General features: G+C 40.8%; 1 protein-coding gene across 1 annotated transcript; it reads right to left on the bottom strand.

Moving 5' to 3' along the window:
- Positions 1-6,932: 6,932 nt before the first annotated feature.
- LOC150107876 (uncharacterized) lies at positions 6,933-49,927 on the bottom strand. The gene is made up of 10 exons (XM_090415368.1): positions 49,777-49,927; positions 30,784-30,996; positions 30,562-30,652; positions 28,107-28,275; positions 25,885-26,009; positions 25,645-25,774; positions 10,949-11,134; positions 10,221-10,346; positions 8,754-9,557; positions 6,933-8,702 (listed from the first exon to the last, which is right to left on the bottom strand). The coding sequence occupies exons 1-10, from the start codon at positions 49,925-49,927 to the stop codon at positions 6,933-6,935; spliced, it is 3,765 nt and encodes a 1,254-aa protein (XP_090271494.1).
- Positions 49,928-67,671: the final 17,744 nt, after the last annotated feature.

The raw sequence follows: 67,671 nt of genomic DNA, 5'->3' as shown, positions 1-67,671 counted from the left end.
ATTAACCCATTCTGTTAAGGAGAGTTGGACGTCGTTGAAATACGGTAAGTGATCAGCTTCGTCGGATGTTACACGTGAACAAGGTGGTCGGTTGCAGCCTTTCGTTTACAGAAGAGTGGGAGTGAGGGAAACGACAACGCGGTCGATGTTTTAACTGTTTGTGTGCCTGTCGATGCCTCCAAAATTCCATTTTCTCTTCTTAGTTGAGTAGGGCACCAAGTGGACTGGAGGCACCATTTTCAAGAACCTGCAGACCGCAAGACGATTTACAAACGACAACGATTTTTCATCCTCTGGCAGGGTTAGTTGCAGTCTCGCAGAAAATGGAAAGATGTGGGGCTTGCTTTTGAGATGAAGTCTTAAAGGGTCTTTCGCCATATTGGAAATCGATCAGTGACGAGACAAGTGTGATGTAATTCCTCTCTCTCTCTCTCTCTCTCTCTCTCTCTCTCTCTCTGCACATTTCAACCTCTCAGAGGTCTCAGAGCGGAAACGAAAAACCACCTCCTACCTAAACACATTCACCAACAGCCCTGTCCATGGTGGAATTTTAATCCACACAATGCAAAGTGGGAACTCTACCGACTTGGCCAACAGTGCTGAGATTGCCTTGGAGACAATGCGTGGCGAACACGCATGAAACAGTGCGTGCGCCATCACGGCCTGATTACAAATCAAGATGACAATAATTCAAATAAAAATTCTTAGTTTCTTTCATGATACAAGACTTGGTACAAGGTTTGGCTTGCAACGAGAATTTCGGGAGAATCTATTCCATGACGTCTGCAATGATAAACGCGTCGAGAACTGGTGCAGTCAATTTAAAAAATCTCGAATATTCAGGGAGGTATTCGTGCAAGAGGAAAGAACTTTTTTCCACAAGAAAAAAGGGCCAATTTCTTGACCATCTCAAATGTCCAGACTTGCCTTATAAGCTTTGATCCTTTTCTTGTGAGGATATATTTCTTAGATTTTGTCTAAGAAATATCCAAATGAGTGTGCGTTTAAAATTCATTTAATAATTGACTCAATCAGGATAAGAAAATCCGACGCTTCGCTAGATCTTTTCAACGGCATTATCGAGAATACAAATTTCCTTCCGTTGTAACACCAAAGCTGAGATCGAGCGAAGCGCAGTCAGACGTGTGCTTCATAAGAACGGGAAAAAGTAGTTGTCAAGTGGTTGCCATCTTTGAAGAGATCCTGAAGCTAAGACTTTGAATCTTTCTGCTTGCTAGTGGCTGCGATGTGCTAATTCTCAAAGAGTGTTAGATTTGATTATTGGGTCAGTTAAACATGTAACTATTTTGCCTCCGGTTGGTGACAGTGATCATGCGGTACTCCGAATTACCACATCGTAGCAAACAAATTCTGCGCACTACAAATGAAACTCGCTTCTTTGTGAGCTGCTCGTCAATTTGATATCCACTTGCTCAAACACTTGCTCTCCGAGTAAGTGCATAATTTCGACCACCTTTGATTAAGGACCAGCAACGATTTGTTCGCAATTTCTGGCATTTAAAATCAGTTTTAAAATATTTAAAATATTTTTAATCTTGTGTGAAAATCATTCCATTAAAATTACATTAAATTTTTTTTTAAAAAATTACTTTTATAGATATATGTGATGGCAGGAATCGTGAGAATCTGTGTAAGAGCGACAAAGTTAAGTAACTATGTTGATGGTGCGAATGGTTTTTTGCGAAAACCATTCTGTTTTCGTCCATTTCGGACCTACCAAGCATGTGTAACGGTGGAACTAGATGAAAACAAAGATCAGAAGTCGTCGAGTTGCGTCATGCAGACCACAGACAGAACGTGCAGGTAGATTATTAGGTCTGAACACGAATGCAAGGAGTATCAGAAACACAGGGGTAGAGTTACCAACTCTTAGTCAGCCTTAGTCAATATGTTGGGACCTCAGATTGAAGGTATTAGTGAGACCTGGCTATCAGAGTCAGACATAATAACTGGTGTCGAGTGTCATGGGTACGGTATTTTTAGAAAGGATAGAGTGGATACGAGAGGAGCGAGCGTGCTGCTAATGATGTTGGATGACTTAAATCCAGTTCGAGTTGAGACCTACGATTTTAATAATACTACTAACAATATTTCAAGGGGCAGTGATTTTGAAGCCATCTGGTGTGAGGTGGAATCTAGCAAGACAAATTACAGAGTTGGGTGTTGTTACAGACCTGGTGGATCGGTTGCTAGTGATGAAGAAATGCATCCCCAAATAGAAAAGGTGAGCGCGAAAAGAGTAATCATAATGGGAGACTTTAATTATCCAAATATTGATTGGGAAGCAGAAGAACCTCATGTGAAGATTGAAAATGCATTTATTGAGCTGCTGCAGGACAACTTCCTCAAGCAGCATGTGACCGAAGGAACTCGAGGTCAAAGAGTGCTAGATTTGATTACAGTGTCAGAGGGCGTTTCAGTTAAAGACGTAACCATTCTGCCTCCAGTTGGCGACAGTGATCATGCGGTACTCACTTCGGAAGTTACTGAGTTTATGAATGTTCCCTTCAGAAAAGGTTACATGCTGAACTACAAAGCAGGAAATTATGACCAATTCAGTGGAATGGGATCGGTTACTGGATTTGAAGAATAACGACAGAGCATGGGAAGCATTTAAGCAATACTTAAATGATGCGATATCAGAATGTGTCCCGAGAGTTCGAAGAATAAATAGAGTAGGAGTCAAATGGATGTGCAATCTTATTACGCAAGAAATTTGTAAGAAAATGATGATATAGAAGGAATAACGTACCCTTATGCTGCAAATAAAAGAATGAATGAATTTGAAAGAATAACTCTTCTGAATGCAGGTGACTGATGCAGAAGTGATTGTTTAACTAATGAGCAGCCATTTTGTTAAAAGCTATTGACCAGATATATGCAACATTGAACTCATCGCTGCTCCTTCACTGAATAAGGAAACTCATGTGAATGAGGAGGAAGCAGTAGAGCTGGTGCACCAACTGAATAAGAATTCTGAAATGGGAACTCAGGAATTTTAGCACGGATGCTTAAAGTGTTCAACTGAATTGACTATTCCTTTCACCAAGCTATATAATATTTAAGTCTCAAACCAGGAAAGATTCCGCAGGAATAGAAGGAATGTACGGTAATTCCATTACACAAGGGTGTTACAAAGACCGATGTATCCAACTATTGACCCACTAATATCTGAGAAGTGGTGGTGATCATTTTGGAAAAGTTGATAGAGCTCGCATTCAGAAATGGGTTCACAGCGAATCTCTACTTTGCAACGAAGAAATCAAAGGTTTACTAAGAAGAATGCCATGTTCAGCAACTTGCTCACATTTTATGACAATGTCACCATTGAACTAGACAAGGGGAAAGGAGGATACACCATGATACTTTTGGATTTTGCTAAAGCTTTTGACAGAATACAGCATGGAAGACTGCTGCATAAATTGGACAAAATGGGTTTGGATTACACAATATTAGCATGGATAAGAAGATTAGTAAGTGACAGATATCAAAAAGTCATAATGAATCTACAAGATTCAATGTAACCACTGGTATGCCTCACGGATTAGTGCTTGGTCCACTGTTATTCAATCTGTACGTTAATGATATTGGGAAAGATTTAACATGTGACATACAGCTATTTGGTGATGCTGCAGAGATAGGTACGGTAATCAAAAATGCTGCTGATATGCAGGACTTGCATTATTTGAATAGGCTGGGATTGTGGGCATGCGGAAATGGTGTTCGGTTCAATGTTCATAAATTGCAAGTCATGCACTTTGGTGTGATTAGATATCCAATGTCTTATTAGATTCAATGGTTTATGCTAAATGAAACTGTACGGGCTTGGAATCTTTGAGTTTTATTACACTCAAAGTTTAAGTTCAGGGGTCATATAACAAAAAATATAAATAAAAGTCATAAACGAACTGTGACATGTAAAGATAAGGACGTCATTTTTCCTCTTTACAGTTCTTTCATAAGACCTCACCTGGACTACTGCAGGCATTTATGGTCTCCTGGTTTCCGTGGTGATTCTGGCACATTGGATACATCCAATGTACCAGAATGCAAAGAAGAGTGTTAAAATGATATCAGGATTAGAATTACAATTATTGAGACAGGTTGAAACATTGGTAAAAAGAAGAAAGTGGGGCGATACGATTGAGACTTATAAACTTCTGAAAGGGTCGTACAGGATTTCAGTTGATGAAAATTTTCAGTTTATGGAAGGTGGGGGCATCCTTGGAAACTGAGAATGATGGCAGCCAGGAAGGGTGTGAGGGCTAGATTTTTCTCTCAGAGGGTGGTGCGGATTGGTATGGATTGCCATTGGATGTTGTGAATGTGAATGAATTCAAGAATAAATACGACAGCGTGTGTGTGTGTGTGTGTGTGTGTGTGTGTGTGTGTGTGTGTGTGTGTGTCGCCTCCCTGGATGAGTCTCTGACTCTCTGGAGGTCTCTATTAATAATAATAATAATAATAATTATTATTATTATTATTATTATTATTATTATTATTATTATTATTATTATTATTATTATTATTATTATTATTATTATTATTATGTACATGTTTATGAAAATCCCATGCACAAAAGATCCACTCTGTTTTAAAATAATAAAATAATAAAAAAAACTCGTGATTCGTTCTAGGGATGTCTGCAGTTTTACGCAAGCTTTGTGAGTCATGACTGCTTTGATTACACTACTCTGAAAATAAGTCAACGTTCGATATTTAGAATACTTTTTGCTGAATCCTTGAATTCTGGAGGTTTGCTGATTGATAAGAAATAAAATGTGCCAACAGAGCTAAGGAAACACAATTTGAGGTTGGTCGACGAAAATGATTGAGGTGTGGGATAAAGAGAGTGCTGGTGCACTTCTGTGTTGGGAGGTAAACTGACTCGACTGCAAAGAGGTGTTCACCATCTGGCCTCGTAAGGGATTTCAAATTTTACTGAATTAAAAACAAAATGGTGTAGCAAAAAATCCGAAAAACAAATCATTAAAAGTACAATAATTGAATAATTAATTTCCAGCCCAACTAGGGAAGAAGGAAATCAAAACTTAATGGATTCATCTGTCTTCGTTGTTAATCTGTCTACGTCCACACCTGCATAAACTAAGCAACCGAGAGCAGTTTTCGGATCAAATAATTAAGCGAGGAAGTGTTAAATTTGAAGAAGGAAGACTTCGTGAATTTCTAAACAATGCAATTCTTTGGACTTCGAAATAAAATGATAAGATTGACCCAAATCTTCTTGGATAACTCAAGTGTGTGGAAAACATTCTCATCAACAGATAGCACAAGATAAGGAATGCAACCAATACCAGACCAGATTTATTTAAGGTGATTTTCGAGACTGCAGTTGTTGACTCTGAGCGAAATGAAGTACTTCAAAAAACAGCAACCCTCGGATTTGTGAATTTTGTTCTTTTTGCAATCTCACAAGTTTAAAGGATTAACCGAAGATAGCATTTCGTAAGTTTGGAATGAACCTTATCTTCAAGAGCACGGAATCGATGCGCAGTAGTAGATGGCTGTGATAGAAAGACAGAATGAAAGTGAAATCCTGTGATGGGTGTAACTATTTCTGCGGAACCATGGGATGGAATGGAGATGTTAAAAGGATAGTAAAATTAATAAATAAATTAATAAAAAGTAGATTAGGATAACCACCTAGCGCTTTGACACAAAGTCTGGAAAAAAAAAAGCTAAGGCGCTCGAGGTAATGAACCATATTAAAGGTTTCTTAATGGTTCATTTAAGGAACAAAATTTTATGGGGATGTGAAAAAAAATCTAAGTCTGTTAGCGGCATCTTTATATTTGGAAGTAGAATATGAAGATGGAGATTTTAGGCGTTGCCAGGAACGATTACGGGAACGATGCCAGGAACGAAATAGAAAACGTCGCAGTTATGAAAAGCATCCTAGAAAGAAGAGCCACGAGAATTGGGCCTGTGTGACTCAACCCAAAGAAAATTTCTATTTATCGCTCCAGTTTAAATTTAGAATTCAGAGGGAAAAGATCAAGGAGGGGTGGTTGCTAATTAAGATTTCTCGTGGCCAAAGCGAAGAACTTTTGCAATAAGCCGGAGGAAACAATCCGAACTTCTTTAAACCTTTCTCGTGGTTGAGTCAAATCTGCAAGCAAACAGAGCGAAGGACTCAGCGTCAAAAAAATGATCCCCCCCTTCCCTTCACGCTGCTCTGTTTCTTGATGGCAACCCGAAAAGATATCTGCTGAGAAGGCGTGCTGAATCCAGAAAAAAGGAAAATGGCAAACGTTTCGTTAAAACTGCGGACGTCCATACGGTTTGTTTGAGACAACGAACGCTAGAAAAATCGCCTGCAAGAAATCCACGCTCAGCTCATCCACCCCGAAACGTTTCATGTGACTGACCAATCAGACAGCGTTGAAAACAATACACAAAACTGAGGAAGGGCTGCTCCCGTTTGGTCGGGGTGAAGGAAGGAAGACAACGCGTCGGTTGCTTTTGTAAGAGGAGGAAAGTGGGAAACGCTTGCTGGCAGTTAAAGGAGATTTTTTAACCCGAAACTGCATGAATGGGGACCGGTTTGTTGTGTCGAGTGTGCCTGGTTGGATCTCCATTCTTCTTTTGTTTCGCGGGTGTCTTCTGAGCGGCAAACAAAAACAGCACAAACGAAACATTTTGGATTTTTTTATTTCGATTAAGTGATGTTGTTGGCGTTATCACAATCCGCGCACGACAGATGGCTCTTGGGTGCGCTCATTTTGTGTCTTTACAATCCCACGCGATCCTCCCTTACAAGAGGGCAGGTTTCTCTGAACTAATTAAAAATTCGGCAGATGTCATTTCTTCAACGAATCCTCGGAAATGTGGTGGCGTGAAACGTCGTCGTTACTGAGGAAAGTCTCTTCGTGTGTGTGTGTCTCAATTCGTTACGATTTGCAAGTGCTTTTCCCGTCGGAGGGCATGCAGCGACCCCTTTCCTGTTTGTATTGCTGATTCGGAGGACATCGGTGCACGATACCACGTAATCCTGTCGGCGACCTCGAAGACGGAGCGCATGTGATGAAGGTCGAGCATTCGGTCGGGTGGAGATAAACTCCCCTCTTCTGACACTCCACCTGGCCGTCCTGGCCGATCAAGAGGGGAGGAACGTCGTCGTCTTCTGGAGGAGGAATGGCCCTTCTGGTGGACGAGCGAGGGGTCGTTGTGGCAATCGTCGTGGTCGGCGTCCTACGTGGATACTGAGAGCGAGGAAGGGACGTCGCCGGATAAGTCGTGAAGTCGCGTGGGCTAGTTTGCTCGAGGTCTGGTCGAGTGACATCGAGGACGAAAGCGGGCCCTTCTTCGAAGTCTTCTTCTTCTTCGGACAAAATGGCGTCTTCGATTGGAAAGCGATAACCTGGTCTAGACCGACGAATCGGTGATCCCGTCGGAGGTGTGTCGGTGGTGATGAGAGCATCTTCGTCTTCCTTCTCCGTCACGACTAAGTACACCCTTCGGGGAGTGACGTAGTCGTTTTCGAGCACTGCCTGAGACTCGTCGGTGGGTCGAACAACCCTTCGCACGCCGACAGACTGTGCAAGTTCGTACCCGTTGGTGGCGTGGTTCCTCCGCCTCACTGCCACGACCCTTCTTACCCCATTCGGAGGAACGATGTTCACGCTAGTCGGAATCGACCTGTCGTCGTTCTCTTCGAGTATCTCGTGTACTCCGCGGCTTGCATAGCCTGTGCGTACGAGAGGGAGATCCGACTCCCGAGTGATGACCCGGATGATTGTTCGCTGGGGGACTCCGTCTTCGCTCTGAACTTGAACGGCCCGTCCAGGTTGCACTCTGGATGGAGTTTGATATACGAAAAGAATTTCGCCGTCGGCGTCGAGCGGATAGTTTTCTGCCACTGCAGGAGTCGAAATATGAGAGCGGGGTCGCGTCTGTGGCGGAGTATCATCGCGGAAAGCGGAGAGATCCGAATCGGAAGTGACGTCGACGGGTATGCCACCGCTCTCTAAAACTGCCGATGGTCTAGTTCGATTCGGACTCTGATAGACGAACGTGAATCCGTCCTGAGGAGTTTGGGGAGGTCGGCTTCTGGAAGAAGCGTCTCCGTTGTCCTTGCCCGGAACTGTTTGAGCTCGGTGGTACTCGGTTACGGACGGCTTTCTGCTTTCGTCAGTCTCGTGGTCCTGGAGCGTTGCTGGTCGGTAGGGAGCATTCGTGTATCCGCCGTTTCTCTGTCGGTATGGAGCGTCTGCAGGCTTCCTCGGGGCGATATTCTCTGGCGGAGGCGTGGTGGTTGGACGACGTCTTCTGTGAGCCGCGGGAGGTGACGTATTAGAAGCCGGAGTGGTGGGTCGCCTCCTTCTGCCTCCATAAGCTTGAGGGGAGTCTGCTTCCGTCTGAGGCGGAGTGGTTGGACGTCGTCTTCTGGGATTTACGTAATCTTGGTCTGACCCAGGTGAGGATGTCGATGTTGGGCGACGCCTTCTATGATTCACGTGTTCTGGTTCTGCTTCTGTCGGGGGTGGAACGGTCGTGGTCGTGGGACGGCGTCTCCTCGGGGTCACATATTCGGGAAGAGTTTCCGTAGGAGCCTTCGTGGTGATTTCTTCCTTATCGGCATCTTTCTTTTCGATCAGCATTTCTTGGATTTTGTCAACTCCCCCCAGTGACTCCACCAAGCGCAGCAGTTCCAGGATGTTCTGTCCCCCTGAATTTAGCGCTTTGTTGATGGGTCCGTTAAGATTAGCGACGTCTTCCAGAACCTGCTGAGGTTGTCTTCGCGGTCTTTCCGTTGTGGTCGTCGTCGTTGTGGTGGTGGTCGTTGTTGGCGGTGGTGGAGGCGGCGGCGGAGGAGTGGTGGTGGTGGTCGTAGTGGTTGTTGTCGTCGTGGGTCGAGCAGTGGTACGCGGACGAACTCTCTGACGTCGAGTAGGCGTGGCTTTCCTCGGAGGTTCCGTGGGAGTCTTCACTTTACAGGGGACGTTGTCGGGATAGTCGCAGGAGTCCCGGTGGGGGTTGAAGTACAGTCCGGAGGGGCAAGTGAAGGCGTGAGGAACAATTCCTAGGTTTGACGGCCCGCTATCGAGACACCAGAAGTATTTGCGACAGTCCCGGGGGTTGGTGTAGAACCCCTCATCGGGGCACTCGAACGCCGGCCCAGGATCGGGAGTAGTTGGTGGGGCTGGAGTCCGAATAGGGTCGCTCTTTCGTCGACTCCCGGATGATCGTCGAGTGGAAGCCTTCTGTTTCCTCTCGCCGACGCGTCGCCGCAGGGACTCCAAGTCGTCTTCGAAATCCACTTCGTGCAAGACGGGCGGGGGAGTCGTGGTGGTGGTTGTGGTAGTGGTGGTGGTGGTAGTGGTTGTCTTCGGAGGACTCGTCGGGTAGCGTTCGGACCTTTCGCTGGAACTTCCCGTGATGGCGTTGGAAAGCAAAGCAGCTCTCAACGTTGTCGTTAGAGGACTCTGCTCTTCGTAGCACGAGCCACGGAAGTCGTCGTTGTCCAGCGTCCATATCATAGCTCCTCCTAGTCTGTGTTCGAGGATGAAGCGAGCCTGAAAGAGCAAAACATCAGCTACAAGGAGAGATAGAAACCGGCGAGTATGCGCATGCGCATATTTCATATGTTAATTTCCTATGTTAATACAGCTAGCATTTAGCAAGTGTGAAGCGGTCCAATCGCATATGAGTGGCGTACACATGCGCAGTCGCTTTACACAGAGAGTATTTTGTTCCTATTTGTGAACATCCAGCGCGCCTTCGTCACAAAAGGGGTGTTTTCGGTAGCAGTGCTTTGCGTTCAAGAAGTCTTACTGAGAACCAAGAATTCCGCAAACTTTTTATGTAAATTCCCTCCGACGAAAGTTTGAAAGACTTTTACTAAAAGTTGTGCGTTCCTACCGTACATGGACTGAGGGTTTATTATTATTATTCGTCGTTTTTATTTCAATATCGAGCCGGCAATAATTCCGTCTCTTCCCCCGGAAAGCAATCATTTCCTTGGTGAAAGGAAGTGATTTCTTTTCTTCCTCCCCGCGTTTTTCAACTCTGAACCCTCGTCTTGTGTTTTCGAAAATACTTCCAGAATATTGTTCGACGTCACTAACTGACGCCGTAAGCGATGGGACGGAAAGCGAATCAAGCGGAGAAATGAAATTTCAGTTCTCGGCTCGCTGCCCTGGGGTTGAGTAACCGAGCATGCGCAGTTTGAACCTCACCTTTTCGATGATGATTTCCTCGTCGTCGAAGGAAACCCACTGGTCGTCTTTGTACCCGTGTGGACCCTGCAGATTGGGGTAGGGGGCGTCCACGTCCCACTCTTCGTCCAGCACCTTCTGGCAAATCTGGAAAGGAATGCAAAACGTTTATTTTAGTAAACCACGCACGCGCACACACACAGAAAGAAAGAGACTCCTTTCTTAAAAAAGAAGAGGTCGAAGGTGCTGAAAACAAATCGAGAAAATTGTCGCGAAGGTTTCTCCAGAGAAGTGAGAGCGAAGGAATGAACGCGAATGGAAATAAACTCAACAGGTTTAAACTGCGAACTGAAAAAAAAAAACAGTGCAAACTTGATGCTTATTATGAAGCCACTGGTCATTGAGAGCGCTTTCGGGCAAACTTTGAAGAAAAAATAAAGAAACTGTTTCTTTGATGGCTTAGAAACGCAAAGAGCTTCTCTTGGAGAGAAGAAATCCGAAGCAAAATGAAAACGAATGCAATTTGAAAGCATCGAAAAGAAAATTGGATTTTAGAGAAAAAAAAAATCTGTAATCGCAGGATCGTAAAATTATTTGTTTATTTGTTTCGATTTGTGTTGAGGAGCGTTTGCAGGCGGAGATCAACTTCAAAAGTTAATTCTTTCGTCTGCTAACGCCTAAATCAAACGTCGTCTGTTCGAAGAGTTTTTGCAAAAAGAAATTTTGAAAATTAAAGGAGCCCATCTTACCTCGTAATAAGCGAGATAACCCTTCTCCCTGGTTGCGGGGCCCTTTTCTCCTGGCCCAGCAGTGAGAGCTTCTAATTCGTGATCGTCCGGATCTTGCAGGGTGTACGACCTTCCGTACGTGGGGATTCCTAGGATGATCTTTTCACGCGGACATCCAAGTTTCAAGTAATATTTCACGGTCCACTCCTGAAAAGCAAATAAGTCCGGTAAGATCATGCGCAGTAGAGCGCTGAGAAACAGGTTTGTGTGCGATTAGGGGAAACTACACCTTAATAAATAACTGAACAAAGTTTATTATTATATGTTAAATATATACTCATATATTTAAAAATATATTAATGAAAAATATAAAAATATATTATTACATTAATATATTAAAATTATATATTATATATAAATTTATAAAAAAAATAAAAAAAAATCAGCTAACGCCTTTTTATTCCCGTACACGGGGAGTAGGCGAGGCCCTTTAGCCGTATCTAACTTTTTGGAGACTGAGTGGGCAGTTCAATCTCCACTGGTACCAATTTAAATTTATATAAAATATATAAAACAAAATAAAATAATATTACTAACGATTTACTTCAACATCACCTATCGAAACAACAGAGACACATAGCGTATAACACGACCCACAACAACTCTCTACATCCCTACAACCTCAATAACTCATACGGTTCTTTCGTGAGATCGTATCAGATATCCACGCTACTCAACAACCTACCAAGAAATTTAAAACACATAAATAACTACAGAACATTAAAACACGAACACTGGAAAATATACCAACAAAGTTAATATACCATTAACACTAATGTACACATCACAAATCACCAGCATCCAATGCCTACATCCCATCCATAAACAGCAACAAGAACATAAATAGTGAAGCCTAAATCCCACTCTCTTCATAAAAGCTAACCCAAGCTTCGAAATAGGTGGGATTAACTCGCCTCATTCATCTACACGTATTCTTCATTATCAAAGACTGCAAATTTTTGTGTAGCTCAGTGGAAGTGGCGCTTGCTTCCTCTGCGCTTGGTCGCTTAGTTAGACCTAGGTTCAAGTCTAGTCGCCGACTGGAGGAACATTTTGTAACCCTATCTTCGACCAGCTCTCAAGTTAGTCGATCTCTGGCATGGCGAGCAGGTTTTTTCTCACGGAAACTCGGGTTTTTCGTCCCTTAAACTCAAGAAAATCGACCGTAATACCCACATTATTTCATATAGTGACATATCTTGTTAGGGTTAGGTACAAAGAGATGGCAGCACTTGTTTGCCAGCCTCTTCATCGATGGTTGCGTATAATTAGTGATAGAGGGCCAGCTATCTCTGATTTGCTACCGATGGAGATTAAACTGCCCACTCAGTCTCCAAAAGCTAGATAGGATTTGATGGCCTCGTCTACTCCCTATAAGGGAATAAAAAGGCGTTAGCTGATTGATTTAGCTGAAAAGTCAGTATGGTGTATAATAATAATAATGAAGATAAAAAAGATATAAAAAGTTATTATTATTATTATTATTATTATACAATTTTTTGGATCAGAGATGCCAAGCTATTCTTGAGGAAGTCACAGACTTCAAAGTCGATACAACTTAAAAGCTCCCAGAGTGGAAAAAAAAAAAGTCTCCTAATCAGTTCAAAAAGAAGACCACTATAAAAATGAATGTGAACCATCAAGACAGATGCGATAACACCAGAATATATCGGCAATTTCACTTTGATCGGACCTTTCAGATCATTCATTTGACCTCCCAAACATCAGCCTACTTCCAACACAGCAATCAAAACAATCAAACAATCAATCAATCAATATATATATATATATATATATATATATATATATTCATATTTATGTATACTGACCTAGATCCAAGAACTAGAAAAAACATATGACGATATATGACGATATATATATAGATATATATATATATATATATACACACATACATAAATATATACAATATTCATCAAAGCTTGATTTGCTTCCTCAGTCTTAAGAAAAGGCTGGTTATATTCCACTAATTCGGGCCCTACCCAAGGGCCCATGAGTTGTAGAAATGCTTTCTAAAAATGAAAGCTGTGCCGAACAAAGCGGCCTTTTGCAGCTTCCCAATTTTTAATCCATCTAACTCGAGTGCTTCTAGATGTTCTGTCAATGTTTTAGGGAGGGCGCCTAAAGCACCTATTATTATGGGAACAACTTTTGTTTTCTTTTGCCAGATTCGTTCAACTTCGATTTGCAAATCGCGATATTTTGTAATTTTTTCATTTTCTTTGTTGTCAATCCGACTATCTCCTGGTACTGATATTTCGATAAACGTAACACCCTTGTTTTCACTTTTTTCAACCACTGTGATACCGGGTGTATTACATTCCAAGCTTTTGTCAGTCTGGATTTTGAAATCCCAGAGTATTTTAGCTTTTTCATTCTCAACCACTTTCTGGTGAACTTTATGCTTCCAATAGTTTTTAGATACTTCAAACCCATACTTTTTACATAAATGCCACTGGATTATCTTAGCTACGTTATCATGCCTTTTACGGTACTCAATTTGTGCGATTTTGCTGCATCCACTTATAATGTGGTCTACCGTTTCTTCCTTTTCTTTGCACAATCTACATTTACTGTCTTCTTGATTTTTTTGTATTTTTGCATTCATAACGTTGGTTTTAATGGTCTGTTCTTGTGCTGCAAAAATGACCGATTCTGTTTCTTTCCTTAGTGCTCCGTTTCTCAACCATTGCCAGGTCAAGTTGCTGTCAGCGCTGTCCTCATTGTGAAGGTATTTTTCATGCAACGCCTTATTTTTCCATCTTTCGGTTCTCACTTTTACTTGGTTGGTTTTGTATTCCAATTTTGTCTCCATGGGTTTAAATAAACCCTCTTTCCTTACCTTTCCTTACCTCAATTAGAAATTTTTCCGTTGTTTGCTGCAGATAATTAATCATTTAAATTTCGTTTTTCTTCTTCAATAACTTGCTTCACTTGTAATAATCCTCTGCCTCCTTTTTTGCGTGAGAGATAGAGCCTCTCAATGCACTGCGAGGATTGAGGGCATGGTGCATTGTCATTAATTTTCGAGTTTTTCGATCTAAATCTTCCATCTCTAGCTGGGTTCATTCAACAATGCCTGCTGAATATCTCAGAACAGGTATGGCCCAGGTATTAATTGCTTTTATCAAATTTCCAGCATTAATCATTGATTTAAGGAGTTTTCTTAATCGTCTTATGTATTCTGCTCTAGTTCTTTCTTTGATCTTATTGTGCAGAATTTCTGATGCTTCTAAAATTCCCAAATATTTGTAGCTGTCTTCGAATTTTATTGCTTTGATTATTTCACCATTGAGCAGCTCGATTTCGTTCATATCTTCAAACTTTCCTCTTGTTATTCCAGCAATTGCACATTTGTGTAAGCCAAACTCCATTGATATATCTTGACTGAATATGTGCACAGTGTTTAGCAACGATCTGAGTTCATTCTCTGATTTTGCATACAGCTTCAGATCGTCCATGTATAAAAAGTGAGATATCTTTGCACTCTTTTGCGCAGTTTGGTAACCATGAGCAGTTTTATTTAAAATTCTAGTTAAGGGGATCAATGACAATATAAACAATAGAGGAGATAATGAGTCTCCTTGAAAGATGCCCCTTTTTATGTTTACCTCTCAAATTTCTTCTCTATTTATAACCAACGTTGTTTTCCAGTTTTTCATGCTGGATTGCAAAAATTTTTGCACGTTTTCGCTAATACCAAATAGTTCTGTGCATTTTAAAATCCAACTATGGGGCACCGAATCAAACGCTTTTTTATAATCTATCCAAGCCATATGAAGGTTGGTTTTTCTACGTTTGCAATTTTTCAGAATCATTTTATCAATCAGCAATTGGTCTTTTGTGCCTCTTGAATTTTTGCTGTTACCGTTTTGTTCAATTGGGAGAAGAGAATTTGCTTTAAGATAGCTGTATATTTTATCAGCTAGTATGCTTGTGAGTAGCTTAAAAGTTGTTTGCAGGCAGGTTATTAGCCGGAAGTTTTCTGGGTTTGGACCTTTTTCTTTATCCTTTATGATCAAAAACGTTTTCCCTGCTGTGAGCCACTCTTCTTTGCATTTTCTTTCTAAAACATCATAAAATTGGTTAGCAAGTCTTTCATGTAAGCCTGTTAGATATTTCAACCAGTAGCCATGTAATTCATCCTTCCCAGGTGTTGACCAATTTTTTATTTTTTTTGCTTGCTTTTGAACCATTTCAGTTGTTATTTTCAGTTGGTCCATTTTTCGTTCTTGAGATTTGTTCAATCCATTTGCCTTGTTATTGTGCCTTTTAGGGTTGTCCCATAGGTTTTTCCAAAACTTTAGTGTATTTTCTTTATCTCTGGTATTTATATTTATATTTTCCTTAAAGTTATCATTCCTGCAGCAATCAATTTTCTTGTAAAACTGGTGCTGATTTGCGCGAAACATCGAATTTTGCTTGTACTGTTCAATGCGTGCACTGTATCTTCTTATTTTAGCTGCAACTGCAACTATTTTTTGCTTCACTTCCTCTAATACTTCATCAATAGGTCGTGTTCCAGTATTATATCTCTTTATGAGGTTATTTCGGATTTTTGCATTTTTCAGCTTCTTTTCCTTGAGGTTTTTCAAATTGCTCACGTCTGCTCTGAGTTTAAGAATTTTATTCTCCAGTCGATGCTTCCATTTTGGTTCCTGAGCCTTACTGCTTTTGGGTTCACTAATCTTATATCTTAATTCAGATGTTACGACGTAGGCTATTGAGTACATAAGTTGATTCGTTTCCCCAATAGTTCCAGTAGGAATATCTCTTGCAGCTTTATTGGCCTCTTGTAGGAGTTCCTTGAGTTTTTGTTGAGGTGCTTGTCTTAATACTGGAAGCCTAACTCGTTCCTGGTTGCTGTTCATTTGCTCGATAATTTTTCGTGTGAGTATGTATATATATATAACCGGTGTCATCCTTAATAAGCTTATTAAAAAGCTTTGAGGATGCATGCAGAAACACTACATCTCAACCGAGAGCAACAGAGAGAGAAAAAAATGATTTATTACATTGAACGCTTAAATAGATTAAAAGCAAAAATTGTAAAAATATGTATAACTTATTGTTATCCTATAAATGCTGTTAAATAAATATATATATATTATTTAATTAATTAATCCTTTGATGTAAAGGTGTCTTAGAATAATAATAATATTATAATGAAATATATAGGAATTAAAGAGTAAAAAATAAAATTAAACATTATTATAAAAATATATTTAAAACAAATATCGTAAAACATAACATATTGTTATACTATAAATGCTGTTAAAAATGTAATCTTTTTCAATTTCAAACTATAAATTAATCTGAACTATTATTAACACATTATACAAAAAAAGGAAAATTTGTGTGAAATTCATTGTTAAAAAAAACAAACTAGAACAACATGTTTTGTAAATGCATAATAAAATGAATCATAACTTTAAGAATTAAAAACCATCATCGAATTTTTAAAAAAGAAATTAAAGAGAACATAAGTAACAAAAATAGGCTCATGTTACATCCGGGGTATACAATTAAAACACGGTGTCCCAAAAGCAGCCATATTATAAAAAAATATATTGTTGTTTATTATTACTGTTGAATTGCATGGAAGCAACACACAGATCGAATGAGGGGACTTCGAATTTAGGATGCTTCTTAAAAACTGGAAAATTTAAATGTTTTGAGTTTCATATGAGGCAACTTCTCGTTTTCGCAATTATTAGGAAAAAATCTCTGAAAATCTGAAACGATTTTGAACCGGGTCGCGAAGGGGAGTTCTTAATATCACTCCCAAAAAATTACGTACTTTATTTTTTATTTTAAAAGTTTACTTTAGTGGTCAAAGGGAATTTTTAAATTTAGTAATTTTTATTTATCAGTAAAAAAAAGTAAAAAATTAAAAAAGTTCAAATTAAAAATAGTAATTATTAACAATTTTTCAAACTTCACTTGTAGAGGAAATGACAAAATGAAACTTCGTTATTGACACAGATTAATACAAAGTTTACAAATTCTTAAATTTACAGGTTTTGCTGATGTTATTTTAGCAGCGTTGCTTTCTTGCAGTCGGAAGGGGGGCGCACGTGAAATAGGCATGATGATGATGATTGATGTTATGCATCTTTCTCTGTGCATATTGGCATGTTTCCTGCAATTTTATTAAGTTATTATATTATAATATGATTCCTTCTTCCTGTAGTCATTTGTGACCATCCCTTTCTGCAATGCTGTTCCCACCTCTCATGCACTGCGCGATCTCTTTTACTGACCTCAATGACCAGTCAGCAGCATCCTTGTTCAGGAAATCAGTGGAAAGTTCGGTCGCAGAGAAGAACAGCAATGTTTGATTTAACAAAGCCTTTCTGTTGTGTAGACAGTCCAACTTCATTGGACTCTTCTCCGGACTTCTTCAAAGCTTCGCAATTTTTCGCTTCTGCTCAAAACAAGTTTTGTCATCTAAAACCGCCAATGCGATCGATTTCTCTGTAAGGTACCAGAGGTGTTCTGGGAGTCTGCGAAGGGCAGCCCTTGCGATGTCTTCATTTGCTTCCTTGTTCAGGAATGTGCATCACGAACATGGTGAATACGCAATGTTCAGGATTCCTTCCTGGTCCTTCTCTGTTAATTTGAATCGACTCCTAAACAAAGCGAAAGCAACATTCGTCATTCACCTTGCGCGGTGAAATCCGACAGAAGCTTTGAAGTTTTTTCTTTAGCGAGAACTTCCCCCGAGAAAATAATAGAGAACTCCAGGTGTTCCTCGGTCCTTTGATTGAAACAGTTGCAGCTGTCTCTCGGCGAAGACAGTAAACTCGCCGGCAATGTCAGGGAGAACTGCTGTGGCTTTTCACACTAGTCTGGAAGCCGGAACAGCCATTGCTCTGCACGCTTTTTGGAAACCTCTCTTGAACAGAAGTATTTTGGGACCTGTAAAAGATCCAAGCGAGTACAATATTACGGATTCCTGAACTATTTCAAGAATGTGGCGACGGCAATGCGACCATAACAGGTCTTTGACCATATCTTGTTCGAAATGTATCGATTATGCTAACTCAAAATTTGATACGCCGTCGCGATCCTTAAAGATTCATCAAATTTGTTACAATTTTTACTGAATTTTTTGTTTATTATTTAGAACCAAATGAAAAAGTGCCTGACAGAAAAAACTAAACTTCTAAAATAAGGAAGACCCCACCTCCCCATCCTGCGTACAAATCAGAAGCATTCGAAACGCAGATTAATGTTAGCACCTGAGAATTTGAGCGTGCTCAAAATATTTGTATCGAAATAATTAATACTACCAATCGATAGCACCGCCTAATACTAAATGCTATTTAAAGGCTACCAAACCTAAATGCGTTAAAATTCCTGTGAACCAAATTATTGGCACATGTTCACCTGCAGACTTAATGATAATCGTAACAACACCATGCTAAAACCAGGTCTGTTATTCTCGTGTGATCTAACACTGGCTGTAACATCTCGCACCATGCATAAGAAATAGTCGTAAATACCGCCTTGTTTGAATACCAGATCTTTGTTTTACTAATTATGTAATTAGTGCCTTCTTGTTAGTGATATTGGACTTTCATCCACCAAAACCAGAGAAGGTTGTATTCATTACAGTAATAATTAGAGCGGTTTCAGTATCTTTCCACCACTCTAGCTATCACTTGTACCTTAATTGCTTGCCATCTTGTTTCTTGAGTACTGACATTGTCTGCATGTTTTTCAGGTTGTAATCAACTCTTACAAGAACAGGTCTGTTGCTCCTGTGGCAGGGTTGACAGTCTCTTATGAAGCTATGGCCTTAAGAGAGAAGAAGACAGGAAAGATGAAGTGAGTGGTCTGTCCTGAAGGAGATGGGGGGGGGGTTGAATAATTATAGATCATATTGGATTTTTCTATTTAATTTTACTTTTAAGGGACTCTCTCCAGTTTTGGGGGACAGTTTCCCAAAAGTAGATTCTTCAACTCAATGGACTAGACAGTTTTGTCTTTTGTTATTTGTTTGGTGTTTTCCCTTACTGTTAATGTTTTTGCCTATGTTATATAATTTTATTTTAAGTTATTTTAATTTAATTTTATATTTTTAGTTTTTATTTTGATTTTTTATTAATTTTTTTAATTATTTAATTAATTATTTATTTAACGATTATTTAATCCTTAATTTTGGTATAGGATAATGATAACTAGCTTTTCTTCTTTGCATTCAGAGAGTTGCTCAGAAGTTGGTTATTTGGGAATTTTGGATAATTGTTTTCGTTCCCATACTTCTGCATTCACATTGCTTATTAGGTGTATGTCAGAGGCTTGGGGAAAACACTTCTCTAAAAGTGATAGAGATATTGGTGTGCTTGTTAGCCTGGTTAACGTATGCTCTGGTGGCATTATTTAAGAGTATAGTACCATAGGCTTTAAGTAAATAATGAACCTAAGAGGTTGATTAAACCTGAGCATGGGGGCCAGGCTAACATAAAGATATGTTTAGGATTAAATTATAATCAATTTTAAAAGTGAGAATTTGGGGATAAAAAAATAATAATGATAATAATAATAGTAAAAAAAAAAAAAGGTTGTTGTGGCCATTTTGTTTACTTTTCTTGGAATTGATCATGAGAGTTTCAGAATGATGCTGCCTTCAGCTAGGTAGCATAATGCAGGTGGGGAACTCCATCGTTTCCTGAAAAGATTTGGTTCCAGTTCTGCTAACTGTAGTCTCAGGTAGTTTTTGATGGAGGCTCTTGAACTTCTTTTAATATCCTCTCTTGTTTTCTTTTGTTTTTGATATGTTACAATATTCCTAATTTTCCAAATGTGATATTTAATTTCAATTAGTAGGTAGAGCAGTTGATTTTTCAAGCTTCCTTTCCCTGGTAGGTCTTGAAGGTATAGTGCTTGTTCCTTCCTGAGTGTGGGGATGTTGAAGGTGCCGCTTACATTAGCCCATATTTGTGTTGCCACTGCGCATTCATAGAACAGGAGTTCTTGGGTTTCTTGTAGGGTGCAAAAGGCACAATTTGCACTTTGAAGTATTCTCCATTTCAGGAGTTTTGTGTTTACTGGTAAGATGTTGTGTAACATCCTCCAGTTAAAATTGTGTCTGGATGGGTAGGTGTACTTGAAGTAACAGTGTTTCCATTTTTCCTTTTCTTAGGGGAGTGTGTCTGTTGGAATGTTGCTAATTGCCTGTAATATGTCCTATTTTTTTAGTTCTTGAAGGTGCTGTTTGTTCTTCTTTGTGGTGATGATTCTTGCTTGTCTAGATATGGTTCTGTAGTATTCTGATGAAATTTTTGCCTCTTCACCACTGTGGGTTTGGCCTGTGAACATTTTGTACTTTACTCCTAGCCAGTACTGGCACATTTCATGGGAAGGGTGTGCAGTTTGCATAATCTTAATTACCTGCATAATTTTCTCTACTGAAAGCATGTCTTTTATTCTTGGGATGTTCAGCCCCCCTTGTTCCTTTCTTTGAGCCAATTTGTCTTTACTGACCTTTGCCTTTTTATTGTTCCATAAAAAGCTGTAGATGATGTCTTCCAGTCTTTTAGTTTGTAGTTTGCTGAGTGGAAATGGAGTTGTGTAGTATTTTATCAAGGGGATCATTAACTGTTTGATGATTTGTGCTTTTCCAGTGGCAGTTAAGAGTACAGATTGCCAGGTTTCTTTTATATAGATGATTTTCTTAATTAATTCTTCTTCGTTTTCAAGTTGGCCTAGGTGGTTGAAAGGAATTCCTAGTATGGTGATTGGTGCTAGATGTTGTGTTGCACCAGCTCCTAATACTTTTATTTTTGTTTTTGATTTGTTAATCTGAGATCCTGTTATTCTGTTGTACTTTTCTGTTGTCTGGAAGAGAGTTTTAAGGGCAGTATTGTTGGTTATGATGCAAGTGACATCATCAGCATGTAGAACACATTTTATTTCATGTTTCTTTGTTGGTGTTATAAATCCTCTAATAACACCGTAAATACCACCACAACTTCCTCACAGGTCACAGAGGGAAGCGGGCACAACCAAGTAGCCACACAGCGGCAGTCGTAAAATAGATCATTATTCCGGGACTCTTAACCTGCAAAGTAGGACAGAATCCTTGAAATGTTCCTTATTCGAAAAGCAGTACGAAGGAATACATTTCAGTATTTTTTCGCTTGTATTACTCAACATCCCTGGGGGATGAAAACGTGTGACTTTATATATACTTAGAAAGCACGCGTCACGGAAACAGTAAAAGCGACACATAAAGAACCCAGCATTAAACACGAACAAGGAAAACCCTTACAACGTTGACAAGAAGTACAAAAAAGAAACTACTATAAACGCAAATTAACCTCTGCTCCAAATAATTCAACAAATACAAACCTGGCATCTGATCAACAAGATGCTGGCACTCCAAAAGCGAATATCTTTGAAACCATAAACACGGCTTCACGAAACAGGCGAGAATGCTTTCTGGCAAGTGGCTTTAACCGATACTTTGTAGTAGATACCATCCTAGAGTGCAGGGAAAATCCCTCCACTGATAAAGCGTGATATCCCCCTCCCACCCACTCGGACCATAAGAGAAGAAGAACTGTTCTATGTAATCCATCAAACGAAACTTAAAGGTCGAGGAATCGATGGCAACAGACCCGAAGATATTAAGCAACACGCATTTAGCCGAAGCCCGATTTTACTGAAATTAATAAATAAAATCTTAGAAAACTGGTTGTATACGCAGCGTGTTATTAATAACTGTCCCAATCACTCTAAGCTGTATACAAACACGGGAAAAGAAATTCTAGCAGCTTTTACATACTTAGGTAAACTAAGTATGTAATAGCTGCTAGCTACCAAGCGAGTTATCGAATACGAATACTGTAGTTGGTTCTTGGAAAAATCGCAACATGTGCAAATAAATTCCCATCATAACCCTAAATTCGTGGCTTGATGTCGTCCTAGATTAAAAAAACAAAAACAAAATTGTCGTGATTGTCTTTGTTACGCTAATTCCGCTGTCAGAGAGTTATTGAAATGCCTAATTTGGACACGTGATTTCTTTGTTGCGCCGAATACAGACGAACTGAAAACTGGAACGGTGCGACATTTTCTTGTAAAAGTTTCAAAAAGCGAATCTGAGTAAAATTCATCCCATAATAATAATTGCTGTATTGAAGTCGCACATTACTACTAGCAACGACAATAATAATGTAGGCTGGGCTTTTCCTCCCGGAAACAGGCAAAACAGTCCCATGAACAGACAGGAAACAGTTATCGGACAAGAAAGACAATAAGAAACCAAATTGTTCTGTAATTATTCCCTGTTAAAGCAGCATTGCTTTCTCACTCTGCGCGGTTCAGATTTGTTCTAAATGGATCCTTTTATCAAAACATTTGCGAAAAGTTAAAATTTTCGGTGAATTGATTTTTTTTTATGAATCGCATTTTCGACGAATTGTAATTCGCTGAATTGCCTTTCGATATACTGTTTTTTTCGATGAACTCTCTGGGTACCTTTAGAAATGCACTGCTTATTTTGTCTTTGATTTCTCCATCCACACGAGGAAGGAGACGAAGTGCGAATTTCTTTCAAGAGCATTCCTTGAGCTCGTTCTTTGAATCGAAATAATTCGATCGCTTTTTGCAGCAGCGAAAAGAAGAATGAAAGATCGTCTTTCTACTTGAATCCGATAGTAATCCGACTCAGAGACACCTTTTCGGAAAAAGCCCAAGGACGTTGTCGATTGTTCAGTGAGGCGCCTTACACTGACACGCAGCCATCGCAGCGGATGAAACGCAAACTTTGACCGATCGAGGAAAGATTTTCACGTGAAAAATGAATAAAAAACGCACGTTAAAAGATTCTGAGCGCGTTCGGATTAGGGAGTCTAGACAAGAAGTTTTGTCAAACCAGTCACGACAAACCAGTCGCCAATTAAAACGCTTCGTAAGGGTCAAACGGATGCAGGTGATGAAGCATTTGTTGTCCTCAATGAGCTCTCACATAAACTATTCACATGCGAGCTCAGAATACCAGACAACCCCTCTCCAAACAGTTTAGATCTTTTCCTGGTGACCATTTTAAGGATATTGTGGACCGATTGCAAAAGCAAGAAAAGAAACTGGAATCATATCAAAATGGCAGATACACATTAATTAAGTCTTTTGCTGAAGATATTGGCGGTGATTTCTATGAAGTCTTGCTTCCGCCTCTTTTATACTCGGATGGTAATATCGCATCGTTATCAACAATAAAAAATAATCTTCTCCTGCCTTTTTTTCCACCAATTCCTTGACCGACTGCCATGATACCCGTCATCCTACCATTCCGAAATATTAATTTCTCCTTTTGTTTTTCGACAGAAGGAGATCAGAGGAATCCTGTCCAAACCGGAAAACTAAACAGTCTTCTAACAGCGTTTCTGCAGTTCTTCGAAAAGTTCTTCCTTTAGAGTTAATTCCTGTTGCAATGGTAGACGGATCTCTATCCTGAACTTTGCCACGAATGCCGGTGTTCCGCTGGACTCTGTTCTTTCTACGCATCGTTTTCCAGTGGACAGCAAATCCAACACGCTATTCTTCGCTTCTCCCTTTTCCTCATTCGCACGGAGAATACAAAAATTAACTGCATGGAGCTCCTTGAGTGCATCAATCGCTGCATTTCCTGCATCAGTCCTTTCCATCCTTTGAAGAAGAGTTCATTGAGTACATGGAAAGCGGATGGCAATCAAGAAAAATCGGTCCATAATGCGCTTGAAAGAATGCATTGTGGGTAGAGATGTGTGTCCGCGTACAAATTCCAACGCTAACGTAGCTGTCGCAATGAAAATCCGAATTCCTCAGAACTCTCTCTCATTCACACGCGAGCACATACACACACACACGTGATGCATGGACGTCTCGAACAATTTTAAATCTTGTGGATTTTCCAAAATAATTTCAGTGAATTTACACTTTCTTAAAAATAATACTTTCTTAAACTAACGCGAAGCAACCCTTTCCTCTAACCTCGATTCCTGGAAAAATATAAAATTAATCCCAGAATTCAACTTTTCAATCCGGTGACAACTTCATATACGGTTTCATTCAAATCCTGTCGTTCGTTTTCTATTCGAGTTTCACGGCTTACGTCTTTCACAATACAAGTGGCCACCACTCAAGATATCAGTCGGGGCGCTCTCTTCCCCTGGATATCTCGTCCTCTCTAAGGTAGGTACTGCAAACCCGTGCGACATACACAGAATGAGGCCTCGCTATTGTGCTGCAGAAAGGAATAATCGCATTTGTGTCCACTAGCGAAGTACAAATGAAAGAATTCCGTCTTGTCGCCACATCGAAAACTTTATATCGGACTGCACTCTCATTCCTTCCGCTGGTTTCAGTTTATTCTTGCTCAAACGGCAGGCTGGGTTGAGTTTCTTTTGGATCTTTTTTGATACCCAGGTGAAGAGTTTTATGTTTGAGGTGTTCAATGTCAACTGCCATTCCTGAGATTAACGTTCGGTTAATTTGAAGCAATAGCAGAACACGGCTGGTAACCACGAATCATCCTCCCCCCTCCCTCCCCTCGTCTTTCCCTTGCTCGTTCACGGCGGTATGATGGGGATCCTCATTATTAACTGCCTTTCTCACTTTACTATGATCCTCAAAGCTTGACCCTACTTCAGTCGCTCTCTTGTATTTTTAACATGGATTGAATCCATAGATGAAGTCTCGAAGATGCTTGGCAAATGAACCACAAATAATCCACTTGCATTGCATTCATTTCGATGGAGGATATCGCTTACAGTGAACGACAGACAGCTGCTGCATAAATCTGCCAGAGAGAAATTTAGAGATCGAAGTGTTCATGTTCTTTCTTGGCTTTTGTAGGGCTAACGTAACCGATTTCACAACGTTTACTTTTAATTTTACATTTTGTACGCTTACTCGAATTAAGTAGTTTTTCGAAATGTCCATTCTGCTTTGCTGTGCGGCAACAAAGAAAACAAAATCAACGAAACCGAATTTTCTTCTGCCAATTATGCGGATATCTCAAACATTATTTTAACCATCAAAAAACTCAGAACCAACACAGCACGATCGTGGACCTCGGTTGTTCCTAAGAATGGCCGAAAGACCTGCGAGATCGAAGCATCTCCGGCATCAAAGAATCGAAAATATTATTTTCAATATTTTAAGCAACGCTTCAAACTGCTGCTTAAAACGTATTCGCTTACATCACTCGAAGGCGAAGGCACGTCAGATGATCTGTGGGGGTTCTTTGAAAATACGGCTGAATTAAATGACGCTCTGAAGCCAGACTGTGTGTGTGTGTGTGTGTGTATGTGTGTGTGTGTGTGTGTGTGTGTTTTCTTTTGGTTTGTCTGTTTTGATGGACGAAAAACCCGAGTTCCCAGGGAGGGAAACGAAACTCTTCCGCCTTCGTATGACTTGCTTTCATTTGAAAAAACCATTGTGAAGGTTTTTCGCACTGTAGACGGGATTCGAACCCAGGTCGAATCCAGTAGACCTGGGTTGGAAAACAGCCAGTACACTCGTTTCGAATAAAATACACGGTAATTATTTTTCGGTTGGAAAATAATTTCTAATTCGAATAACATTTTCAAAAATAAAAACAAGTGCGTTCGGTCCGCATTCCGATGGTAGAACTCTGCACTCACCACGTTCAGGTTATTCCTCTTGTCCCATTCGGTGAGGTCCGGAAGCTTGTAGAGGGGGCTGTGGTGGTTCGTTTGAGGCTCTTCGGCCGTGTGGTAGTCGTAGGAGAGCACGTTCACGAAGTCCAAGTGTCTGCAAGAGAAAAGTCACACGATGGATGTTCGCTGATCATCGTTCAGAGAGAATTTTGTTTTCTACCGAAAAGTCGGTGATTTATTTCGTTAATGTTTTACGGCACTTACTTGGAAATCGCTGGCACGTCGTATCCCCTGTCAATGTATTGCTGACCAGCTGGAACTGCCATCGTCAGCAAGAGTTTCGATTTGCCCGCTGGAGGGCGCTCTGAATCGAATGCCTCTCGCAGTTCCTGCGAGGAAATAAAATCAAAATATTACAATGAGCGCGTGAGTGTCGCCGAGTTGAATTATTTTAATTATTTTTAATATTTTCATCGATACAATTTTAAGAGTGTCTTATTTTCAATATGTTAAGAATTTTTCTTTCAGTCATGCCATTTCACAATAAATGTTTTTTTTTTTTTAATTTCATTATTTCCGATGTTTTGATTTCTCAACTTTTTAAAAGGAAACATTCAAGAAACCTTTCATAAAGTTTTAAAGATAAAGCATAATCTCTACTGAATAATACTTTCATTTATTTCATTTCCATAATTAACATTTTTTTGTAATAATAATTTTAAATTCCAACTAAACGCGGGCTTTTCAACAGCGGCTGATTTTTTATTTTAATTTTTATCGCTTCGTGTGAAGAATTTCATCGTCTTGAATCTCTTCGTCGTGTCTTGACGAAATATGAATCGAAGAGATGCTCAACGATGTCTTACACATTCAACGTGGATTTACTGAATCCCCACCACCGCGTTTGAAACTGAAATCTGTATTTAAATACCACACGACGTCACGGGATTAAAATATCTTTCTCGCATTCACCAACGTAAACGACGCCGACGAAGTTCAAACAGCGCTACTGATAAATCAGGACGCCCGTTCTGATTTTTCTGCTTCGTTTAGTTTCTATTTGTCAGAATTGTTGTTTCGTTATGAATGCTTTTGTGTGTGGGGGGGGGGGGTATTAAAATAGTTCGTTTTATTTTAGTTTCGCTTATCTTTAGTGATTTGTTGCTCGTATAAATAAGAGTTAAGCTATTCTTATTTAGAAATTTAATAAAAATGCTTTCGATATTAAAAATAAATAAAAAATTCCAGGTTTTCGTTTAATAAAGCGAAGCTCATTCGAAACATAATTCTTCCATCGAGTCGATGTTTACGAACGTACTGGATGTGCGAATCCTAAAGTTCATTGCAATATGAACAATTTGGGTTGAACGTGCTTTTGCTGCAAGTGAGGGAAATAACATCGACGGCATATTTTCAATCAGCTCGAGCCAAATCAAAAATTCAGTAAAATTCTTTGAAAGAATAAAATGTCTTCCGTGAGGTCGTTTAACCAGAACCCTCTTGCACTTATTGGTTCGGTGGACGTACCAGAAGACACAAATGAGAAATCTTGCTGAAGATTGGGATCGGTTGAGGATCACTTCAGATCTACGATGAGCAACGTACCGAACTCGGAACAAGCAACAATGATCAATAAGGCATTCAGGAAAATCTCGAGGGTTAGAGCCTTGTAATTGGAGAGCGAAAACCCCGTGTCAGCTGAACCACCGAGGAGAGCCGTAAATTCGCCCCTTCCAGGTGCACACGAGCGGTCTTTGTGTATTCGACACCAGTAAATGCCGAATCGTTCGTTGTACGCAATCGACAACTGCAATGGCATTTTTCGTTGTGTCACGTGCTCCTCGAGTATACTCATACTTCGGTTCCATCTTCGGTGTGTTTCAATGTCACAGCAGTGGCGTGTTGGGCGTATTTTTTTCTTAACCACTATTAGTTTAGTGAACAGTTTGTTTTCATTAAAATAATAATTAAATCCGTTCCTGTTCTAATCGTTAAAATCACTCGGGAAAAATATGAGATCGTCGCGACAAGAAAGGAGAATCACTCCCGGGAAAAGAAGGATTTTTTTTCTAAATGTAAACAAGGACACTGGGGGAGGGATCCTCTTCTAGGATGTGGTTTCTTTTCCTCTTTCTTTGTGATACTCTTGCGTTTTGATTTCTTGTTCCTCAGGAGATCCCTCATCGTTTTGTATTTCGAAAAAGATGAACAAACTCCGAAAACAAAACATCTTTCTGCGTTTTTTGTTCCAAAAGGGAAACAACAGAAAGACGTTCGGACATCGTAAGGATGGACATCGCTGAAGAACTTGATTTGCCAATCGGAACAACAAAGAAAAGATTTCGACATTTCGCTTGCAGATTTCATTCTCCGCCTTGCGCTGCGAGTGACCTCATTTGCGATAAAGTTTCTTCGCATGCGACACAGCGGAGCAATTGCTGCGATGCAAAAAACTGTTTGCCGAGAATTGAGGAAGAATGGCTTACCCGCACGAGCTGGGCGTATCCGAATCGGTCGCCATCGGAACTTCCTTCTCTGAATCCCGGGTACTCCCAGTCGAGATCGAGTCCATCGAAGCCGTGTTCGCGGATGAACTTGATCGAACTGCGGACGAAGCGCTGCCGTGAAGTGTGAGACTCCACAAGTTTCGAAAATCTGAAAGAAAAAAGAAAGAAAACGTCGTCTGCTCAATTAAGAAAGGCGCCAAATATGCACTAAAGACGCCTCTCGAATCGTTTAAAATTGTTGGATGCGATGCAATTTGGATTTAGCAAGATCATTTTAAATATTCCTTAACTGACAACTATTCGAAAAGTATTAAACACATAAAATAATGTATTTTATTAAACAGAATATTCGTAAAACGCCTTCAGGAACGAGAAAAGGCGCAGCGAAATGATTGTTTGAAATTGGCGGACATTCGAACTATTCAGTTAAGCGTCTTTTCGTTCTTATTCAATGTTAGTGGTCGTGAAATCGCCCCGATAAATCATGACTGTCGGCAACCTGAAAGTGTGCGTGTGTGGCTAGTAAATGGCAGCAGAAATAGAGTTTGTGTTATCTCCCTGCATAACTCATATCTGTGAATTTAGGGACACAAAACACACGTGTTGAAAAGAATATTTTACTGATTAATAATAAAATAATAACTTGACGTTTCGACCCCTGTATTGAGGTCATCATCAGAAGGATACATGTGTATAAGAACCAAGCTACATGCTGTTGCACTCTATACAGGTAAATTACATCTACGTTGTTAACTAATCTTTTTTCTTAGCCTGCCCTCTAGTGATAAAAAGAAATAATAAATAAATTACCAATAAAAAACTACAATAAACTCTGCTAAAGTCCTCACGTACTGTACTAGGATACTTCTGGAATTCTACAGTTCATATTGTTATATTACGATTATCTTCTGGATTTGTACAATACAGGTTGCTATTGAATGTTCAGGGAAAAAAAAACACTTCTCCAAGTCTTCTTGTATTGAGATTTTTCTTCGTGGTTGCTATGAAGGTTGTAGATGGGTATCATAGCAACCACGAAGAAAAATCTCAATACAAGAAGACTTGGAGAAGTGTTTTTTTTTTTTTTCTTCCTGAACATTCAGTAGCAACCTGTACTATACAAATCCAGAAGATAATCGTAATATAACAATATGAACTGTAGAATTCCAGAAGAATCCTAGTACGTGAGGACTTTAGCAGAGTTTATTGTAGTTTTTTTTATCACTAGAGGGCAGGCTAAGAAAATAAATTAGTTAACAACGTAGATGTAATTTACCTGTATAGAGTGCAAGAGCATGTAGCTTGGTTCCCTATACACATGTATCCTTCTGATGATGACCTCAATACAGGGGTCGAAACGTAAAGTTATTTTATTATTAATCAGTAAAATATTCTTTTCAACACGTGTGTTTTGCGTCCCTAAATTCACAAATATGAATGCTGATCACCGTGTAACCTTAAAAGAAAGCCCCTGCATAACGAGTGTAAGCAAGAAAAAAACAGCATCATCTGCTCGGTGTATATTAATATGTTGAATGCACGCTATCACGTGTGCTTCACCAGATTAAACGGGAAATGAGCACTCATCGAAAGAATGGACGCAAAAGAATAGAACAGCTCTATGAAAAGGCGAATGGGTTATTTACTTCTATCATCCTGCAGCAGCAGCAGAAACGTTCTGAGCAAAAGGTGCTTGAACACAAAAACGTCAAAGTTAATGAAAACGCGTCGAGGTTTACTGTTTTTCAAATTATTTTCATGTTTTACGCGGAATAAAAAAAATATCGAAATTAGAATAACAAAAGATGGCGTGAAATGTGAACTACGCAACACAAGCTCAGACTTCTGTGATTTTCGTGAATCGTATCAAGATGAATCAACGAGGGAAGACAGACACAGCAGAAGAACAGAAATTAGATGAATTATAAAACGTTAAGGTTTTTTTAAGAAATGGGCATGTTGAAGAAAAAATATTATACAAGAAAAAAATGCGCACAAAAAAATCGGGAAAAGAAAAGAAAAGACGGTACGAGAGAGAGAGAGAGAGAGAGAGAGAGGGAGGGAGAGAGAGCCATCTCTAACACTGTCAGCAACAGAACATCGAAACTGCAGTAGAAAAGGAATGAGAGGGAGGACGACTCTAAACATCCAATCTCTGCCTAAAATGATTTGTAAAGTCGGAAAGAAATCCCAGTCGACGCTTTATTCGATTCACGTGAACAGCACGAAAGTTTCGCTCTTCGTGTTCTTAAGGGGAAGCCACCGATCAGAAGAGGGGAGGGGAGGGCAGCCAGAGCGGCGATCACAGCAACCCTTTAAGGCTTAATAACCGAAGTTAGTTTCCGATCGCACTCGTGGAGGATTCGGGAAAAGAAAATCACTTAAAAAGAGCGAGAAGTAGAAGGGGGGGGGGAATAGAAGGGGATTTCTTTACCTTTTGGACCCTTCGTTCCATCCTCCTATGGCGATGAGGGTCTTCAGTTTGGGGTTGTAGTCCTTCAGGGCCACGAACTTCCTGTAATTTCCTGCAGGGAGAAAGAAATGCTCAGCGTCAGAAAGATGCCAAACAGGTACAAGCATCCCCCCCTCCACACACACACACACACACACACCATACTAGTCAATTGTTTGAGTCACGTCAGAGCGAAACGCTTACCTTGCTGTATGTCGTTGTAAGAATCGAACGGCTTCAGCTCGTAGTCCTTGTTCATCCCGACGAAGGCATAAATGAGGTGAGTGCACAAGTAAGGGTTGATGTTCTCCGGGGTGAACTTGGCGAGTCCCGGTCGGTAAATAGCCCAGTTGGCATAGTAACACACGATCTTCAAATCGTCCGCAGAAATCTCCCGCTTGGCCGTCGCCGTCTGTCCTGAAGAAGAAACAAGTTAACGGAGATTAATCGCATGCGAACTGAGGTCCCTGCGATTACATCGTCGGTTAATCTCGGAACACATTTTTCCATGTGAATAATAAAAAATAAAAAAAAAGCATAAAGATGAAAAAATGTAAAATCCCCATTAAACGAAAGAAAAAAGAGCAGATGATTTTCATCCCCTGGTGTGATGCGACCGCCTTATTAATTTGAGACTTCAAAAAACCAGGAACTCTTTTGATCTCTAACAGCAAAGTAGCGGTGTCACATAGGCTGGTGAAAATCATCTGCAAGCGAGCCTAGTGGGTGGGTGGCTGTGCGAAATTCTTGGAAAGAGTAACGTGGGCTAAACACACGCTTTCAGCTTCGCTAAAGGACTGGCGCGGCCAAAAGAGATGCGCGTCCGTTTATGATTCGCTGTTTAGGGAACGAAGAAGAGAAGCATCGAAATGCGGTTAAAACAGCAGAGGGGTGTGTGAAAACACAGTAAGCGCAACACTCGTGGATTTCATTGTTTAAAAATCTTACAAGAAAAAAGTGAACGAAATCTTATAATAATCTTAGCCTGTGCAGCAACGCCCATGAGGTTTAGAAAGACCATTGTTATTCCATTCTCTGAGGTAAAAAGAACTTTTGAGACTTTTTTCAAAATGTATTTGGAGCAGGAAAGCAGGTTTTCCTGCAAAATCCACAACAAAAATCAGAATATCTGAGACGAAAGTGCGACCTGGGATTACCTTGGAAACGAGGAATTCTCGGAGTTTGCATAACACGATCTACAGCTGCCCCCAAACCACTTCGTTGCCACTGAACCTGCTTCTGCTCTGCCTGTTCGATTCGATGTTTCAGTGAGTGGCTCGAAATTTAAAAAGGTCACGTGCATAATCCTGTCGTCGCATATGAAAGTGGAGGAGTTTTACTCTCTGGAAACCGGGGCTTTCTCACTCACCCGCAATGGAAAAGCACACACGTGCTGAATAGGCAGACGCTTCATGGCCTTAGCACCTTCTAACACCATCCGGGTTGGGGAAAGTGATGAAGGGGAAGAAAAGTATTGGGAACATTCATCATTCCACTAACACCCCTCACAGTTCGGGATTTTCTTCTCCTTCCAAAGTGTTGGAGACAAAGTCCGTAGAATAATGAGGCAAAAATAAGGACCTCCCATAAAGTAAAGTTATTTTTGCCTCAGAAAAAAGATACGAGCTGGGTTTAGTTTAAGAGAAAAAGACTGTCGGAATATCACCCGCAACAAACGTTTCATCGACTGTCTCAGAATTAATAACCCTGTCATAAAGACCAAACGGGGAACTCTTTCAAGCCACTTCTTCAAAATGGGGCGATGAGATTCTTCTCCCACCGACAAGGTATCACAAAGAACCATTCCTGCGGCGGGACCCCACCTGTTGGATAAATCCCAATCGTCCTCGAAATACTCTTAATTTGTCGTCAGTTTCTCAGCTCGGTATAAACGAGATTCTCCCTTGCGTCGCTCTCCGATGGAGGAGGACTGGAAAGCGACTGCCGGAGACATCCAAGAATGGGGAATCGCTCCCCGCATTCTTGGAAGTGGCAAAAGTCAAACAGAGGAAATGAGCATAAAGAACGCGTGGATTTATAACAGCAAAATGAAATATTTTATTCCAATCTAATCCTGTGGCCTCCTCTTTAAGAGGCTGATGAACAGTCCGCTTCCATGCTCCTCTATCTCTTGCTTCTAAAAGATTCTTGCCCGTCCAATCTTTGATGTTTTCATTGAAGAAGTCGGGAACTTCCTCTTCCTCTCTTTCCCTCCACCATCCCCTGCAATACTATTCTGAGAAGCTCCCCAGAGGAACCCCTCATCAAATTTTCTGCAAACGCTTTTTTCTTCTTTAGAAACTAGCCATATAGTCTCTTTTCATTTTGAATCTTTTATGAACCTCTTCGTTGCTCACTCTTTCAGCCCAGCCGATACGATCCATTTTTCTCAAGCATCACATTTCAAATGGATTCAATCGGTCACTTACTGATCGTCCAGGACTCACATCCATACGTCCTCGCGCTCCAGATCATTATCTTGAGGATTCTTACTTTCAGCTGTTTGTTCAGATTTCTGTTTCCTAATAGGTGGTATATTTGGAAAGATGCTGCTTTTGCTTTTTTAATTCTGTGCTTAATTTCATAATTAGATCTACTGACTTCTGTTATCCAACTCCCAAGGTATTCAAAACTTTTTACATTTTCTATTCTTTGTCCGTTCAAAGTGATTTCCATCCCATCATTTCCTTCCTTGAAATCTTCATCACTTTTGTCTTCTGAATGTTTATTTTCATTTTATATCTCTCATTTCCAACCCTGTTCAGTCAAAGTTCTTTGCAAGACTTCCTATGTTTCGCTCATAAGTCCAATGTCATCTGCACATCTTATATTATTTATCAGATGTCCGTTTATCTTTATTCCATCCTTCAGATCTTCCAAGGCCTTCCTCATCATCCATTCACTATAGACATTAAAAAGGAGTGGGGACATCCCACCCCCTTGCCTCACACCCTTTCTTATAGAGATCCATTCGGTATCCTCTCCTTCAAATCTGAAAAATTTCATTATAAGCCAGATTTTCACTGTGAAATAATGAATTATATAACAATATGACCAGGTTTTAAAGTAATAAGTTGTGAAATTAAATTTACATTCAGATGCTCCCCCCTCCCCAAATAGCACGATTATTTATACGAGAGAACCCGGGAATACTGTAAACGGCTCATACTATGCGGATGTTTTACGGACAATGGTACAGCACATCAAAAGGAAGAGTCCATTGCTGAAAAATGGCTTCTTTTTGCACGACGATAATGCAAGGCCACATATTGCTGGTTGTGTAGTGGACGGTTTGCAGAAGAACAACATAGATATCCTACCACACCCTCCATACAGTCCTGATCTCGCACCGTGCGATTTCTGGCAGTTTCCTCAGCTCAAGAAACCACTAAGAGGTCGCCATTTCGAAAGCAACAAAGCATGTGTAAAAGCTGCGGAGGCGGTTTTGAAAGAATTCTCAAAAAACGGACTTTCACATGAGTTTAAGAAGTGCACGCAATGTTGGGACAAATGCATCGCGTCTCACGGTAGTTACTTCGAAAAAGACCATGTGAATGATGACGATTAATGGTAATCTGTTTTCTGTATAAATATAGTCTTATAACTTATTGAACAGCCTACATACATTAAAATCCCTGTACGTTGTATTAGGAAAACGAATCTGAAATTACTCAAGAAAAGAATAAAATAATAAAAAGATTTTTAAAAAAATGCGCCGAAGAGCAACCCCGTTTAAGATATGCCACGGCGTGCGTAACTTTTCAATAGAGTTAAGGGGAAAACATCGCTCGGAAACTCGAACTCACTTTTTGACATTGAAATTTCATTTGTCGAATTGCACAACCAGCAACGTGTGAATGGAGTTTCGGGAACAGAAATCTCAGTTAATGAACTCCAAATTCGCGCGAGCGAGAGAAGGTCTCTTTGCCTCTCCTGCGGAGGCACCGTCCAGTGACCCGCCTTGCACTGAAGAAGCAATTACTGCCTCATTCTTTATCGAGACGAGGATGTCCGCAGGTGATCAATTGTCAGTTTTATGCTCTGCTTCTAATAACTGCTGGGAGCAGCTGGAGAGCCAAACCAGAGGGCCCCGCCCTCGTCTTGAAGACGTTGCATCGCTAAAAGGAAATTTGGCTTGAGGAGAGAAGGCGCGAAAGCTTCAAGAGAGCTGCTGAGTCAGGATGAGTATTACAACACGCAAATACCCCCCCCTCTTGTTCTTAAAGGATTCTTAAAGGTTGATTGACTCTTCTTCGTCTTGTAGTCCCACTACGAGTTCCAGCTTGCAATATCATTCTTAATGTTTTTCTTGCATTCCTCTCGTCTTTTAACTTTTTCTCTCGAAAATATAAAAGAAACCGATTTTAACGTGCCCAACGTTAAATTGCATAATATATTCAATCTCATCAAATCCCCAGCTTTTCTTAAATATCCATTTAAACTTCACAGATATTAATATTCCAAATTGGTGAATAATATTCACGAGGTGTCCCTTAAAAACTTTTCTTTTTTCAATCCAATCTCCACCAGCAGTATTTATCTATTTCATTCTCAACGAATCCAGCCTGTCTGCATCCTCGCAACACTTTTAGGGGAAGACCGCTTCAGAATTCTCAACCGCAACTGTAAAAAACTGAGCTCTTTATGTTGCTTCTTTTTTCTTTTCTTCTTCATTACGAATTAATTCGCCTGGTGCGACCCAAATGCGAGAGAGACTGCGTCGCATTTCTCGTGAACTGATTTATTAGCTTCAACTGAGCCTTGCCCGTTAGATTTGGTTAGCGAAATAGAAAAAGAATCTCTTAACTTTCCAGATTTAATCCCTCATTATACTTGGCAACCCTCCTCTATATACTTTCAGTTCTTTTAGCGTCCTAAGAACAACTAAAGTCGAGGCGGTCGTAATCAAAGACGTCTCCGACCCAAGACTTGGTTTAGAGCCTTCCTCCCCTCTTCTAATGAGGGTTTTCTCCATTTTAATTTGACCAACAATCTGCCGTGCTTTACTAGTCTCACCAATGCGACTGTTGCAGTAAAATTCCTTATCTTCCAAAGTCCATGTATTTCGTGACACTCTCCGGACCCTTCCCGTTCAATTCACATCTGCTTAATCTTGGTTTGCTACCAGATCGACTCCGTTTCCATTTCTCCAAAGTGAATTTTAATTCCCTTCGTCGCTTGGAGGAGAATTTTGATGTTATCCGATTAAATATGTGGGGTTTCGTTTGAAATATCAACAGATTAATTCAAATGAAAAAAAAAAAAAAAACACTTTGTCCTGCTTTGTTAAAGTGTGTCCCAACATTTCGCCAATCGTCTTCCATCTCTTTGAGAACCTCTCTTCGCTGTCGGAAAAGGATTATTAAAAAAATGAATTGTTTCTTTGTTTGCACTTTTGTCTGCTTTTTCACACGCGTCTCTGAGAGTGTTTTCGTTCCTCTTTCTTTCTTTTTAGGCTTTCGATCCCGTCTGCAAGCAACGGGACCTTCAAGTTTCCGTGACGCAGGCAAAAGCAGGTTCGTCATCGTGAAGAAAGGCGATGAAAATCTCATTCCACAGGCTGCGCGTAAAAGAATGAAGCAAACACTGCTGTTTTTTTTTCTTTTATTATTTTAGTATCGTTTCAAGGACCAAAAAATAACGGATCCACGGCATTCGTGTACCTTCCTTCGCTGGTGGAAGCGCACGCACGAATGACCAACCTGGGAAAACCAAACATGCCGATTCCAAAATGGTTTCGTGTCGCTTAATTCGTAAAAAGGAGAACAGAGAGTTTCAAAGAAATATTGTCTTTGCAAGAAACTAAAACTTATTTGTTCCAAATGACAGTTTAATTTATTACTTAAAAAACATATTTCAACCTTTACAAGACTCGCTGCTGATATTTTAGTCGATATTTTGGGAAATTAATTCGTTTCTGCTTTTAAACTTTTCTTCCGCCATCTCCATAAATCGCGAACCTGAAAAAAACAAAATATAACAGATAATGCCGAGACAACTGTGAAACAATTTACGCGTGTATATGCTGGCTGCGGGTGTTCTTCGGTCGCTTTCCCTGTTTTGAGGGCTGAAAAGTTTCGGGAATATTAAACACATCGGCTTCCCTATGAGACAGGCTAATCCAGCAGAAAAGGCCTCGTGCGTACTTCCGCCCACGGGATTCAAATGTTTTCCCAACAAAGGACACGTTTTTCTCCCCAAAAGAAGCAATCGGTCAGAAGAGAACGCTGGCCTCGTGGTCATGACGGCTTCGACAGTTCGAAGCAGACCGATCCAGCGGAAGTGCACGTCACGCAGAACTGCACTACGGAGATGTTCTCTTGTGCTTTGCCAAAAATGTCCATCGCCCTCGGTGAGTGGGGTTGTCGTTAAAGAAAGAAAGAAAAAGAAAGCTGTAGGAGAAGTGATCATTTACTGTCGTAAGCCGAAGTTGAAATGTGCAGCTCGAGATAATATTTCGGCTGACCCACTTATCAAAAAAGAAATGCGAACTCCCGTGAGAGCGACAGTGCAATGCAGATCGTCACCAGGCAAGGCGCCTCGTGTGTGAAACTGATTTTTTTCCCAGTTGGCTGCTTCAGCGAAAGGCCAGTCCAATCCGAATCGAAGTATCGAAATAAATATACTGATTTCCAGAAGGTAATCGTTCCTGCCCAGCACCTAAAATCGCCTTCCGCGAGGAGTGATGAAGATCCCAAGCGTCTCGTAATAATGATGGTGATGATGGCTTGCTGATCAGGCCGCTCCACATTTCAAATGAGAGAACAGTTTTTGTATTTTGCGATTAGCAAATCCCATCCGAAGATTATTTCGATGTTTTGCAATCAGAAATACATTGATCGAAGCAACTGGTTCCTGCATGATAATACATTTGGCCCACCTATCCTCTTATCTCCATCAAATGCCTTTGCCTTCAGCATCATCATCATTGCGCTCTAAAGACCAAGATTCGTTTACCTGATAAATTAAACCATCATAATTTCCAAAAGTTTAATGCAATTCAAATAGTTTTAAATTTAAAATGTTTTCAAACTGATATAAATATTCAATAAAAAGTTGGCGGCGCAGCCTTGTGGTGAAACTCTCATCACTAGACTGCCAGAAAGAAGCACGTTATTGGTTCGGTTGAAGCCGTCAAGTGGAAAAACTTTCCTTAGCTTTTTTGAAGCTGGCAAGTAAGATTTATTCGGGAAAATCGAGTGTTTCCTTTTATCTAATAATAACTCAAAAAAATCGACCACAGCACTCACATTATTTCGAAAAGTGATACTAATCGCATCTAAATGATCAGATACGGAGGCAGCCGTCTGCCATACTCCCCCAAATGCCATCAAAATCATCAGAAGTCATGAACTCAACTGCCAACGAAGAATTCCGGCTTCTCCGGGCAATGCGGGAAGATTCTGGGGAAGTCCTTTGTAGAGTTGAAAGGCGTCATAGAAGTTTATTTCTTAAATAAATCTACGCTTTGTTTTATCTCGAAATTTTGAAGCGATTGATAGCGAGAATTCGTCGCGTGCAGCAAATATCGTGATGCAGGCAGCTCGTCCCTTTTGCACGATAATGCACCGCCTCATCGTTCGAACATCGGGAGACAGTTTTTGAGCCAAAACCAAGTTTGTGTGTTGGATCACTCGCCGTATTCACTGATTTAGCACCCTGTGACTTCTTTCTCTTCCCCCGACTTCATTTGCCGATGAAAGGAAAGCGACACGACACCATTGAAAACATTCAAGTGGCACTAACCACGACCCTCAACAGGATCCCAAAAACCGATATAAAAAACTCATTTAACGAATTAATTGACGGAGCCAAACGAAGCCGAGGGAGAGTAAACTGATTGAAATAAAGGGTTTGAATAATTCTAATCGGCCTGTCTTTTATTTTCTATCAAAAGTTCGGTTTATTTTTGGACAGAGGGTGTATAATAATACACGGATTGGTTTTATATCGAAATTTCCTGTGTTGTTTACCGAATGGGAAGCACCTCCTCTCTCTCTGACCATGGAGCTGTGGGTTCGAATTCCATTATGCGCATGAATGATTTGCGAATGTCTTGTAGTGGATGCATTTCAGTACTCGATGTGAGACTTCCTTCAACACTTACTGAGGCGGTAAAAGTTGCTCGTTTTTTGGCCTTGACAGAAGATTTCTGTTAGTCCCAAAGATGTTATGTACGTTAGCAACATTTTACAGATGAGATTGCCCTAATACTACTACTACTACTACTAATAATAATAATAATAACACTGGCCAACCAAAAGAAAAATTTTTTTCTGCTGACACTTTTTATCAAGAAATTCAAAAAATTCCCGAAGGTGTAGCCTATTATTCAAAGCGGTGCGCAGATCAGAATCGGAGCGCTCACCGCTCTCGCTTGTTAGTAAACGAATAAATGCGTAAGAACCTGCAACGGCACGTACTGGTGCTTTGAATGCGAGAGAGGCCGATAACCGACCTAATACATTTAGGTGATGAAAAGTAGGCGATAACAACTGCCTAAAACAAATGAATGCTATATGTGTCATAGCGGACAAAGAACGATTGAAATCAGTCAATCGTTAATCGATCGTGAAAGTATGATGAGCGCTTATAACGTTTCAATAAAGTTTCTGTTTGTTTGTTTTTTGTCTTGTTAATTGCATGTTAGTCGGCAGTAAAGAAAATACATCATGTCTACTACTCGAAATTGTGTCAATAGTGTAGATTCCTTCTGCTACATTTGTGGCAGCTTTACTGTTCCAAGTCAAAGGACAAATATCACTGATTTTGTTAAGAAAGTGTACTTTGCATACTTTGACGTAACAATTTCAGATCAGGACAAGTCATGGGCTCCAAATAAAGTGTGTAAGTCATGTGTAGAAAATTTACGACAGTGGAGCAAGGGAAAACGCCAAAAATTGGCTTTTGGCATTCCAATGATTTGGCGTGAACCGAAAAATCACGTAGACGATTGCTATTTTTGTTTAGTTCAGACTTCTGGTTATAATAAGAAGAATAAGAAAAAAATTGTGTATCCAAATCTCGACTCACCAATTCGGCCAGTTGCTCATTCCAATGAAATAGCCGTGCCAATTTATAAAGGACTTGCTTTACTTGAGAACGAGCATGATCGGGATATGCCAGATGTTCTTGAGGAGCAAGACCCGGATGTTGATTTAGACAATGAAAATTTAATTTCTAGTTCTGGACCGCAACGTTTTACTCAAGCGGAATTGAATGACTTAGTAAGCGATTTGGGCCTATCAAAGGAATCATCGGAATTGTTAGCTTCAAGATTAAATGAAAAAAACTTACTGGAGCAAGATACGAAGATAACTTTTTATCGTAGCAGGGAAAGTAATCTTGTACAATATTTTAAACACGCGTGTGGGTTTGTTTACTGTGTCAGGTTTACTAACTGAAATGAGTGTTGTACAATATCATCCAAATGAGGGGCGTTTATTTATCGACAGTTCAAGCAGAAGTCTCAAGTGTGTCTTACTACACAATGGGAATGTATATGGCTCAATTCCTATTGGCTATTCAGTCCACTTAAAGGAAACATATGAGGACATTAAAAAGGTTCTGAAGTTATTAAAATATACAGACCATAACTGGATCATCTGTGTGGATCTTAAAATGGTGAACTTTTTACTTGGCTTTCAAGGAGGATATACAAAGTTTTCGTGTTTTCTATGCTTCTGGGATAATCGAGCTAGAAACCAACACTGGAGTCAGAAAAATTGGCCTCTTAGAATATCCTTAAATGTTGGAGAACAGAATGTTATAAATCAACCTTCAATCGACAGAGAAAAAATCATTTTTCCACCTCTACACTTCAAACTAGGTCTTATGAAGCAGTATGTTAAAGCTTTAGATTTACAAGGTGACTGTTTCCAATACATATGTGAAAACTTTCCACGACTTAGTTATGAAAAAATTAAAGCCGGTGTATTTGATGGACCGCAAATTAGAACTTTAATGAGAGACCCAAATGTCATCAACTCTATGAACGAAATTGAGAAAGAAGTCTGGACTTCATTTACGATGGTTGCGAATAATTTTCTTAGAAAAAAAAAGCAACTTTGCAATTACAAAGATCTAGTGGAAACAATGCTTGAAAATTTCCAGCGCCTAGGTTGCAACATGAGCATAAAGCTTCATTTCCTATACAGTCATCTTGATAGATTTCCCGAGAATTTAGGTGCTGTAAGCGATGAACAAGGCGAAAGATTTCATCAAGACTTAAAACCTATGGAAGATGGGATTCTCACATGATGGCCGACTACTGTTGGAGTATTCAAAGGGATTGCCAAAATAGAACACACAGCAGAAATTGCTACAAACAAACATTTATTCCCTGAAACTCATGTGTAAGTAAAATTGTTATTTTTTTATAAATATTCTTGTAATTTTTAATGAATATTGTTAAGTAGTTATGTATCTAATTATCGGCCTCTCTCGCATTCAAAGCGCCAGTACGTGCCGTTGCAGGTTCTTCCGCATTTATTCGTTTACTAACAAGCGAGAGCGGTGAGCGCTCCGATTCTGATCTGCGCACAGCTTTGAATAATAGGCTATATCTTCGGGAATTTTTCGAATTTCTTGATAAAAAGTTAGGAACAGATTTTTAAAAGTACATACTTTCAGAAAATAATATTAAAAAATCGATTTTTTTTGATCCTCTAAATAGTACTGCCTCCTTAAAACTATCAAAAACTTACAAATTAGCAAAAAGAAAATGCCATAGAGGAAAAACCTGACGTGATAGAGAAAAATGGATTTGATATTTGAAATCAGCGCACCCAAATTAGTAAAAAACAAGCCTCATATAAAAGTCAGCAAAAATTGTGTTGGACTGTGTAATCTGCTATACTTAAATGGTCTACCGAAACACATGGAAATCGTTCCAAATAAATCCAACACTGTGTCTTTCTTCGTAGAATGTTTGAAGACATTAATGTGAGTGAGAAACAAAGATTTTTCGTTCCTCCTTGTAATCTAAATGCCTTACTTTTTTTTATAATCTAAAATTAGAAAACTTGAAAATAGAAGCCATGCTGCGTTTCTATATGTAACCTCCATCAGAGCATTCTTATGAATGTGGGTTGTGAAATTAATTGTGGTGGCTTTCTCTTGTTTATAAATACAACTGAATCAATAATGAAAGTAAAATTTTGAATGCTTTGCATGAAACTTTTTGCATTAAAAAATACTTTTAAAATAGTTTAAAATAACTTATATATTTCAGTTTTTCGATATTTCAAATATTTCAAAATATTTCATTTATATATGAATAACTGTTGAAATATCTTTATTCTGCAATTAAAATTTTCCTATAACCAATCTAAAATTATGAAAATGAATATTCAGAGATTTGTTCTCCGGTTAGTAGTGGCGCCATCTATATCGTCTTGCGAGAAACTTTACAGATTTCCCATTGTGCTTTATCTATTTTCAACAGTTTCTCTTTTCAGTTAAAGAACTAAACCAAAAAAAGTTTTAAATGATTATAGTTTTATTATCAATGACATTAAGTTGAAACAAGCTGGTGCTTTAAAATGAAGCCAATTTGGCAGTTCTCTGGAGATACCAACATCCAAATGATGCTCCCATTATCAAGAGTTCGCTTGCAAGAAAGTATTATTATCACCATCATTATGATTCTTCTGTGGCCTCGTCACTCGTGCAGCTAACTTGATTAAATATAGAAGGAGCTTGTGTGCCGCTGCTTAGTTGAGGAACTTTTTTCTAGTTTATTATTATTGTTGTTTCCCAGTTAATCGATGGTTGGCAAAGTTAGAGTTAGTAGGGTTTTATACTAACTTTAATTAAATAACTTTAATATGGTAAATTCTAGTTTTAATTCTTGTTCTTTATCCTGAACTACGAAGTATAGGATATTTAGGACAAAATGGCGGCGCATGTCACGAAATTTGTGTGCCTCTCCTCTTCCGTAGAAACCCAGTAAATGGAGTTCTTTTCGTACAGTATTAGTGTTCACCGTGGTTTTACTGACACTCTCCATTTGTTGATCACTTCGCCAACCGTTGATTTTTGGATGCTTCAGTTGAGCAGCATTGGCTCGTTCGGACATGCCACCAATTTAACAGCCCACGACGACATCTTTCTCGAAATCACCGAGTTCACGTCGTGTTTCCCTACCACCAACTGCTACGATGAAATACTGCTTCCTACTATCTGTACACCGGTTTTTATTTTATTAAAAATCCTGGAATGTTCCATAACTTCGAATAATAGGGGTGTCCGTGACGAATATTGGTAGCTACAGTAGCGTATACACTCACACACACCATTTATTAAACGCATTTTTGGTCTCCTATTTGCAAGTGTTTCTCTGATCGGTTTACGTGATCCTAGTTTTTCAAAGAAATTCCCTTTCTGGGGAAGAGGGGGAAGGGCAGCTCCGCTACCTTTGTATGAGACCAGATAACTCACTTTCACTCGAAAACGCTCTTGCAGTATTCCTCACATTGCGCAGCGAATTCGCCTCCGCGAGAAGTGGGGCTTTTACGATTGCTAGCTCAGAAGTCGATGATCTCTGAAATGCTCAAACATTTGATATTCGACTTGGTTAAGCCGACTTGGCTTTATTTGTGGCAATTTCCTTCTTCTGCTGTTCTCACTATTGCAAGAAAATGTGAAGGAATTATCTATTTAAAAAAAAATAGATAATTTGATATTCGGGAAAACTGTGCGGAAGAACTTCCTTTTGGTGAATGCGATACGAAAGCCATCGAGACGGAATCGGTTGATCGAGAATGTGCGACTGATTCTCGCTGCAATCAGTTCGGGCGGTGATTAAAAGGTGCAGATATTAACGCGCTAATAGATTTAAGTGCCCTCGAAGAAGAAAACACTTAAAAGTAGGTCAGCAGTTACTTGCACGTGGGCTCGATAAACAGAAGACACCGAGAAAATCCGGTTCCGATACGGTCTGGAATGCGCGCCAGGTGGGGAGGCGTCTGTGCGGGTAGAATGAGCAAACAGCGACAGAGAGATATAACGGAATAAAAGGAGCGATAATCGCGGGAAAAAAGAGATAATTTATTTCACGAAGCAGAAGAACAGCTCCGAAGGTTGTCTGTTTTCTGCGCACTTGCGTCGGTGCGTTCCGTTTCCTTCTGAGAAGTAACGGAGACAGAAAACGAATTTTCGTTTCCCAGCTGAGGAATTACGCTTGAGCCGACTTATCATTAGGCGACACCCCCAGGGAGTCCAAAGACTCATCGAGGGGGAGTGTGCCAACAGCCTCGAACGATTGATTCCCTTCCAACTACTAACCACGCTCAAAGTTGCTTAACTTTTTCCGAGAGCCATCAGTAGCAGTGGCTCTACCAATCGCCCGACCGACCTTTGCTGCGTGTTTCAAGATTATATTTCTGAAACAAATCGACCTTCGACTTTAGATAATCGTGAGGTGCGAACGACGTTTGATAAAATCAAAGTGCTGCAAACCTAGTGAATCCAAAAGATTACGCAGCATAATTACAAAGATTTCCCTTCAAGATTACGCATCTTCAGCAAAAGATTGCTGAGATGTGGCAGCAAATGAAAGTTTCTTACTTGAAATGAAATGTTGCTGAATGAATATCCTTTGACGTTTAAGGTTGTTTCCTTGAGGCAAAAGCAAAACGTCGCGAGGAATCCTCCACGCGTATGAAAGGTGTACCTCACTATGAACAGTGAGATGATGCATGTTTGCTAAAAATTGCAGCAGAGATTTCCCGCGGGGGGTGGGGAGCAGAAAGGCTGCGACTCATTCATTTCAGGCTTCCTTTTCGCATCACACGAATTCTCCACTTCAGCTGGTGAGGGTTTCACTGAGTCCTGAATCTTAACAACGAAGGCAGTCCAGGACACTTTTCAATCACATCAAAAACATCGTCTTTTTTTCTTTGCATTCTTTCATCCTCTTCTGTTGCCATCTTCTCGTTCAGTTTAAGACTCGATGCACGTCTTGTTCTCAGTCACGGTGAAATGCGGTGAGAACAAAATCGCTTTCAATAGAACTCTCGAGGAATACAAATGGACTTCACCGTCTCTGTCCAAGGTACGGTCTTAGTTCATCCATCAAACCACACCAACAACATCTTACGTTAGAGATATTTGGATACAATTACTTACCTGAATCACAGACGTGAAATCGAGTTCATTCTTTGTTTCAGAAGGCACGCGATCTTCTTTCATCCCTCTTCCTCCCTCAACAAACGCCAATTTGATTCTATCAGGTCGTACAGGATGGGGGCTCGTTGTGGAGCGGCCATCCTCATCCATTCAGCAATGCGAAAGTAGACGGGTCCCAACGGCTCGTAAAGTGCAACAATCTTCACATTCCCCAAGGTGACAGCCGAGAATGTAATGGAAGCGACCCTATCGCAACTGAAGCAGCTCCGCCGAAGTCGCCATTTTTTCTTGTGTTTTCAGTTCTGCGAGGAGAACTCGTTCATCGGCAAGTTTGTGTGCTGATTTGTTATGCTGTTCGAGAAATTTTGTTGCGCTACTGCAGTTTCCTACCATTAATCAATCGAATGATTAACCCCAATGCGGAGCTTAATTAGCAAAGCGCCCGTTTCTGATTTTGTTCCCTTTTTGTGCTCGTGTGACCGAACGAGCAGGCCGTTGGCTGTCTGGTCGGTTGAAAAATTCAAGAAGGTCTTTGGAATGCGCTCAGAAGGGGTTGAATCGCCAAGCGGAAGTGCAGTCCGCAGGATACTCCCTTTTTCGGTGAAAGTCTTTATTGATGATCTCCTCTGCAGTCGCTTTCGCCGTCGATTTCTTTTTTGCCATTTCGATGACGTAATCTGTGATCGTTCACAAACGCAGATTTCTTCTTAAACCCCGAGGCTGCGATCGGGAGTGGCTCAAGTGCTGTTTGCATTTGGGTGACGAAAGAAACTTAGCGAGCCTTACGAATCGATGTTTTCGCACTCAGCGCAGAAGTAGACTGCAAAGAGATCGCATTGGTTGAGTCCACTTGGAAGTGAAGATTAAGGCATTTCCCTCGCTACAAGATTGCTGTGGGGAGCTTTAAGAATAATCTCATCGATCACCACTGAGGACATTGGGGGGAGTGAGAAACAGATGTTTATCGATCTCCGACACCACGCCCCGGGATCAATTCCAGATCACGTGACAGCTGTCATTAACAAAGTGTGGCCACACGTGCTCGACCCAGTAACTGGCGACCCGCAGGGAGAAATATAAACACCTTTCCTTCCACACGGGGTCAGCTAACTCGCTTCGTACTGTGGAAGGGACGACGCTGTTCGCTTCCCCCTTCGTTCAGCCTGCAGGGTGGAACACTCGAGCAGGGAAATGAGAATAAAGCGAAGGAACAATCGAACTTAATTGGAACGAACATGGGAAAGGAATGTCGCTGTGAATGAACAAACGCCCGGATGTTTTTTTCTTTTTCTTTTTTTTTTTTTTCAGTTCCGCCAACTCGCTTCAGTAGCTTGGAAGGACGTGGTGGCAAGAATAGCAATAAAACAAATTTATTCCCTCCCTCCACAGGGAGGATGCCAAGGGGCTCCGCTTTCGGAGTACAAGAATTGAAAAAAGTGAAAGTACGTTTTTTAAAGCTTTTGAAATATTTTAAAAACGAGTGATAAGATTTAAGAAGTACACTTTCATGGCTTTAACGTCACACACACACGAGGAAGTGCTTCCCGGTCAGGAAGGTGCCGCTTACCTGCAAGAGTCTCCACCGCCAGAAGGAACAGCCAGAAGAAAACAAAGACCATCTGAAAATAGAAATAAGAATCGTTACCATCACGCACACATTTCTTACAAAAGAATTCTACTTAAGCATAAGTTCGACGGCAATTTATAATTCTTAATACGTTAAGACCAACGTAATGGCGAAACCACTAGGGCGGCCCAGTTTCGCGAGCTCAAACAATACAAATTCCAAGACCACGAGGCCCGAATGCGAAAGGCTCGCTTGCTTAAGATCACAAGTGGTCAGCGAGCTTGCAGGGCGACGTAACTCACGCGCAGCAAGAGTACCGCAAGGCTTGTGCTACAACAATAGATGTGAGATCACCCGAACATGAAGGAGCTGCTCCCACAATGGGAAAAAGGTGTGGTTGCGATCTGAAAGTAACGGCTCTTTGAAAGCGAGAGCGATCATTACCTTCTTAGTGAGTTATTTTCTTCTCCGATTCGTGAAATAAGGGGCAATTGACGGCGGAAATGAGCTCCACGAGGAAAACGTTAATTCCATAATTCCACACAAGAGAACAAGCAGGTGGAAAAACCTCGAAACCCCACAGACGAATGCTTTCCAGCACTTTTCTCTCCAAAACTACCAGTTACATGCGGGCGACAGAAAGATAGACACACAGAGAGAGAGAGAGAGAGAGGTCAGCAAGCTCTCGGAATGCAAGCAAGCTGGCAATCGTGATTGCGGTAATCGTTGGCACTTACGGCTGTCGGTTGAGGAAAACAAGAACAAAGGACCCGGTCATTTGATTATGGGGGGGGGGGGGGGGCGAACGAATCGTCAGATGCAGAACATGCGCACGCAAATTAGCGTAATGTTCGTTATTTTTAAATGCGGAGTTCGCATTTATTGATTTTAATCTTCCACTTCCTCTTTCCCGAATCGGAGTGGAGATCGTTGTCTGCTTCGGAAGAAAGAAAGAAACGCGTTTTGTTCCAGAAGCCCCTCATTACTGCCGAAAGCGGTCGCTGCTGTGAATAACCCCTTAACGAAGTGGAAGCACGTGAGTGTGGTGTTGACGACTTTCTCGCAAACGTGTTTCGTTTCCCTCAAATTTCACCGAACATCACATTCGGGTCGCAGTTTTCATTTCGTTTAAGCGCGTTTTAAAGCACGAGGAAGTCGGTGACCTGCTCGGAAAGAAATTCAGTTGCTCTAAGAAATCGCTTGCGTCGAGTTAGGAAACGAAGGGACTCTCGCGGGAACGGAGTTAAGTTCAAGTACGCCGAGCGAATTCTCACGAACCCTTTCCTCTTCTCTTAAAAGCGACAGGCCCCCCCCTCCCCCATCCCCGAAGTCAGTGCCCTGACAGGAGCATGTTTGGATTCAAATCCCCTCCCAGTGTCTTCTTGCTCAAAATTCTCCGCCATATTTTCGCACAACTAAATCTGAACTGCTTCGTAGGAATGCACAGTCGCACGCATGCACATTTTCGACCCTTCCCCGCCTTGACCTCCTTGGGTGTGGGGTGGAGTGAACAGCTCCAGAAAGGAATGCCGTTCGAACAAGGTGATGTATTTTTTCGCCTTCCTTTATGCATTTCTGTCCATTCCCTCCCCGTATCTCTCTGCACGAATTCGCCATCCTCCCCTTGAGTCTGGCATCGAGAGTACAATGAGATCCCACGAAAGCCAAAGCTGTTATGATCGGCCCAACAAGAACTCCGCAGCGTGGGGGAAAGGCAGCAACACCCTCCCTGTTCATTGAAAGAATAACAGCGGTAATGATGATAATAAGGGAAAGAGAACGCCCACCGCTCTCTCATTAAGGACCTGTTCGCGGTGACATTTCCAGCATTTCTTTTTGTTGTTCTGTTGAAAGAAATGAGGGCAGAAAGTAAGAGAGAATTTGAGGCGATTTCCTTCAAAGGAAGGCATGGTTCGAGGCGCGTGTGCTTATGGATTAAAAAACACGCCGAAGTTTTAATATGCCAGAATTCATAAACAAAAATTAGTTCAATGGAATGGCGAAATAAGCCTCCCTAGCTCAGCTGGTTTAGGCGAACCCTTTGGTTCGTTTCCTTCATGGTTACACGGGGATCCGCATTGACCATTAAAAACTGTAGAAACAACCACCGTGTCGGAGTAAACCTTCAATTTAATAAAAACCAAAATAATCATTCGACGTTTCGACCTTCACAAGAAGGTCATCATCTGGAGTATACATATATATATATATATATATATATATATATACAAAGAAACAAGCTGTACTACAATGTACATGGCATGCTAAAGTTACAGTAATTCGGGCAATCATTAAATGCTGGGGGGAAAACCTTACTACATAAACGCTTGAGTCCTATTATTATTATTATTATTATTATCTATTCGGTTACAAATTATTCATAAATATATACAGCTAGAAAGGAACGCGCTCTCACATAAATTAGAGTCCTAAAGTCAGAGTTTGCTGGAAAGTAGCTGAGCTGAATGTGTGTCATCCAAATTGTGGGATTTTTCTGTCACCATTATTGTTAAGAGATTAGATGATGGTTGATCAAAGCTTTTTTCATTAAAATTTCATTTGTTGATGAAATTTTGATCAACCATCCTAATCTTAACAATAATGGTGACAGAAAACTCCCACGAATTGGGATGGCACACATTCTGCCCAATGAAGTTCTCCTTGAAACAGACAAACCGATCAGAAGAAAGCACGCAATTTACCGTCGTGGAAAAAAGGACGAATCGCTGTGTTCCGTCGAATTTGGTTTCTCAAGCATGGGAGTGGGTGTCGTGTAAGCCTAAGGGACGAATGGCAAATTCATCTGCTTCTGTGTTCCTCCTGCGACGTCCCTGCTCATGACGGGATTCAACCCGCAGGTCGGAGAGCGAAGATGCACTCGGCTAACAACTGCGGCTATGAAGCCAAGGTTTGGCTGTAAATTGTGCGCGTGTGTTCTTGTGGTCGGTTTGTCTGCTTCGTGAGATGAAACCGGCGAAAGGTTATCGTGGTTTCATTTTCGATTTTTCTTTTGGACAAAATTCCGATCTGACGAACACCCTTTTGCCTCCAAAGAAGCTTCAAGAAGGTGTGATTGCTCTTCTCGTTTCGCTATTCTCGAGTTTGTTCGCTTCTCTAAGAAGTGATCGCTTTTTTACTATTTTCATTCTTAAAAAATAAAACGAAAGAAAGGAATCCAAACTGATTTTTTTAAGGTAAAGAATCTCGCGAATTGTCTTTCCGTGTTGAATTTTAAGATGCAGTTCTTAGTGACACCCATTCTAACACGGGAGTGTTTCATTTCTAAACGAATTGAAAGGTGAATATTTTCGTAGGATTGAAATAATGCTTAAATATTTCTCAGCGAAACCATCTGCTCCGCCGAGGTGATTTGCCGCCCTCGTTTCGTGCTCTGCCATAAAATTAAATTCTTTCGAATCATAACACAAACAAAAATTGGTTTTGCGTCAAGCAAACACATTTCAAGCATTTCAGCCCTTATTTCAGCTGACGTCACTAACTTAATTCTCGGTTTCCGCTGGATAAATGTCGCCGGGATGGCCGATATTCTTGCGTCACTAATTCAGCTTCTAAATAAATAAATAAAAACGTGCTCCCGTCACGACCCCGACTTCCAATTGTCGATGACGTCCTAGCTGCTGGATGTCCCATTGGCCCGCGAGTTTCGTCATCGAACGTCTTCATTAAAAGTCTCGGCGCTGAGTTAAGTGACCTTTCGCGAGTACATTACGACGCCCGTCTGGTTTTGCCCGCGAAAGAAACTCATTTCCCCTGCTGGCCCGAAATTGACCTCCCTTTTACGCACAGAATATCGGCGTTCTGCGCCACGTCTTGCGACGTCGCAGTGCAACCGGGCAAAGGGTATTAAAATAACCGCGTGCATTTTTTTTTTTTTTTTTTTTTTTTAAGCTTCTGTCGAGAATCATCGCTCTCTCCGTCCCTTTGTGACTGGGTTGTGCGTGGGGAGGAAACTAAAAAGATTTTCTGTTGTTGTTTTAAAATTTTTCTTCACATTCAGACGACTCACCTCGCCTCGACACACACGCACGTTCGCAAGAATCGGAAAATGTTGCACAAAATGATTGAAACATTCTCGAGGGCTACGAACTTAATTACGCAAGCTATTCCGCTAATGACCCAATCGGCTTCACTGTTAACAGAACTGAAGTAACTGAGAGTTGTAGAGTGGTTGCCCTCCCTCGATGAGTCATCGGACTCCTGGAGGCGTCACGTGATAATAATAATACTTCTTCTGGAACATCAGCCATCTCTGCGCTCTTTCCTCTAGCTGTACACAAGCATGGATGACAATCGCGAACACTTTGTTTTGTGCGCATGCGCCATCAAGTATTCTCGCCAATTAAATATTTCCACTGGCTTTAAAATAACGATGACGAGTGGGTGAGAATGGGCGTGTTTTCGTTTTCGGGCATCGACCAACTTCTCCGTAAATGAAAAGGCAATTAAGATTCACCCTTTCGGCAGGTAAGGAAGGTGCTCGGCCTTATCCGGTCTGTTCTGGTTTTCCTCCATCTCATCGTGGAAGTGCAGGTCGAACCATCTTTCCAAGCAAGTGTCGAAAACAGCGTTTCTCAACGACTGAGCACAAAAGCTGCGATGAAACACAAAATCTAAACCATCCAGCTATCGGGATGAGGACGGACAGACACGACCTCGGCAGTGATGACACTTGAAAAGGATTTAAAAGTGAAAAAAAAAAACAGCTGCTGGATTAATATTTTTTTATTCAAATTTTAATATTTTATGAAGGCCTGCACTTTTTTCTCATGACCTCTCCGTGGACCGCACTTTGAAAAACGCTGTTCTATACGAAGAGGCGGAGAGGGAGGAGGACTAAAGAGCATCGGTAACTGAGAGCGTCAAGTTTTGATTAAAATTTTCTGAAGAAGATTAAATGGCCTTGAAATGTCCACATCACGTGCATGCACATATTTGTTCACCCCCCCCCCCCTCTTTAACGCGTGTTCACAGCTGAGTGGTGCAGGCACGAAGATCTCCCGTGGTCCATCTCAGCCATCGCTAATCGCGCGAAAAGTTTCATGCAAAAGATGTCTGCGAAAAGATTTTTCCTTCCTTTCGGGCAACGAATTGAAGTTTGGGAGATTCTTTAATAGCGGAATGCGGGCTAATTTGCAAAGTCCTTAATAAAGCATCAGTGGGTGAAAAGGCAGTGACATAGCAGCTCGCTACAGAGAGAGAGAGAGTGTTGGAAACGGATCGGCAATCGTTTCATGGTCTTGGCTAAAGAGTTTCCGATTTTACTTTCGTAAGATAGCGGCGTTCAGCTGCTGTTCCGCTCATTTCCTCTGTTTTGAATTTCGCCTCAAAAAGCTGATTCCAAAATTCCGGAATAAAAAAAAAGAGGGCAGAAAAGCTGTTTCGATCAGAATTTGACGATGCTGCAAGATCATCCATGTGAGGATCATTCGCGAGTCGAAATGCTTTCGCGTCATCGGAATGGGATTCGCAACTGACTGGCAGAACTCGACGAAGAATCCCTTTTCCTGTTCCTTGCTATAAATCTCAAAGAGTGGACTCCGTTGGGAACTTGGACCTCGTGAGCGAGCGAACACGCTTAATATGCTGGGTCACTCGCCTCAGCTAGCGGAGCAGGGGAGGACAAAGCGAAGCGATGACGTCGCCGGTTGCAGCTGGTCCAAAAATGATGGGCCTTCCATTTCACGCTTGAAAGCCCTTGTCGCATGGAAAAGTCTTTCGCAAGAAGAGAATCCAAAGCAGAATGCGGCCGGTTCAGAAAAAGCGTTCGAGTGGGTGGGCAGAAATTAAACGTATGGTGAACTGGACGGATAATATTGCCGGAATCCTGGATTCATAATGTGAAACGATTTCAGACGGCGGCGGGTATGTGTTCCGGGTATGAAGAAATCGTGACCGTCGGACAGCAGCTGGGAACCACAACCTCAACGGGTTGTGTTCCCAAACCCGTGTCGTGAGGCTCACTCACAACACGGGTTTCCATGGGAGGACCGCAATATGCAAGTCCCACATTACGCAACCCAACATGCAGCGTCGTCTTCTGTGGTGCAAAGAATGTGGACCGTGAGACGAGGGAGCTTGGAAAGCTCTGTTATGGAGCGACGAATCACGTTACGCCCTATATTGAGCAGATGGACGGATGTGACCAGTGGACTTCTCTTACCGGAGTGCGTAACCCCAACTCTGAAATTTGGTGGTGGTGGTGACGGTATAGTTCTGTTTTTTTTTTTTTTTTTTTTTTTTTTCCCTGTTTGGTCTCGGACCTCTGTTTATGGTGCCACGAACATGTAAACTCCGAGAAGTATCTGAACATTCTGGACGATGCAATGCTTCGTAATTTGTGGCGTTTCTGCGGAACTGAGCATCGTCTCTTTCATCAAGCCGATGCACCGCGTCATAAGGCTGCTGCTGTAACTGCGGGGTTCCTGAAGATGGATGTCACCACGCTTGAACCTGCCTCCACAGATCGCTGATGTCGATCCATTTGATCATCTGATCTGTGGACGAACTGCATCGTTGGATTAATTCGAGGGATTCGACAACAGCGCAGAACCTCATTACATTAAGAATGGTTCAAAATTCCCATTGATGGCCATCGCGCACTAGTGGAAAGCATGCCCCGTATGTCTTCCCAGTGAAAGGAGGTCCGCCGTCTTTTTAAGGTGGTTGTTTTTCCTCACACTACGGTGTCCGTTGACTTCTTTCCAATCAGTGTGTGTGCGTGCGTATTTATTGAAATCTTGAATGTCGTCATGTTTTAATTAAAATGCAAAATTGGGGGGGGGGGGGACCTACAGCAGGTTCTAATCAGAGAAAAGCGAAGTTCGCCTAGTTCTAATTCATGCTTCCACCCAATCAGAAAAGAAATAACTTCCCCTTAAGTTTGCACCTCGCAGTTCGACGTTATCTTTATCTGCGACAAAAAATTCACGAATGAAACGGCGTTGATGAACGACAGAAATCCAGAATTTGAACATCTTCCTGCCAGAATGACAGTTTTTGACGGCGAGGGTCAAGCAGTAAATTCCGCTCGGTCTTATTCCTCAGCCTTCCGGAAGGAATCCTTCCAGAAGGCTGAGGAAGGATTCCAGTGCGATCCTTCCGAAGGCTCGCACTTGAATCCTGATTATTCCTTAGCTACTCCTTTGTTCTGAATTTAAGTTCAGACGTACGCGTAGAGTTGAAGGGTGGGTTTCGGAACAAACTCACGGCGACTCTGCGGAAATCCGGAGAATGCGCGTGTCAAAGCAATAAAGGATTCCCAATGTTGCTCGCGTGGGATTCCTGTAAAACAAGATTCTGTAAGGGCGAGTTCGAATTTCTCGTTTGCGAGTGATGAAACGAAACCACAGCGCGTAACGTGTTCATTCTTTGTCCGTTTTCCGGGGGGGGGGGGGGTAGAAGGAAATCTTACCACCGTGTGGAATCTCGTGACTCGCTATCACTTGAAGAGCATTGTAACCATCCCTGCCGTGCTAAAGTGGTCGAACCCAGATCTTTCCATACGAAAGCAGTCGGTGAATAATTCTGCGAATAAATTGGCGAGGAAGAAAGCTGACGAGATATTATGAGCTTGATTGTTGAAATATCATTTTGCTTATCGAATATCCTGGAAAATGACTCAAACAACCATAAAGTGATTTTTAAAATAATTTTACATGTCTTATAAAGTTAAAATTGCCATATAAAAAGCAGTGCGTGAATACAACTAATAATAATAATAATAATAATAATAGATTAATTTTACAATAGCTATACATGAATGGTATAAAAACGTAACTGAAATATATTTACGTTTTTTTTTTTTTTTTAGTATCTCTTTGCACGGACACAGGGCCGTCTTTGATCACAGTTGCTGAATTTTAAACAACGCCACTGATCATAAAAGGCTGCTGTGTTACGGCCGTAATAGTGGAGATCGGATAGCAGACCTCGTGGGGAAGATGAGAGGCCCGTTCCTAACATCCGTCCTATTAAAACCATTAAGGGTGATAAACGGCGTGATAAAATACTACCTGCAGACTTTGCGATGCCATTCGCTGTTATCTTACGGATTAAATGCGTCTAATGATTGCGAGAAGAAGTGAAGGAACCGCAACAGGATTCCAGATTTTCCCACACGACCTTCGCTCAACACACGAATTCGTTCTGGAATTTTATTAGTGTTGAATGAAGATCTTTCCGCACTTCGAAGAACGGCACTCTTGCTAACCGCACCGACAAAAGTTTGTCAGCAGTTTATCAAAAGTTTACGCCACCTCGTGATGCATTTGCATTCTTTTCGAAGTGCATTTACCCGCGAGGGATTCGGCAAAAGGCGTTCAGCGAACACCTTTCCAAAACGGCTGCTTTTAAAGGCGACAAAGTCGATTGCAACGAAGCAGCAGTCAAAGCGGGCTTTTTTCTGTCATCTACCTTACGGCCATCACCACCTCTTGGGTTATCGTTTCAAGTACAACTGGCCAAACATGTGTGTGTGTGTGTGTGTGTGTACATAGTTCGACAAACTGTACCAAACACTGCTCTCCACGTAAAAAATTTCCTCACCTAAGATCCATTTATTTATTTTTTCTTTTAGTTCATTCCTATTTTAATTATATTTTTAGTTTTGTTTTATTTTATTATTATTTTTTTTATTTTTGCTAAGTGAACAACATTATATTCTGTCCAATCTGCAGCTACCACAATCTACTCGCTACGGACGAGTGCTGAGCCCTGCATGGGTGTATAAATATATACACGGGCTCGACAGATGCCCAACAGGAAGTACGGAAATTATGTCTCAGAAGCTGAAGCGACCGCCGTTACTGAATAGAAGCGTGTGACCCGCCAGGCCGTAAATGGCTGCCGTGTTTTGCTCCAAACGGAGAATGAGTTCTTTCCCGTTCTTGTTTCTGATTGCGTTTGGTTATTAATCACCCCAGAAAGGAGGGAACATTTCCTGGCGAAAATAAGGTCACCCGTGGAAAGCGCCAAGCCAGCCATAAACACGGAAGAAGCTAAGAAAATGCCCTCGAGGCTTTTTCTTTTATTTCGTTCCGTATGGATGTGATTGACAGCGACGAAACACCGCACTGCATAACGAATGCACAGAGCTCGTATCGCTGAACTGACACTAAATTGTGATCGGGGGCGAAACACAGACAAGAGTTGACCGATTGCGTTTCAGGAAATAAAAAGAAACGATTTCCACCGTTTGTTTCCTCGCTGTTCGAGGTTGCGTTCCCCTGACAAGAAATTAAAGGCTGAGCTGCTTTGCATTGCGGCGCCTCTCGAAGTAGTCGTGCTGGGTTTTTTTGTTTTGTTTTTTATCAGTCTGTTTTGTTCGTTATGTTTCCTCGTAAAGAGTTCGACGATTTGAATAATTCGATCAGAGAGCGAGCAGCAGAAACAACAGTGGGAATCATTTCCACAGTTTCTTTCCACTGTTGGTCTTCGGAAGCGAACGTGCATGCGAGGGCGTGTTCTGGTGGTCCAAATAATACACGCTGTAAACAAAAGAATGATTTTCTTTACAGCACGCGTTTGTGAATAAAATGCTAAGCGAGTCGTCGGCGTACTTTCCGAATGCTCTTGTCGAGATTAGTTGCGATGCCAAAATTGTTTAATTCGAAAACTTTTACTTCACGATTAGAACTTGGCCAAACCACGAAATGCAATCCGAAATTCGATGCAGACACTTCCGAAGACCAACTCGGCAACCAGTCTCAATTGATCCCGAAACACAATGTCATTCCTCCAGGGTCAATCCGACCAAATGTTCCCGCGAGATGCGAGACTCGAATTTCTTACTATGAGGGAAAATGTCCAACGTCACATCTTCGCTAACTTGAAAAGGCATGAAAGAACCGTTCTGCGCATGCGCACAGATGATTGTCCCAGATGATTCAATGAGAGATTCCCCTTACCGCGATAACGAGGGGCAGATCCAGACTCTGAGAATCAACAACCGTCTTGAAGCTGTACTGCCACTGGAGATCGCTTCGAGAAGAAGGTCAAGTTGGTCGGTGACATTTCAGCGCTCTTCCAACTGCTTGAGAAGAGTCAAATGGCAAGCATTTATTTCCACGTATTTATGCGGCATTTCTAAATTTTGGTACGTAAGTGCGCGCTGTGCTCAGTCACCCTCGAGTGAAAGTTTCTCCAACAAGACCGCGCAGGACAGCAAGTAAATATTAAGGGTCGGAGATGGAGCATATTCGCAGTTCGCACTTGGTGTTTGCCGTCTGATTATTGGCTTTTTTTTAGTGTCTTTCCTGGCCAAGATAGGTTGCAAACCCGTACTGCACTAATACGGTGAGTGGAGAAGACGTTTTTTATTTCTTTTTATTTCACTTATCTTCTGCATAGGAAGAAAAAAAAAACTCCCTCAGTGCTGAGGCTTCGTTAATTTTGAGGACGGGGATACTCTGCTGGAGGTCGCCAGTTTCCCTCCTCCAAGAAGCGTCGCTGAGTGGTTAAAAGATCAACAATATTTTTTTAGGGGGCATCATGTAGTTCCGACATTAATCCAATGCTTCGACAGCGTGCTCCGAAAAAAAACAGACTGAATTAATGTTTTTTTGTTTTTAAGAAATAATCTTGAAAACCCAATTTTATAAAACTGCACTTGAGTCCTTCATTAGATTTTCCTGCAGCTGCGCGCCCACTTTCAGAGCTGTTTCTCCCCCCCCACACACACACACAACTCCTCCCACTAAAGGAAGAGACTTATTTTAGCAATCGATAAGACGCCACAACCCTTAGATTTGAAACACCTCGGTTCGAATCCCGTTTGAGACTCGAAGAACTTTCCTCACTTAAAGGCGAAATGTTCGGTCTCGAGTGAGGGATTTTCTCCTCTCGGGAATTAGAGGGGGGGGAGGGTTTTCCCATCTCGCTAAAGCACCGAAGAAACATGCATCTCACATAAATGAAATATTATCCCCCCCCCCCCTTGCCTCAGATCCTTCAGTCGCAATTCCTGCCACTGGCGATCTCCGGATTGGAACGTCGAAAAGGGAGCACCCGAATGAGAATCCTGCGAAACACGAATGAGTGCTCCAGTTGATGGGGGGGGGGGGGGAATTAATCGATCAACGTTCACCGGATGAGATGCCGTTGCCGAGGGATTGACATTCCCTGGAGATATGAAATGAAATAATAAGAAATGAAACTAACCCAAACAAATACAAAACTCTAACCAAAGAGTTTGCTGCCGCCCACTAGTCAAGAAGTAGTGGGCAGCAGCGCTACTTGTATTAACCTCCTGTAGCATACGTGTTACGATACTGCGATGTGGAAGGCAAGGGGAAACCACCACGTTACATTCCCAAGTAAAAGCAGCAATGGAAGTTAAAAATGAAGTTAAGACCGTCGATAGAGCCCTCACTGAAGGAGTCGTGCCTGGCAGGAGAAGTAACCGGGCTTCTCAGGACGACAGCCAACGAAATCCTGGTACTCATTCAAAAACGAAGACAAGAAATAAGCTGAATATTGGAACATGGAATGCAAGAACACTGCTAGAACCAGGTAAAATAGAAAATGTGAAAAAAGAAATGGAAAGACTTGAAATAGACATTCTGGGCATTAGTGAGACGAGATGGGAGGGACAGGGGGATTTCTGGAGGGGAGAATTTCGGATAATATATTCAGGACAAAAGAAGGGCGAGTCAGGTGTTGCAATAATGCTTCATAAAAAAGTTGGAAAGTTAATCACTACAATAATTAACCATAATGACAGAATCATGGCGATAAGCATTCAAAATGAACCAGTAAACCTCAATATTATAATGGTCTACATGCCGACATCACAACATAGCGATGAAGAAATAGAAGAAATTTATGAACAAATAGAAGACATCTGGAGCAGCTTTAAAGACAGAGACAATAAAATAATAATGGGAGATTGGAATGCTATAGTGGGAGAAGAGGGGAACGATAATGTGTCAGGAAGATCTGGTCTTGGACGTAGGAATGAAAGAGGAAAGCAACTGATAGAATTTTGTACACAAAAACAGTTAGTTATAGCAAATACACTATTTCAAGTTCCAAAAAGAAGAAGATACACCAGGAAAGCGCCTGGGGATTCAAATAGATATCAAATAGATTATATATTGGTCAAGAAAAGATACAGAAACCAAATAAAAAATTGTAAAAGCTATCCAGATGCAGTGACCATAACCTTGTCTTAATGAAAACAGAACTGAAACATGCGAAACAAATCCAAAGATACAAACCAATAAGATGGAACCTTGAAAAATTAAACAGTAAAGAAGTAAAGAGAGGACACCAAGAAGCAACTGATCATAACATTCCGGAAAATATAAATAGTCAGAATAATATTGAAAATCAATGGAATATGATTAAAGAGTTAATTACAAATTCATCAAATCAATTATTGAAAAATGCAGAAAAAGAAAAAAGAAAACATTGGATAGCAGATGAAATACTTGGCCTTATGGATGAAAGAAGAAAATACAAAAATGCTGTTAAAGAAGATGTAGCCAAATACAAATATCTTAAAAATCAAATTACAAGAAAAATGTAGACAAGCCAAAAACGAATACCTGGAAGAACAGTGTGTAATAACGTAGATGAATTATTTAAAAAAGAAAACATGGAGAAAGCCTATAAGGAAATTAACAAACTGACGTTCAAATTTAATAAGAACAGCAAAAACTACAATGCCATCAAAGATGAAAATGGAAAATTACTAATAGAATCTGAAGATATATTAATGGAATGGAAGAATTATCTTGAAAATCTCTATAATGGCGACGAACTTGATGTTGATATCAGCATAGAAAATCAAAATGAAGATAATCTAGGACCCCCAATAATGCGAGAAGAATTTGATAAAGCACTGTCTGAAATGTGTAAGGGAAAAAGTTCAGGTGTAGACAATATTCCTATAGAACTACTACAAAATAATCTAGGTGATGAGACAAAAACCTTACTGTATCAAATAGTAGCCCAAATCTATGATAGAGGAGAAATACCAAAGGAGTTTATGAAATCAACTATAATACCAATATCACAAAAGAATAATGCAAATAAATGCAGCCAATTTAGAAGAATAGCTTTAATCCCACATGTTAGCAAAATTCTGCTAAAAATTATTCAAAATAGAATTTATTCAAAAATAGATTTTCTATTGGATGAAGACCAATTTGGATTCAGAAAGAATAAAGGAACAAGAGACGCAATACTCTGTTTAAGAACGATAATAGAGAGAAGATTAGACCTTAGTCAAAATACTTACATTTGCTTCCTTGATTTAGAGAAAGCGTTTGATGAAGTAAACTAGCAAATACTCCTAAATTGTCTGACTAATATCGGCATAGATTTGAGGGATAGGAAAAGAATTTATAAAATTTACAAAATGCAAAATGGACTGATTAAAATCAATGATAAGGAGAAAATAATAAATATAAGGAGTGGAGTAAGACAAGGATGTATACTTTCACCACTTTTATTTAATTTATATATTGAAAAGGCCATTCAGGAAACTAAAGATAAAATAAATAGTGGCATAAAGATAAATGGTGAGCAAGTCGTGTGTATGAGATTTGCTGATGGCATAGCCCTTGTAGCAGAAAACAGAAGAACGTTAAAAACAATGCTAGAATTACTAAATAATAACCTTGAAAAATATAAAATGAAAATCCACACAGATAAGACTAAAATCATTGTTACAGGCAAAACCCCTATCAATACAGAGCATATAGACATCAGCGGGGAACAAATAAAACAAGAGAAAAGCTTTAAATATTTAGGAAGCCTAATAACAGAAGATGGCAGAACAAGAGAAGACATAAGATCAAGAATAAACAACGCAAAAGCCCAATTCTCTAAGATTAAAAGCATTTTAACAGGAAACCTCAACCTACAATTGAAAAAAAAAAAATAGTAAAGACATTGTATGGAGCGTTGCACTGTATGGATGTGAAACCTGGATTCTAGGCAGAGAAGATGTAAGAAGATTGGAGGTTTTTAAAATGTGGTGCTGGCCACGCAGGAACAAAATAAAATGGACAGAAAAAAATCAAACAAACAAGTCCTGAGAGAGATAAACGAAACAAGAACTCTAATAAAATCGATCAAAATTAGAAGAGATAGGTGGTTTGGACATATACTTCGACATGATGGACCTGTGAAAAGAATAACTGAAGGCAAAATAGAGGGGAAAAGAAGAAGAGGCAGACCAAGGAAAAGCTTTCTTGACCAAGTCAAAGACAGCACGAGTTTGAGGAGTCACCAGGAAGTTAAGAAGAAAGCCAATGACAGAGAGGAATGGAGGAAATTGCTGCTGAGCTACCAGTCTCAGGACTGATGCAACTGATGATGAATCAAATAATATTTATTTTCCCACAGAAGTGAGGAAGCTCTGTTCAAAATAATTGTATAAATTATTGGCTTTTAGCATATTTGTATTCAAAGATGCAGTATTATGTGTAAAACGTAAAAATCTAAATGCTACTTAACTGCTTTGTTCTATTTTGTTTCTAATTAATTGTTATGCAACTTTCTCTGTATGATGAAATTTTATTTTATCTGCGATTTTATTACGTAATTATATTATAATAATATGTATATTATATGAATGTACATATGTGTATATAATGAAGATGCATTACGTAAATGTTCGTAACTTTATGCATATCGTAACCTGGATGAGCTGTTGCTCTTAGGTTGCACATTTGATTGTTCAACATTTTGTACTATTATGGGAAGCTTACAAATAAAATCGGTAATAATTTCCCAAAAGGCGATGCACTCTTGTCGAATGTCTCAGTAATTCTGTTAATAACAAGCGCGTATTTAACACCCCTGTGGAAAAATTGTGCAGTTCTGAGTAATACGGGGGCGTATCCTGTTTTATTTTTTATTTTAATTAAATGCACACGCTTGAGGTCGTTGAGGGCGAAAGGTCAGCCTTGTTTCCGTGTTATGGTCGCGCATGGATTGTTTACTGCATACGCCATCAGTCCCCTACTGACCTCCACGCCGGCGGATGTTGGCTGCTTTCCACGAGGGGATGACTTCATTCCCTCGATTCCAATCGAATCCACGCACCCTTTGCATCTGCGGTTAACAAATCCATCGGAAGACGGGGTGTTGTTTATGTAATCACGGATCTGATAAATACACGTTTTATTTTTTTCCTTTGGCGGAGTAGGGGGGGGGGGGAGGAGAGCGAATGAAAGTGTTGCGTTAGAAAGTGAACTGGATGGCGATAATACATTATGATACGTACAGAATAGTTATTTTGGCGAAGGTCAACTTTCATTTCTATCTAGTTAACATTTGCAAATTTTGAATAAATTTTAAAAATTAAAGAATATGAAAAACGAGAGTATAATTTTTTCACATTTTTGAATAATTTATTCGGGTATATTAAGGTATACAGACACCGTTAAAATGGTGTCTGAATACCTTAATAAATTCCAATCCCCATTCTGTTTGGTAATCCCACAAAACTGGAAGAAAATTGATGCAACTGAAAATGAAAACGGAATCGAGGAAATATCAGGGAACTAACTGAGAGGAAAAGAAGAGGGAAGCTGCGTTGGGTCTCGAGAGCGTGCTCAAAAGGTGGAAGTGTTGGTCCTCTGCGAGTCGTGAGCGCTGCGAGCCAAAACAAATTCAGAGAAACGAAGACAGCAGACAGTGACCCTAAACGAGGTCACCCCGTCCTGCTGTTACAATTACGAAGGCGAAACGGGACCAAATCATCGCGCACTGCGGCGGTGGCTGAGGAAATGTGCTCGGGAGGTGGGGGGGGGGCATCAACAAAGAAATGATGGGGGAAGAAAGTATGGCTCGTACGACTTGCGCAGTCACCAACATCGCACAGCTCGCTCATCGGCAACTGCGATGTCAAATGCACCTCACGATGCGCTCCAATCCCCCCCCCGCCTTAACACATGCACCGCGCGGTAACATCCTTGTGCTCCGACAGCGTCTTCACTTTCTGTTAATCGCCTTGACCCGACGATTTCCCCCGCCGAGCATTTATTTTTTTGAGCTCTCCCCTCGTTAATTAATAAATTCCTCAAGATTCGCAGTTCACACTTTCACCTCGATGACCCCGCTGTCACCTGCAGCCGTGCGTCAACTTAAACACTGCCCCCCCCCCCCAGCAGAGAAGCGCTTACGCAGCAAGAAAAGACAAGAATTTTCCTCAATCGACAGACGAAAATTAGTTGGAAAGAAAGAAAGGAAGGGGAAAGTTGAAATGAGAAAACAGTCAGAGTAGGGATCAGCGGAATCCGTTTTCTTCGATGACCCCAGTCGACCTCGGTTAGAAAGGTAAAGAGGCCTTCTATCCCGATAAAGTCAGGGCTAATCATCCTCTTTCATTATCTTTGGAAGCATTCAAACCAGTTCAAGTATCTCCCAGAAGAAAGCCCTGAACATCATTCTGCCATGCAAAGATGGGCAGAATTATCGGCAAAAGGTGCCCTACTTAGATCGCGGCATACACAAAGAAATCTTTCAGATGCCCCCACAAAATATTTTTCTCTTTCGAAAAAAAAATGCCAGGCAGCAAACTCCATCTCTGCTATTAGACTTCAAGATGACAGCATCACAGAAGATCCAAGAAAAATCACCTCTGAAATCCTATAATACTACAAGAATGCATACAGCACTGCAGGAACATCCCATCATGCCATTCACGAAATACTGAAAGAAACAAAAAAATCTCTGCAACAGATCGGAACCACTTAGAAAACAAAATCACGCTAGATGAACTGAAAATCGCATGCACATCTTTGCCAAAGAACAAATCTCCTGGCCTTGATGGTCTCACTTCAGAATTTTTCCAAGTCTTCTGGAATCAACTCGGACCACTTCTCCTCAAAACACTGCAAGACGCCTACCTCAATGGGCTCCCACAATCCGTCACGAGCTCAGTAGCACGATTGATACCAGAGAAGGGAGACCACACGGATATCCGAAACTGGCGTCCAATCTCCCTAATTAATTCCGATTGCAAAATCATTTCCAAAGTTATAGCAAACTGAATAAAGCCAACATTGCCTGAAGTTATTGGTCAGCATCAAATGTACTCTGTCCCAGGAAGACCAATACATGGTAACCTCCATTTAATAAGAGATCTCATCCACATCGCAAACAGCCAACATGGAAACCTAGCACTCGTCAGCCTTGATCAGGAGAAGGCTTTGGACAGGGTAGAGCATGAGTACCTTTATGAAGTCCTAAAGGCATTTGGCTATGGTCCTCTCATCATTGAAACAGTGCAATTGCTTTACAGAGATGCACACTTCTGTTTAAAAATCAACAACAGGCTCACTCGCATTTTGTCATACTCTCGAGGGATCAAGCAAGGATGTCCCCTCTCCGGACAATTATACACACCGGCCATAGAACCCTTCTTAAAAAGAGTACACGATACCATCATCTCCAAACGAACCAGCATAATAGAGCCACATCAAAAAATTACCCTATCAGCATATGCCGATGACGTCACTGTAATAGTCCGAAATGAAGAAATGAAAGACCGAGGAAGTACACAGACTATATGCACAAGCCTCAGGGGCCAAATTAAATTCTGCAAAAACCAGGGGCTTGTGGTCAGGCAGATGGAAGGCTAGAAATGATTCTCCGATCGAATGTACCTGGTCAAGCGAAAGACAAAGATATTTAGGTGTGCACCTTGGCAACACAAATATATAACACACTGAACTGGACACAGCTGCAAAACCGTTTTAAACAGGTGCTAGGTAAATGGAACAGCGTTCGTTCCATGTCTTCACTTAAAGGAAGAGTACTAATAGTTAACCAGATGGCTGCTAGTATCTTATGGCATACCCTCAAAGTATTCACACCTCCTGAAGAATTTCTCCACCGTATTCAAAATGAAATCAAACGTTTCCTCTGGAACAAAACTCACTGGACAACATACCCTCAACTCTGCAAGCCACTCAGCAAGGGAGGTCAAGGTCTGATTTCCCTTGAAAACAAGATTAGATCCTTCAGGATAATCGTCCTCCTGAAGACACTTCAATGCAATCACACTTATGTGACCACCTTCGATTACATCACGAAATCATCCACCAGAGGACTTACACTTTCCACAATCCTCCGAATGGCCAGTCCTGCATCATCTCCTCCAAAACTACCTCATTTTTACAGAGATGCTCTACAGCTGTGGAAAAACACAAAACTTCATCACACACTGAGAGGATCAACAGAGTCAGCTGTACTTACAGAACCACTATTTTCGAACAGAAACATAACAAGTCTCACAATTGGCCAGCCCTTTCTTTTCCCTACATGGAACTGGGTAGGAATAAGAGTCATAGGGGACCTCCTAACCCAGACCCTAAAGAGTGGAAAACATTCACAAGCCTACCGATGAAGAACCCAAAAATTGAAAAGCAATATCAACAGCTGCAAGCCTCCATCATAAAAGCCTGTCCAGATAACGCTACACCTCAGGGAATCCGTATTCCTTCTAGAAACTGCTCGGGGCCGATATTTCATCTTGCACAATCTGAAGCCTCACTTCCAATTCTTCCCTCCAACTACAAGAAAATATACCACTTCCTCATGTCAGTGCCTCCAACTTCGCTCTTCGTATATTCATCCTTAACCTCTCATCTACAAGGCTGCACATGGCACTCAGATTTCAGTGGGATCTTCCATATAAATCGAAGTGTGCCAAACCAGATTTGGACATACAGTGGAGACAATGGCGTGGCATCTTGCCAACTCCTTCAAAGCTCTACAAATTTCAGCTAAGATAAACGGATCTGTGTCTATTCTGTGACGTTTCAGGTGCCTCGGAACACACATATTTAACCTGTCGCACAAACAAAGCGATGATCACCTACGTCCTGAATACTGCCTCGAGCACCTGTAACTACGCACACAGCCAAGAAGACTACCGGAATTTAGTCCACACAGAAGAAAACAGACACAGAACATGCAATTTCCTCTTCATCTGCGCTAAGGCCGTCATCTACAGCTTCTACCTAAAACAGATAAGAAATAACCAGCACCCATCCATCACTGAAACTGCACAAACCCTCATGTACATCCTCCGTCGGAAACTAAAAAGCAAGCTTTCACTGGAAGTTGATTACTACAAAGAAACAAGAACTCTCACGAAATTCATAGAGGAGTGGAATCCAACTGGTACCCTCTTCTGGATTGACGACGACAATGTGGTTCATCTGAAAGATAACTCAGACCGAAACTAAACTGAAATTTGGATTCATTTATTGCATTCTGTATTGTATACCCGAAAGGAAAATGTTTCTTTCTCTGTAATACATGTACTTATAATATGTAAATAGTCCTTGTTATCTATCTTCTAATGCATATTTTATGAAGTTAAGAAAAAATAAAAATAAAAAATAAAAAAAATAATAATCCTCTCAGTGGCCGTTTATAATCCCTTTGCCATTAACTGCATCCCCTGACGACTTCCGTTTTTACTTTTCACGTGTTGTTTCTAATCCTTGCACTTTGAAGAAGGCCTCGTGGATTCGACAGATATCAGTGAGCTCCGCCTCCGCTGCGATGTGTTTTTAAAGTTGGTAAAGTCGTTCCAATTTAAATTTCATAACGTTAGCATGCAAGCTATAAAGCAGATTGAAACTACATGTGCTATTGCTATTGATGTCATGTGGTTCTTTCTGATTATTGTCACGTGACTCGGAAATTTTCAAGGGCTCGTGGCGAGGGGGGGGGAGACTACACGATACCACATAACCCACTGTGCGCACCACTCATCCTCCATCCACACACAATCCCATCCTCAGCTTACAATAACGTTTTACGTCTACAAATTACTTTTGTTGTGAGCCGATTTAGGGCTGGAAGGCTCGAGATCCCGCAGCGAACACCCTGCTACCTTAGCATGAGATCGGCCAACTCACCTTCGCTTGAAAAAGCCGCCAAATAAAGATTCTTTTAGACACGATGGAATCGAACTGTTCTTTTCCAGTCGTGTCAGCAGAAGCATGGAGAGAGAGACGATTGCGATTCTTACTCTCATCATTTTATTTTCTTTTACTTTTCGGTCTGAGTTTGTTGATTGAATGAAGGTTTCATTTATAAATAAAAATTACCAGCAAAGAAATTCTGTATTTTTGATGTAAGAAGTGAAAAAGAGTCGAACTTTACGTGAAATTGAAGAGTCGGCAGAAAATCATTGACAGTCATCAAAGAAGCAAAGTCATTGTGATGCATTGACTGTTCTGGAGAAAAGCAGACAGTGTGTACGAACTCCCTCTTGAGGGAAATCCAGGAAGAGCCACTAACGGGCTCATTCCAGTGAATACAAAAAAGGTGAAAAAAAATGCGTTTTTTCCCCTCCAAAGTTATCAGTATCAGTTGGAGGTGACATCAATAAAAGATATCTGCAAATGATGAGCTCGCTCATCTCCACTAGGCTGAGCAGACATCTTCTGGAGGAGAGTGTGCAGAATAGGGGGGATGATGGGGTTAGGGGTGCAGTGGCATTGCAGGGAAGGCCTCTGTCACCCTCTTGATGTCCTTTTCACTTCCACCACCTAATGCTATTTTTTCCCATCCCAACAATTTCGGACATATGAGTGAGAGAAATAGTCACATGCTCTAACATCAAAAACACTTTTTGAAGATAAAATACTTAACATAAAAAGGACAAATAATATAGAATACCCTTCGAGCCACAGAGATAAGATTTGCCCTCTGATGTCTCAAAGTAAGATAATCTCACATCAACATCATATGCAACAGCATGTAGAAACATGTCTGAATCATCTGCACGAAAGTTTCATTTTGGAAGGAACGGTCAGGGTTAAGGGTCAGGTAAACAGTAAGGAAACTAAGGAACCTTAGTTTCCTTACTGTTTACCTGACTGTAAAGTAAGGAACCTTATAGTAAGGAAAAGCAAACAAGTCAACTGTCTTTGCAGTTACGAATTCGTTCATCCTGTGAAGTTATCATATTGTGTTGTGGTGATTGGTATCCAGGAAAGTAAAGTAAAATAATGGGTTAGCAAAAGTCATTGAACTTTTCTTTCTTCAGGAAAATAGCACGATACAAAACTGTTCACTTAGCTCTAAAAGAATGGAAACCGATTATTATTTTAGAAGACACATACATTGTGATGTATTTATCCAGGACCACTTGGGAAAAGTTATGCAGGAAGTGGTCTGATATCCTCGGCAACTTCCAAAGAAGAGTTGACTACAAAATGGACCTCGGTGAGTGTAACATTCTGAAATGCCAAGATAGAGAACTAATACTTGATGATACCGGAGCTGATGGAAGTAAAATGTTTTCTATTAGTTGTGAAGAAGCTGAGAGATTTCACCAAAAATGTACGACATTGATAATCATTTACTATTTTTGGAAACTGAATTACCAGCTATTC

The sequence above is a fragment of the Typopeltis vanoorti genome, chromosome 3 (genome assembly GCF_054136105.1).
Source record: "Typopeltis vanoorti isolate ZY-2024b chromosome 3, IOZ_Tvanoo_1.0, whole genome shotgun sequence".
Classification (NCBI taxonomy): Eukaryota; Metazoa; Arthropoda; class Arachnida; order Uropygi; family Thelyphonidae; genus Typopeltis; species Typopeltis vanoorti.
Note: the sequence above shows the minus strand (reverse complement) of the source record. Positions and strands in the feature narration are given on the sequence as shown.

Excerpts from the sequence above, each read along its gene's own strand:
- LOC150107876 (XM_090415368.1), bottom strand. The coding sequence starts at position 49,927 with ATGGGACATCCAGCAGCTAGGACGTCATCGACAATTGGAAGTCGGGGT. Across the intron at positions 26,010-28,106 it reads GATACGCCCAGCTCGTGCGG|GAACTGCGAGAGGCATTCGA; the intron begins GTAAGCCATTCT and ends ATTTCCTCGCAG. Across the intron at positions 25,775-25,884 it reads GACGTGCCAGCGATTTCCAA|ACACTTGGACTTCGTGAACG; the intron begins GTAAGTGCCGTA and ends TTTCTCTTGCAG.